We start from the raw sequence: 72,089 nt of genomic DNA, 5'->3' as shown, positions 1-72,089 counted from the left end.
TCATCCTTGGGGGAAATTTATCTATCATGATAAATTTAAATAAATTATATATACATACATTACATATACAACTATATAAACTGAGAGGGTGAGTTTATATATTGTGTGAAAATAAATATATAATAATAATACATATATATAATATATAATATAAAAAATATACAATTAATAATAATAAATATAAAAATAATTCTGCAATTCCTTCACTGATCCTTAGGGGCAGCGGACCCCCGTTTGAACCCCTAGCTTTGCCTTTGGCAAAAAACCTTATCTTGGAATAAGTACTGTCAGCAGAGCATCCAAAATATGTATACAATACACACAATACTGAATACAAAAAAAAAGTAAAGGGTAACATTCTACCTTCTACTTGCTGCTTGCTCCGTTTTGTTATTATTAGAGACAGAGAGACAGATCTCCAGGCATGTTGGTGTACAGTAAAGATGGCACCCATCAGAGAGCCCCCATAGAATATATACCTACCTTACCTACCTACTATACCCATAGGAGAGGGGGAGGGGTGTGTGTGTGTGTGTGTGTGTGTGTGTTCTACCTTGGTTTCATACTTGGTTCAAGATCACACGGTCAACCTCGCACGTCAAAAGGTCCAAATTAACGGTTAACTTCTGCGCCGATCATTTAAACTGCCGCCGTTATCAAATTCGACGGATTGAACGTGAGCGCGAACAGTGAGACACTTAGAGTAGCTTGGGTGACGTGAATTAATATGCGCGGGGCGGGGGCCAGCCTCGTAGCCGGGGCCCCCCGCACGCGCATGATGGATTGCGATCTGTGCTGCGGCCGAGGCGCCAGAAAGAGCACCATGTCTTCTGCCGCGGGCGCTGCTGATAACTTCATGCAGACAAATAAAGACTGTCACTTTTATTGATTCTTACAGCAACCCCCGGACAGTCAGCCAGCCGCTCAGACAGACACATGCACACACACTTTAGCACGCACACACACACACACACACACACACACACACAAACACACACACACACACACTGTCTCTAACCCTGGTTAGGAATGCGTTCAAATTTAAAGCCTTTAAACGTGAAGTCACAGAGAAAAGCCGTCATTCAAGAAGAGGCCACAACAGGAAAGCTGCAGGGAAGGGCTTTTTGACTGCAACCCTGTCCACCGTTCCCCGAAAGTGCGTGCGTGCGTGCGTGCGTGCGTGCGTGCGTGCGTGCGTGCGCAGCACCTAGCGAGGAACGACTATTTATTCCCCGGCACGGCACCAAAGTCAAGAGTGATAATGATACACACAGGGTCCGTGGCCCTGACCTTTACTGCTGGTTTGGCTGACTGCCAGGGATTGATGACGGGAAAAAATATATATATTTACATTATGACTTTCTCTTGATTTCTTCAAACAAGATTACAAAAAAACACAAAACGTCTGGAAATGGCTTTGTTCGTAGCAGAGACCGTTGAAGGGCAGCTGCTTTCTTGGGGAAAAAAAAAAAGAAAAAAAAGACTGGTTTTATACACACTACTCCGGGTCGAACGATCTATCTCTAAATATCAGCCACAACATTAAAACCACTGACAGGTAAAGTGAATAACATTGCTCTTCTCATTCCAATGGCACCTGTCAAGGGATGGGATATATTAGCAAGTCAGCAAGTGAACAGTCAGTTCTTGAAGTTGATGTGTTGGAATCAGGAAAAATGGGGAAGTGTAAGGATCTGAGCGACTGATGGCTGGACCACCGAGTTTGAGCATCCCCAAAACAGCAGGTTTTGTGGGGTGTTCCCGGTATGCGGTGGTTAGTACCTACCAAAAGTCCAAGGAAGGACAACCGGTGAACCGGTGACATGGGCTCATTGATGCGCGTGGGGAGTGAAGGCTAGCCCGTCTGGTTCGATCCCACAGAAGAGCTACTGTAGCACAAATTACTGAAAATGTTCATGCTGCTGTGATAGAAAGGTGTCGGAACACACAGTGCGTCACAGCTTGCTGCTTATGGGGCTGTGTAGCCGCAGACTGGTCAGAGCCCATGCTGACCATGGAGCAATGGAAGAAGGTGGCCTGGTCTGATGAATCACGTTTTATTCTACATCATGTGGATGGCCGGGGTTAGGGTCCGATCTGATTGAGCATCTGTGGGATGTGCTGGAGCAACAAGCCCAATCCATGGGGGCCCCACCTCGCATCTTCCAGGACTTAAAGGATCTGCTGAGTCCATGCCTCCACGGATCAGGGCTGTTTTGGCGGCACGAGGGGGGAGCTACACAATGATAGTGGTTTTAATGTTGTGGCTGGTTGGTGTAAGTATAAATAATAAATAAGATCAATTGTTAATTTCAAAACTTTCTGGGGGTGTGAGATTACACATTTTGGTGTAGTTGCCGTTTAATTTCGCCCTCGTTTATCCTGCAAGGGGGGTCCCTGAGGTATAGAAGTATAAGATTTTCAAAGCTCTTCTCCTGTGATGTTTTTGCACACCAAGCTCCTTCAAACATAACGTGATGAGATTGTTCTTTTAAGGCCAAAAGTATTTTTAAAAAGTTTGAAACCAGAAGCCAAACGCTGAAGATGTGAACTATATTATACGGAGACCCAAAAACGGAATACGGATGAACAGATTCCGTTGAAAAGCCACCACAAATCAGTCAGGACTTCATAGTATATTGTAGTTTATATTTTATATAATCAAAGTATATTTTCAGGATGTAAAGTGTGTTAAAAGTGTACTTCTACCCATGTGAATTTTTTTGTGAGTAAATTTGTGAATACAGCTTTAGTATCCTAATGAATTATGTCATTAACATTAGTCATTAATAAGCTGTGTAAGTTAAGTGTAGGTACACTGGTAAAATGTATATTGAAACATTAATCTAACTTAAGCTGTACTTTAGTATTTTTGTTAAAAGTATGTTATTTTGGTCATCAAAAGTAACCGAACGAAATATATTTTTTATATATTTAAGCACACCTTAAGTACAGCTTTTAATATACTAAGTATTAAGTCTGTATAATATGGCGCTGGATGGTTTTTCTACATATTTTACATGAAATTTTCTTCTTCAATTCAACCTGCGAGTGCGTTCTCCATGCAGTTCCTACAGACTTCTCCATCGCAGCTCCCTTTTTCTTGCTCTCCCCAAATGCAACGTTTTGACACTTTCTGCTGAATTCAAGCGTACTGCCTCAGCCACGTCGTTATGTACACTGAAGAACTTGGCAAGTTATTTATTTATTTTTTGCACTAAATGTTCATTTTGCAAACTTGACCTCCTTTTTTATTTGACTGGCAGACTGGGGAATTATTTGTGTGTGTGTGTGTGTGTGTGTGTGTGTGCGTGTGCGTGTGCGTGTGCCTGCGTGTGGTTTTTTTGAGTGTGGGATTTTGAGTGTCAGTATGATTGCTGATTTCTTGTCTTTGATGCACAGTATACATTCTAATTCATCTTTAGTCTTCACAGGTACTTGGAGTATTTCTTTCTAGCATTCTGGGGGGAAAACGACATGTGTTATTATTGTTTCAGAAAACCTAACTACTTGTGTTTTGTTTGTGCGTTTGTTTTGTTTATTTGTTTGTTTTTCAGCGGGTGATCACCCGTTCGAGTGCGAGTTCTGCGGGAGCTGCTTCCGCGATGAGAGCACGCTGAAAGGCCACAAGCGCATCCACACCGGGGAGAAACCCTACGAATGTAACGGTTGCGGGAAGAAGTTCAGCCTCAAGCACCAGTTAGAGACCCACTACCGTGTGCACACAGGTAACGGCATTATCGCTGATCTCCATGAGTCCAACTCAGTAAAAGGAAAGGTTCGCTATTTATTTATATATTTTTATTATTTTTTTTTTTTTTAACCCAGGCCTTTGGATGTACTGCGGCAATTGCAAATATTAAATGTGACATTACTGTTGTTAAAAACATGGGGGAAACTTCTAATCTTTATTTTAAACTTAAACATTTGCCCTGTTGAAGTGCAGTGAGAAGCTCCAGCTGAGTGGTAAGTTTCTCAACAGCGAAGCATTCAGTGAGGTCGTGCTATTAACAGTTATAAATGATGGAAGACAACTTTTTTTGTTTGTTGTGGAGAACAGCGGAGAAAGACAGGAAATGGGAGGTAGAGAGAGGCAGGGACCGCAGCAAATGACCACCGGGGGGGGGGGGGGGGGGGGGGGTTGTACCCGGGCCGCTGCGGGCCTTTTGCCTATATGGTACACACACTTATCCGGTTGAGCCACCACCAGGACGCCCCAGAAACCAACTTTTTAAAGGCTCTGTTTCCGTGTTGTTTGAGGAAACCTGACCCGTCACCGCCCGCATCCACACGCGCGCCCAGTCTCCGACTCCCTCCGACTCGCCCCTCGTCCCTCCCTTTGTGTCCGGCCGCTATTGTCGGAACGCAGCCGTACGACAAAAAAAACACCCAGCGGTCTGATTTCGCTTTCACCGAGGACTTGTAGGGTAGCCCGGCTGGGCCGCCGCCTGTGAAATCCGGGGGGAAGCGCTCTTCACCGTGACTCCGCAAAGAGGCCTGCACTGCGACGCCGCGCACGTGTCCGCCGGCACGTGCGGGTTCGACGGCTCTGTGGGAATGAGCCCCTCTCGTCTCGCCGTCCGGGCGCCCCCGTCACCGGTTCGATAAAGCCGGCGGTTAAGCTGCCGCGCTATCAAGGCGGCCCTGTCTCAACAATTGCCTGCGCCGCCAGCCCTCCCCCCTTTTTACCCTTTTGTGGTGAGAAGTGTCTTGTGTCTTGTGGGGGGGGAGCGGGGGGGGGGGTGTAAGCCGTAAGCCGGCAGAGAGCAGTGATGGCGGCAGGATAACAAGAGAGCGACAAGCCGGCGGACCAAAGGCCACCTCGCCACAAAAAAGAAAAAAGGAGCTCGCTTGATGAGTCATCGACGTTGGCAACCTATCGCTGCCCCCCCACACACCTCACCCCAACACATCCCCGAGCGCCAATGATCGATCAATACCCGAGCGAGTGCCGTTTGCATTTCTGCTCGTTTGAGGTGAAACGCCGGGAATCTGACAACCTTGACCAACGAAGCCTCCGTCCTGACTAAAGAACCGCCCTCGCCCCGCCCGCCCCCCCCCCCCCCCTCCTCTTTGCCGTCCGAAAGGTTGACGGCGGGCGAGATGGCGGGAAAGGTCAGCCATCCGTGTCTAATTTGCGTCTGTCGGAGGCTGGAGCGCGGGGCGCATTAGTCCCCGCCGGCGCTTTAATCACGAGGCGCGTTCAGGGACGCGCCTCCCGCTCTCCCCGACTCGCGTTTTTTGACCCGCGACGCCGGCGACACGCCACGCTGGAACGGCCGCTGCTCACGCGGCCATTGTTGTATGGTGTGATTGTACGTGGCTGGATTAAGGCAGCAATGGTAGCTGTGGCATTTCCCCGATTTTAGAGTTGAATTGTTGATCACTTCTCTATTGTCCGTCTGACTTATAGAAGTTGTTTTAAAGTATAAATTCAAAGTGTGTACAAATGTGAGATGATCATAAATATATAATAAAAGGTTTGTTAAACCAGTGGATCCCAATCTAATCAAAGGCCACACAGAGAGAGAGAGAGAGAGAGAGAGAGCACAGAGGTTTTAGGAGACATTGTCACACGATTACAGGGGCGCACCGCACCGTCTTTTTTTTTTATTATTATTTTTTTTTCCCGCCGACATCCATCACTGCAGTTGGGGGGGGGGGGACAAAAAACGAAAAACAAGTTTACCCAATAAAGTCAACACATTTTGCAGCTTCAATGCAACAAAACACACAGCAGCTCCTGCGATAGCGCTGCAGGGTTTCCTCTCTCCGTATGTAGACGTGCTCTCCAGAAATCCCGCTGAGCTTTATCCTGCTCAAAAACAGCAATGCGAATTGATAATATCCCCAAACATAAAGGATCCCAATTCCGTTAGGGGGGAAAAAACTAAAAAAACCATCAGAATAACTAGGGCGTCATTCAGTCCAGTGCTAGCGAGGTAGTTTGATTAAACCAGCAACCAGGGGCTAGGGGCTGTTCCTTAGCGCCTCTGAATTGACAAATCATGCCAAGACAAGACAATTTATCATCAATTTTGTGGTAAAGCAGAATTTCTGAACAGACAATTGGCATTGAAAACAAAATATATACAGAACATACAAAAAGTGATGCCATGCACAGGATAAGCAGTGTTTCGCGGAGGTGAAATTTTTCGCACGCCTGCTGATTCTTTGCGCGGGCCGTGACGTTTCTTCAAGATTCAAGATTCAAGAGGTTTGTTCTTCACATACATACTTTCATACATATATGCAGTGAAACGTTAACGCAACGCACCCGGTGATTACACACAATATGTCCTAGACAGAACACAGTAGCTACCTAAGAAAAATTCTTTCTCCTAGACCAACTAACTGATTCCTAAAACGTAATACAGTAAGTCGAAAACTTATAGAATAAAATAAAAATATATATAGAATAAAATAAAATAGAATAGATAAAGGGAATAGGCTTACGTATATGGGATAGACTTATGTATATGGGATAGGCAATTATGTAAATACAGATATGTGTATTAAAGTGGCATGTGAATAAAGTGAGGTAGTGTTTGTGAGATATACAGCACAGTATACAACAGTACGGCGCAGCAATACGGTAACGCCGAACAACCCTGAACAGTGACACAGTAGGCGGTACAGTATGCAACATACAGTACCAAAGGTAGTGGAGCCTGTGTGTGGCTCAGTGAGGACGCCTGGTAAGGTCAGCATTGACAGTTTGATAGTTTCTTCAAGGCAATCCTATCCAAGTAATATGTATGACTTCGATTTCTGAACTGCCGCACTTGTTCCAAAGTAAAAGCAAAAAGAAAAAAAATTGAAAAAGAGAGAGAGAGAGAGAGAGAGAGAGAGAGCGAGAGCGAGCGAGCGGCCCCATGAGGGAATCTGTCAGTTGTCTTTGAGATTGACAGGCTCGCCTCCAGGAAGAAGAATCGCTGCACGTGGAATACCTACTGTCTTTGGGAATGCTTTTAACGAAACGTACCAAGATGGATCTTCCAAATGCTGTTCATTTCACAGATTTCTGTTTGCTCGCGCGTTCCTATCAAATGATTGCGTTTGCTGTGCTGTTACTGTACGATACTCGCGTGAAGTTGCAGGACTGTTTTGCCTCCGGCGAATGATAATCCTGAATCCGTGCTCAGCATTGATGCTTCATTGTTGACATCTACCCTGGTGCTTGTTTTTGTTGTTATTTTATCATATTTTATTATTTTTATTATAATCGTTGTGCTGACAGGTAAGCGCAAAGTTTCTCGTTTATATGATTTACACCTACTTTATTAGGTGTGTGACTTGACCTGGATACGAAGCGTCCATCGTCCAAAATAATATAATGTTAGTAAGCGGTCATATTTCAGCAGAGGTGTACTACTAGGTGCATATAGGGGCAACACTGTTCACCCATGCTTGTCCAAACTAAAATTAAACCAGTTTGGGGACATAAGCAACATAGTTCATGGGGCGAGGAACATTTCCCCCCTAAATGGAGAGTCCTGAGGACCGTCTGTTTTGAAATCTCCGCCACCGTCGAGGTCACACCGGACTGCCTGGAATCGATCAACATCATTTGCCCAACAAGCGAACAAATTGGTAGCGATTGCGCCTCTAAATCCCCACTTCCTGTCCCTCTCCCGGCAGGTGAGAAGCCATTCGAATGCAAGCTGTGCCACCAGCGATCCAGGGACTACTCGGCCATGATTAAGCACCTGCGCACCCACAACGGGGCGTCGCCCTACCAGTGCACCATCTGCCTGGAGTACTGCCCCAGCCTGTCGTCCATGCAGAAGCACATGAAGGGCCACAAGCCCGAGGACATCCCCTCCGACTGGCGCATCGAGAAGACCTACCTGTACCTCTGCTACGTTTAGGCAGAGGGGCGGGGGCGGGAGCGGCCGAAGCGGAGAGGTCAGGGGTCGGGTGAAGGGAGGAGAAGAAAGGGCGCTGGAGGAGGAGGGCGGCGGGGGTCAGTCAAAGTGGAGGAATTTAAGTGGAGGGGTTCAGTGTGGAGACTTGAAAGCTCCTGTAGAGATTTCTTTATTTAGGTTCCCCCCCCCCCCCCCCCCGTTTTTTTATTATTTTTTTCTTCATGCAACGGCTGATGGGGTTGGGAAGCGCCAAGATGAGGAAGAGTCGCTAGAGAGAAAGGGAGGAAGAGAGAAGGAAAGAGACCCCACCGCCACCACCGCCCCGTGTCATTTCATTCATCATTTAATAACCCTAACCCAGCCCTCCCTCCTCTAATGCCAAGCAGATGTAGCCCCTTAAACCACATGGCCCGTTTTGCAGCAGCAGGATGGCGATCTAGGAGGGTGGCCGGGGTCAGGTGACAAAATGACCCGTACGGCCAAACACCAGCATACACACACACACACACACACACACACACACACACAGCCACAGCCAAGGAGGAAAAAAGGTGCCACACATGCAGCATCTTCTCCAGACACTGCACCACCCCAACCTCCACCACTTCCCACCGATACCTACACCTTGATTCTCCTGTCATGGTCTTCCCCCGGGTTCCGTCAGCCTGTGTCGGCGAAAGTTGCCGGAGGGCGCTGGAAATCCTGACCTGCGTCGCTTTTTCCAACATCATCAGGTTTATCCGAATTTTTTTTTTTTTTTTTTTTTTTTTTTGTTGTTGTTGTTGTTGTTGTTTTTGTTTAATTGTGTTTTTAGGGCTCCGCAATCCTACTTTTACTCACGGCTTAATTGCACAGTTAACGATCCACCACGACAACAGTCTCTGTTTGATGATTTCCATCGCATATCATTATCATTATTATTATCTTCATTATTATTGTTTCACATTCAAACAAAAACAAAAATAAGTTAGAGCTGTCATCTCTTCATGTTTCTCTATAATGCGGCACTTGAACTTTGAGCTTATCCAGTTTGCTTTTACCAGTTTGTGCGTGCGTGCGTCCAGTCGTTCGTTCGTTCGTTCGTTCGTTCGTTCGTTCGTTCTTTCGTTCGGGGGCTGGTGTTATGTGTTGCTATCATTAAAAGCGTCTGTTTTGGTCGTGTTTTATGGAAGGCAAAGCAAAGGGAGGAGAGAACCGCATCACAACGGCTTAGCTTGAAGAGAAAAACAAAACGACACACAAAAGAACATACGGGGAAATCAAATGCAAAATGGCTGCTTTTGGAGGAAGGAGGGGTCTTGAGACGGAGAGGAGAGAAGGGCGGCGGACATTACAGTACAGCGGCTCGGAGAGGGTGTGTGTGTGTGTGTGTGTGTGTGTGTGTGTGTGTGTTTATATGTATGCATGTGTGTGTGTGTATGTGTGTGTGTATATATATATATATATATATGTGTGTGTATATATGTGTATATATATATATATATATGTGTGTGTGTGTGTGTGTGTGTGTGTGTGTGTGTATATGTATCTGTATATGTATCTGTATATGTATATATACGTGTGTGTGTGTGTGTGTGTGTGTGTGTGTGTGTGTGTGTGTGTGTGTGTGTGTGTGTGTGTGTGTGTGTGTGTGTGTGTGTGTTTTTATTTCTTATCTTTTCACTGCACACCATGAATGTGAAAGTTCCAGCCAGGACGTGGTGGGTTTTGGGGATGGGTGGGTGGGTGGGGGGGGGGGGGATGCTGTGGGTACACGGCCGTCACCGGGTCAGGGGTCATAACAAGGTGATTCCAATATGGCGGAGAGGAGGTGGGTGGGGTAGGAGGGTGGGTGGGATGAATCACGCTCTTCCTGCATGTGGTTCCATGGAAGCCCTGCGCTTTTTTTTTTTTCTTTCCTTTTGTTTGTTTTTTTTGGGGTTTTTTTCTCATTACCTTGAGTTTGATCTCAACGAATCGTACTTGAATTTACCTCCTTATTTCTCTCGTGACCTCATGTGTGTGGGTGGGTGTGTGTCTGTCTGTGTGCCTGCGTCTGTGTGTGCGCGTTAAAAATTGTACTCTCGTATGTTCCACATGTAAACTTTTAATTACCTTTTTTTCGTTATCGTTTTTATTTTTTGCTTTTTTTTATTTTTTTTTTTTTTTGCGAGAGTGCGTGCACGTGGTGGAAAATGCAGCGGTGAAGAAAAGATGTTTGTTTTGCTAATGTTGTCTTCTTTGCTAATGTTACCAAACGTGGTATTTTTCTTTCTTTTGCGTTTTTTTTTTTAACCCTCTAAAAGTTCTAAAAGCTACCTCTAAGTTGTTTTATGTTTTTTTTGTTTTTGTTTTTTTGGTGTTGTTGCAAAAAGCACATTTGTGTGTGTGTGCGCGTGTGTGTGTGTGTGTGTGTGTGTGTGTTGTTTTGCGCATTAACTCGCTGTCGCGACTTCATCTCACGCTTTGCAAACATCGACGTGTCCGTTTGTTTAAGCGACAGTTGTGCAACGGGGAGCAGTGAGGAAACCCTTCCCAACCCCAGTGCGGAGGAGCGGGGAGGAGGGAAACAACTCTAAAGCCTTAAAACGTGGGGAGGGGCGTGCGGGGCGGGGGGGTGAGCTTCTCACGGAGGGTTTAGCAAGCGAGAATTAAACTTGAAAATATGTGAATAGAATTGTAGTTTTGTAATGTGAAGAAAAAAAAAAACAACAACAGGTCATAATAACAACAAGAGCACCGGAAGGGTTTCGCCAAAGCGCCGAGGAACAGAAATGCGATTGGACAATTTGCGGGGGAAAGCAAGCAAGCGCTAAATCAAAAGGAAGAAGAAGAAGAAGAAGAAGAAGAAGAATTCCTTTCTTTTTTTTTTTTTTTTTTTAAGAGAAAAAAATACGGGAAATTGAGATTCCCTCAGTTTCTGAACAAAAAGCCAACGGAGGCGATTATTTATACATATATATATATATATATATATATATGTATATATATGTATAAATTGTGATATTTTTGTATTCGAGTGTCAAAAAAACAACAAACAATTATTTTGTATTATTTCTTTGTTGCGTTTTCCTCTTTTGGGTGTAAAGAAAAAAAGTAGCTGTTTCTTTTGTTGTTGTTTTTTTGGGTCCCTGCTCCTCTTTGCAGTTGTCGGACATTAACTCCTCGGTGTGGAACTTTTGTGAGTCGGTGAAGTGTCGCTTTCTGGATGTCAATCGCGTTGTCGGTGAAGGAGGAAACTATTTACCACAGCTGTGTGTGTGTGTGTGTGTGTGTGTGTGTGTGCGTGTGTGTGTGTGTGTGTGTGTGTGTGTGTGTCGTTGTAAAAGGACTTATTACAATTATAACAATAATAAAAAATTAAATAAAAAATAAAAAAAGTTTAAAAAGATGAGGGGCGGGGCTTGGAGGCGGGTTCATTGCTGCCAATCTACCAATTAGTACTCGTCATTTGCAATTTTTTCAATCGAACTTGATTGTCGACGTTTTTACTTTTGTCGTTTCATTGTTTCGGTTTTTGTACTTGAAACAAGAGGAGGTTTGGGGTGGGAGGGGGAGGGGGTGGGTGGCACGTCCCGAATTCGGAGACTTGCCATTTTATTCTTCTCAAACACTGTGAGATGATGGGGCGTCTTGGTTTCCCCGCCCCTCGTGTTCGTATCATCCACCCACTTGTAATAAACCCCACGGTCTGAGGTCGGAATGGGAAACCCACCAGCCCAGCGGTCAAACCACACGTTGTCATTTTACCTGAATGTTTTTCTACTCTTTTTTTTTTTGTTCTCTCTTTCTCTCTCTGTGCTGGTGTGTGTTCAAAAGATGATGTGTCTTTATATCTGTGTGCGTGTGCGTGTGTGTGCGTGTGTGTGTGTGTGTGTGTGTGTGTGTGTGAATTAGTGGGGGAAAAAATGCACTAATCCGATCAGATACGTAACGAACGATGTTCTATGCCACTTGTTTTTCCCCTCTGCTGAAAAGAAAAAAACGCATATATGTATATATATATATATTTATATATTTATATATATATATATATATATATATGCACACACACAGTACATCAGTATCGATATCGTCCTTCCCTCAGTGTTCCTCTGATGTTTCTGTACTATCTTTGTGCCTAAAATTGAAAATTGTTCAACAACGACAAAAAAAAAAAAATGTCCATCTATATTTGCTTAGTTTCTGTATATTTCCAGAAGAAAACGTGTCACCAGCACCTAAAGGGATGTCATGGCGCTCAGCAAAAGACCCCAATTTCGGAATCTGAACAAGGCAGGGTGTCAAATGTATCGTTTCTTTTTTTTTTTTTTTTTACGACAAGGACTGCAAATACCCGGCCAAAAAAATAAATAAAAATAAATACCCACCAAATGCTCTTAAAGCGCCGATTCTGTTCTGCCGTTCTTCTGTACGGGCCTCAGCTTTGATTGGCGGCGTAAAGCGTGGAATTTCTTTACAAGGCGAGACCGAGTTTTTCGGAAAAGGTTTTAAACGTCCAGAGTGTCTGGGCGGAAAACTTCTGAAAGGTTTCTGAGTAAATCCACTCCAAAGCATCAATTTGGATGCTTTTACTCTGCTGTATATCCACTCTTTCTTAATGACCAGCTTATTGACGAAGCAAGTCCCAGTATATTTTGCGATACTACGAATTTTGTTTTGTTTTTTGATTTTTTTTGCCGTTTATTTTTGTCCGCAACAGGCTTGCTGACTTAAAAAAGAAAAAAAAATAATAATAAAGTTGGCTCACTCTGAAAACCACCATTTTTTGGTCGGTTGGCACAAGGGATTGTCTCCCCTTTTTTTTAATTTATGCCGAAAAAGTACTTTTTCTTTTTTTTCTTAATTAATTAATGAATAAATGAACAAACAAACGAACAAACACAGTTAGAATGAGACGACTTGAAAAAAAAAAAGAAAAAAAAAAAAAAAAAGTCTAAAGCGTCAGATGGGAATCATGGCATCCCTGGAGCTGACACTTGTGTGTTTTGGTGTTTTGGGTGTTTCTAGAAAACCAGTAGCCATTTCCATGCAGTGTTGCCATGCATGTGCCATTTGAGGTCTGAACTGAGGGTCAGAGTGAGGAAAAGCACCGAGACATTGTATTTTTTTAAAAGAATATTAGCACTGAGGACCAATTGCCCTGTCGGACCAAGCATAACAAAGCTTTTTATGTGACAAAGCTTTTCTCCACCGTCTTCTCTTTCTCTCTCTGTCTTTTCTGGCTCGTCTGTGCTACGTTTCTCTCCTCCGTCGTCGTTACAGCACAAGTGCCAGTCAAAATCGCTCTGTATTAAAACGAAAGAAAAAAAAAAATAGTGTTTTTACCATGATTTTTGAATTTGTTCTAGTTTTTGTCTACCTCAGCACCTAATCTTAGCCTAATCTTAGAAGGTGCCCAATTATTATTATTTTTTTATTTACTTTTTTTTTTGTCATTGGTTGTATTAAAGAGAACCTTTTTTTTTTTTTTTTTTTTTTTGGAATTGTTATTTGCGTTAGAGCTTTGCAAAAGGTCCTTTGTCTTTTCCAGCGACGACAACGACGTGCTATTTCTGTGGCAGTGTGTTTCTGTTGTCGAGATTCGCCACCAATCTATGGCCACTGTCTGTTGATTAAAAGAAAAGAAAAAAAAAGGTTGTTATTTTTTCCACATAGAATAAGACACATCTCTTTGTAACATTTCAGTGTTCTCCGATGGAGTGTGAAAAAAATGTGTTAAAATGGAAAAAATAAAAGATTTAATGCTGCGGGTTTCTCCTTCTCCATGTTGTCACTGAAGTCAATGTTGTGCCTTTTGATAGTGGAAAACATATAAAGAGTATTTTTTTTTTTCTACACCCCTACTAACAGTAGATTGTTTTTTGTAGTGGAATCATTTTTGGTTTTGTTTTGTATTTTTATTTATAAGTATCAATAATAATAAAAACAATAATAATAATTTAAAAAAGATGATGTTCAGTTGTACACTTTCAATCTGCAGTTAGAAAAACAAATAAAAACTAATTGGACTTCAGATTTGTCTGTCTTAGACCTCTTTCTGGCTCGGTAAAAAATGTAATTGTATTTATAGTTGGGAAGGCATAACTGGCTGCATGCTGGATTGGACAAAAACACTTCCGAGAGTTTTGGAAGTTCCACTAGGCACACATTTATATTTCTGGGACCAATAGCTGGCAAAGAAAATGTAGAAATTAAAAAATGAAGCGATGTTTTCAATCGCAGGAGGCAAAATTAGGTGGAAGATTAATTTGCAAAACATAAAGCTATAGTATAGCCAGCAAACAATCCTTTGTTTTTGCTGTAAATCTATTGCGGTGATGCTACGTTTTCAATTTTTTTCATATGAAAAAAGCTGTGTTTTTTATTACGGTCTCTAATTCCTGTCTATTAAGAGCAATATCATTTCTCTTGTTCTTTGGAGTCGGAATTCTGATATTATGTAATTCTGAAAGTACGGTTGAAGCTAATTGTCTTTGCCATATTTAAATATATACAGTTTATATATACCAAATTCCAGAGGTGTGCACCAGCTACTGTAATGACATTAGTAGATGCACATTTCAATAGTGTAATAGTTTAATAACTCCTAAAATCATATTCCTTGAAAGTGGGGGATACGAATAAATCCCAGTCAATCAATTTTACACAACCTTTTTTGGGCCATAGTGGGAAGAGATTTCTCAGAAATTAATTGATGATAAACATTGCAATTAAATAAAAGCATAAACTACATATCAGTTGTATTTGAAATAAAAGCCTTTCAACTGATGGGACGTAACAGACCTCAGAGACATTAGGGATAAAATGCTTGGTCTGATAATTACATCTCAAAATCTTTTTGAGGCGTAAACCACAAAACCAAATCCTTACAAATGACTATACAGTCACATCCCTATAGCTGGAAGCAAAACAGCTCCAATTCCACTGTATTTAGCAATTTGAGGACGTATAGAAAAGGATTTATTCTGTAGTCGAGCACATATCCAACTTGTAGTCGTGCAAATAATTGGGAATTCTGGTTCAGCGTGGAGAGACTCATTATCCACTGTAATCCCCAAAACCCTGGCATGAGGAAATGTCTCATGTAGATGTTAAATAGTCTTAAAAATGTGTGGGGTTTTTTCCATTAGATAACATAATGGATGTATTGGACATACAGTAATTGCTATCAAACATTTACTTCCAGGCAGGTAGACACAATATATATAAAAAAAAAAAATGATGGAATAAGACAATTTTCAAAAAGAACAAATTTGATGATTTTAATCAAATAAATTGTAATAATGTAAAATATATATATATATATATATATATATATATATATATATATATATATATATATAAATTACAGAATCTAATGCTTTATTTGTACTCAGAATATTTAAAAAAATTACTTAAAATATTTGTATGTATTATTTTAAAATATAAATATTTATATATTTAATATCTAAAATATATCAATTAGCCATCATGATAAAGACTGATTAAAAAAAGAGTAGGCTCATTGAGTTTGTAATGCCTGATGCTATCCAAAATGGGGCAAATAAAGGGATTCAATCGACGCAAAACCCTCTTGGTTAATCCCGGATAAATTTAGTCAAAGCTTGAGAAAGTAACAGATGGCAACACCAACAATTAAAAATCAGACTAAAACAGGGACATGAGACGAACTATAGCCTCTGTAAGGGTTTGATTTCGATTTAGCTTTACTTCTGAAAAAATGATAATAAAAAATCCAAAATAAATTCCAAAAATTGTTTGTCTGCTTATGTGGGTTTTTATTGTTGTCTGTGGAGTTAATTCTTGGATTAATTCTTGATTCCTGACTCTTATTTGGAAAAGATCAAGCTTTGATATAAATGCATATTAGTATATCATAATGTAAGCATCAAAGCCTTATATTTATATACTGTGTGTGTGTGTGTTTGTGTGTATATATATATCTATATATATATAGATATATATATATATAGAGAGAGAGAGAGAGATGGATAAATGAATTCCTTTCCTGGGAGATAGAATCAGAATGACTATGCTTGGAGTCTTTCTGTCTTCTTGCCACTGCACTACATGGCACTACATCACTGCCAATTGAGGAGGAACAAACATATTGCGCTTTAGTCCACCAGCTTTAAATGCCTTTAGCAATTTAAGTCGCCATTAATTCCATAAAAGCCTTCCCGGGCAGAAAGGTATTAAATCAAGTTCAATATGTAGAGATGCTCCGTGTTTGTTTGTTTGTTTGGTTTTTTTTTTGTTCTTTTTCCACTCTACACTCCTCCCACCCTCCTCCCGTGTGGCGCCGCTCGGACGCTGGCGCGAGGCGGATCGCTCGGCGGCGAGGTCCCGTCCGGGGCCGGAGGAGGCAGCAGGCCCGACGTTCCCATCCTCAACTTTTTCGTCCTGTCGCGATGCGTCAGCGGCGTCACCTCCTGCTGGGATGGGTGTGCAGGTGGGGGTGGGTGGGGGCGCTGCGGTTGGGGTGATAAAAGCGCCTGGCGTATTGGCAAACGCATCAGATGCTTTCAAGCGTCGCAATTAACAGGAGGGGCACGGCGAGCGTGGAGAGTATTGGCAGGGCCTGACATGACACGCTGCCTCATCCTCCGTACACCCTGAATGTAAACATTGTTGAACGCCACCCTCCCCCCGCCTCCCTCCTAATCTGTGTACCCATGTTGCAACGCTGCTGCCGATTCCCCCGCCATGTCGAAAGCGACTTGGAAGGTTTTTGGCTTCCCATTAAGGAGCTCTTTGCCGCATCTTCTGGCCTCTGACGGAGGAGGCCGCTGCAGTGAATGGGAAGCTTGTGATCGCCCTTTGTCTCGAATTCCCTCCTTGTTTACGCAGCTCAGAAATGTCGTCATTTGATACGCGGGCCGGTTCACAGAGCAGGGGCTGCATTTGGGCATTTGGGCGTTGTCTTCGATTCTTCACGTTTGAGATTTTTGGATTTCAAGGGGATATGTTTTGGTATTTCTCAAAATGTTGCACCGGGAATGTTTGCCCAGTTCCCAGTCGGAAGCAACCGCATTCCTGTTTCTAGTCTCTGCTAACGCATATGTATGGGCTGATTTGCTATATTGAGTCCATTTTCAAAAACATTGAACATGTTTTGTTTTGGGAGTTTGTTACAAGAGTGGTAAGTTTATCAATAGTAAAGTGTTGAAAAATGATTAATGGTGGGAACCAACGTTTTAATAAGGCCTGGGTTGAAAGATCTCCGTCTCTTGGATTAAACCATAAATTGTTGGAGTAGAGTTTCAGTACAATAAGCACATTTGAAATTTTTAGCAGTTTGCCTACAACAAGTGGCTGGGGGATATTCCTTCCTTTAAAGTAGTAATTCATGAATAATATTTTGTAATCCAATGCATTATGCGTGTGCTCCTGTATACGCTGCTTCCATTGTTAGGGTTTACCGCCAAGAACGCAATGCAAATGGGAACGAGCAGGTGGTCAGTGAACCACGGAAGTCTATACGGGCCATGCAATGTTATTATTTTGAGTTCCGTTATCTCCAGATCACAACGTATTTATGTCGTGAGCACGACAAAGCAAAAAGTTGTTTTCTCAGGCCTCAGCCGGCGGTGTGCGGCGACCGGCTCTGGGCCAGCTTTGGAAGAGCTCGGGGGCGAAGGTGTCCCTCCGCCCCGACCTCGCCCCTTCCCGAGGCTCGGTTACTCGCTGCGCCTTCCCCGGTCCACCTCATGGAAAGGGCGGGGCCCCCTTGCCCTCGGGGCGACCCTCGACCGGGGCAGGCTGTCCTCAGTGCGCCCCAAACGAGTCCCGTTGCTCTGGTGGGGGACCGGCCCACTACGCGATTCTGGCCTGTTTTTCTACTCGCCGACAGATTTTTGGAGATGGCCGAGCCCCAGATCGGAGGAAAATGATAGCGAGCCCCCGTGAGCGATGTGTGTGTGTGGTGTGAACTGAGTCACAACGCGACCCAACTGCTCGTCGAGCTCCCACAGACGCCGGCGAGATATCAAGGTTAATATGTGGTCGTGTCGAGTGACGCAACAAGCTACAGCCAATAAGAACAGACACAGAGTGGAGGGGGGAGGGGGGCAGTGCATGGAGCAGCAGCCAGAAACACACGACATACCTATTTGACTTTTCTTCTCTAGGTTTTTAATACATTTCTTTTTTAAATTCTCCTCTTATTTGGTCATGTAGTGTGAAACCACAAGACTGCAGGATTCCCAATCGCAAAGCATCGCAAATCGTGCAATGTGAATGGCACAGCGGTCTGACAACTTTGAAAGTGACGTAGTGTGCCCATGGCACAACGCACGCGTGAGTCAAAGGGTCTCAATAAGTCGCGGTCACAAGAAAACAACCTTTGTCAACCCATAAGGGAAGCCAAAGTAATACAATTTTATGGCCTCTAGGGACTTCCATAGTAAACTGTCCATATGGATGAACACTCACAAAAAAGAGCACCACCTCAAGTGACAACAAATCATGTATTGTGTGAGTTTGATCCACTGGGCTTCCGTTTTGGTTTTCCCTGAGGGGTGTAAGGCAGGAAGTGTGTGTGTGTGTGTGTGTGTGTGTGTGTGTGTGTGTGTGTGTGTGTGTGTGTGTGTGTGTGTGTGTGTGTGTGTGTGTGTGTGTGTGTGTGTGTGTGTGTGTGTGTTGAATGTCCATTGTGTGGGAGCATCTTTGGTTGCTCTTTGACCCAGATATGATCTCATGGCTGCAGAGAGGGGACAGTCGGAGGGGCCTTGTGAACAGGGCCACGCGGTGGGGGAGGGGGGTGAGAGGCTGTTGGAGGAACAGGGTGAGTCGGGGGGCTCCAGTGGTGTCCAAATTCCTCTTGGACTGCGTTGTCAGCTAAACTGCTGTATCCTATAGACTGAAGCTTGTTCTTTGGCTGCACAAAAAACACATGTGCACATGGGGAATAATGAGAGGGAGTTTTCACAACAGCGCGTTGGACAAGGGAAATCTTTATTGATCCCTCAGGTGATACAACAGCATAAGTTGACAGAACAGTACAAGTCAGATGGACAGAGAAATGAAAAGCTAATTAAATATATGTACACTATAAAAAGAAGATAAGTACAGTTTATATAGTATAATATAATATGTAATAATATAGTAAATAGTGCAAGTGGGGTGTTTGAATATGCTATAGTATGACATGCTGGTATAATAAATGTATAGCCACATTGTAAAATATAATAGGCCTATAAATAATCTATAATATGGAAATATAGCTGTATGGTAATAATAATAATAATAATAATAATAATAATAATTAATTGTTATTATTATTAATAATAATAATAATAATTATTATTATTATTATTATTATTATTATACAATTAGAATAACAATAAAACGTATTTAAAAATATATTTTAAAAATATTATATATAACACTACTAATAATTTTAACCGAATAGCCCAGTGTTTAGTCTCTTAACAATCAATAATGTGGAATTAGTTAGGCCTTATTGATAAGAGGCCAAATGTTCACCAATTTTGGAAAAATCAAATTTCCATTTGTAATTTCTAACGTTTACACGACTGAACTACGGCCCCATTTCCAGTCCAAATGAGGAAGGGCTCCCTCTAGTGGCGTTCTCGGGCAACGCACTGTTATTAAAGGGATCCATAAAATGCTCACAAAAAAAAGATGAAACTATCTGACTGACCTCTTTGTTTTCATGTGCTGACTGTGGCCCTAACCTTCCAAGCTTTTTTAAATCCTAAAAAATGCAGTGAAAATCTCATTTGTCTTACTGTACGTAATACACAATTAATATGGATAATTTAAATCTTGTATCATTATTATTATTATTATTATTATTATCATTGTTATTGTTATTATTATATTTGTATATACATTATTATCTTCGTGAGTCTTAAGTACAGGTACAATACAAGTGTAAACAAACATTTATGTATTGTAATTGTGTATGAATTAACACACAATACATTCATATATTAATCTTTACCATTAAAACATTATGTGTAAAAAAAATACTCTAAATTAAACAAAGCTTAATAGTGACTTTAGAAGAAAAAAAAATGGTGAACTCTTACAAAAGATGCCAGGAATAAACATTCCAGAAGAGAAAAGAGAATCAAGTTGCCATTGTCAACATCACAGGTAGGACAGACATAGAGATCTGTGTTTGTTTTGGATATTACATTCAGTATAGGCCTATATATCTTGATAACTGGTGTTTTCCTATTTAAAGTGGTAAAACGTAAGATACTTTTGTTAAATATGTCTTTAAATCTGGTATTTTTTAAGAAACAGTCATTCAATGCATTTGTGTTATGTGTGTGCTACTCTATACGTTGTCTTTGTTGTCGGTGGCGGGATCCGCCTTTCCTGGCCAGAATGCATTGTTCGGCCACACGCAAGAAGATAAAGGCAGCCGTGGTGAATTTGATAGACCAGCGTAGCCGGTTGTGGTCAGTGAACTGTCGGCATGGATAAACATTTACAGAAAAGAATAGCTGCCTGAGATGAAAAAAAAACATTCCCACCGTCTCAAGTGACCAACAACAAAAAAAAAAAAAAAAAAAAAAAATCAATGGATGGGAAGAAGGCAAACTTAGGAGAAAAGAAAATGACCGTTTTATAGCAAAGGACGAGCGTAATCCCAGATTTGTGGGTTGTGGTTTCAAATGGAATTCTGGGACTTGGACTCGATCTTACGGCGCTCTTATGAACAACTATTTCAGGCCGTAATCTGTAAAGAAGAAAGAAACATTTCCAGAAAAGGAATACATAAACCCATCGACTAAACACATTTATATTGTTGGATTTTTTTTTTATATATATATATATATATATATATATACGACCACTCTCATATCTAACATTCTTAAATTTAGTAGGTTTTATTTTAACTGTTGTGCCTTGTGCCCACCCCCCTCCCTCGTTTACCATGCAGCAAATGCTGCCATTTACTGCACAGCAGATTTTCACTCTAATTATGTACCGAGACGTCAATATGGTTGAACTAATCCAGCGTCTCCTTTCCTAATGCATTTCGAGCTACATGAAAATCTTTATTGTGAGTCCACCACTGCCCTGTCTGCAGGCTAGAGCCGTCATTAGCAGGCGATTGATGCCTGCATGGTTGTCAGGGCAACAGATGTGGCCACGCACTGCTCTGCCCGGTGTTCGGTGTGCAGTACTGCACATGTCCAAATGACAAGTGAGACTCATGTCACGCTCCTTCTGACACAGGGGAAGAAACTTCCTCAAGAGTAGAACGAGTAGAAATAACAACATAGAACTTGTGAATAAACTTTGCACATTGTGTGTATTTGACAGTGTACATAGTGTATATCTCATATATGTCAGTATTTGCCCAATTTTATTTATGAACTTACAACTGCTATATAGTATGTGTGTGTATGTATTATATATATATATATATATACATATATATACATATAAATATATATAAATACACACATATACACATATATATATATACATTTATATATACTGTATATGCTATAAATATCAAATGAAAAATTCCTTTCATGTGCCACAGTTACTGTTGGATTTTAATCACATTCTGCTTTCATTAAAATTTTTGACTCACAGACCCCTTTGTCACAAAGGCTAGAAAGCTTTGTGGATGAGGAGAAACCGTGTTTCTATGGCTCCCTTTACTTCTCGCTATTTGTTGCTCATTGTCCAATGTCACAGACTGTGCCTTTCATTCTGAAAACTGAACACCATTCTCGCACGATTTCTGTAACAACATCCGATTTGAATAGGATTAACATTTGAATAAAGTTACATATATGCTTACATAGCTCAGCAGCATTCGACCACTCATTATATTATAGAACAGTATAATAGTTCAGTGTAATATAGATGTACCCACGTGGTGGTTGCTTGGATCCTAATTCCCACAGTACTGTAAATGTGTGCATTTGAGAATGAGAGCCCTCAAGCAGTTGTGGAGAGCTGCAAAACCCAGACATCGTAATGCCGTGAGCACCCCCCCACCAAGGCCACAATGTTAGTGACGTTTACATTAGCGATAGTATGCATTCTTAATTAAATAATTGCATTTCGTCTATTTGCTTAAATCAATTTCCCGTAATGTGAAGAAGTTTGGCATTCAAAGCGCACAGACCGTAAGACCACCGTTGTGTTGACCTTTGAAGGAGCATCAAAATGGAGAAGTCATTATTTTAGCTGTGTAAAATCACCATTTGTTATCTAATTCCGCGCGGCCAAAATAAAAATGACCACAGAAAAGAATGTAGGCTTGCAGTGTGTCGTCAGGCAGGAGTAGATATGGTCAATATTTACCATTTATAGATGGCAGCTTGCTTAGCTTGCTAAAGAACGATATTGCTTTAGCAGAGGTACTGCCTTCTTGTAGTACAATGTGCGCAGTCTCGAACCGTCACTTGTTAGTGTGAGCGCGACAACGCTGTGGCCCTTCCTTCAGGCGATCTGCCACACGGACCACAACGTGCCCAGCGTGATGCTGTAGGCTACCATGGCAACCAGGTAGACTCGAAACAGCAGTACGTCAAGCACATAGCCAACCTGCAGCCACTCCTTCGCTATGTCCCGGCACTGGTCCCTCTTCTCCAGGAAGTGGCGAATGGAGGTCACTTCCTGTAGGATGTTATGCATGACCGGCTGGGCGGGGTCCCTGGAGGGGGGCAGACCAAAGCCCAGCGGCCCCCCATCTCTTTCGCTGTTGTGATTGCCTACACGGCCAATCTCGCAAGTGTGATGAAGGGTGCATTGAGCTGTAAGACAGCAGAGTGAGTGGCTTAAAGGACACATTTTCCATTTTTCCACCCAGGCTTCATTAAAATGTTGGTTTCCATCATTTGTAACGCTTTACTATTAAGAAACAAAGCTCCTACCGCCGCCGCTATCCCACACTCATGATAGGGATGTTCTTGAACTTGTTCTAATGAACACAGAGCTGGTGTTCGGGCTGGAACTGATGAATTACATGAATTACTACAGCCTTGCAGTTTTGATCTTGCACTGCAATTATGATATCTCTTTTTTAAGAATAGTGCAAAATGCCTTTTATCGCCTTGGACTTTAAATTAGTCCTCAGTGATTGTTTTCAATTTCAGTTCCAGAAAGGTTCCCCCGCTCGCCCAACTCTTTTGCCACAATGGCCCCCGACTGCCGAGTCATTTCTTCATTTCAGGAAAAAGATTTGTTTGTTACGATCAAATTGTCCTACTATTAGTAGGCAATAATAATAATAATAATAATAATAATAATAATAATAATAATAATAAAAACAGTTATACATGCTTGTGAAGTTGTGAAGTTTGTGGAGTTTTTAGTGGTTAACAGGACGCTCTTTTTCTTCTTGTTCTTCATAGATCGCGGTATGTGCCAATGATTATTTTATTGTAAGAAGTGTGGCATGGTTGCAAAGAAGGTGGGAAACACATAAAAACAGTTACAAAACGCACCCCGCCCACGATGCCTGCATTTCCACCTGCTCTGTACCTGCCTTCCCCTGAACCTGTAACCCGTTCGCTGTACCTGAACCTGGACCCTGTACCCTGTACCCTGAACCTGACCCCGAACCTGAACCTTTACCTGTTCCTGTTCCTGTACTGTAGCTGTTCTCCTTGTAGCGCCCCGGGTCCGAGGCGTGCGAGGAGGACAGCATAGAGCAGAGATGGTGTTTGGTGTGGATGCAGAAGATGGCGGGGGCTCTCTCCAGCACCAGGCGCTTCACCCACTCCGGCACCGGGGGCTGCAAGTCCTGTTTGTGGACCAGGCGAACGATCAGCACCGTCTCCGTCAGGCTGATCACTAGCAGCGCCATGCAGACCACAAAGTACACGCCTGGACGGGAGACAGAGGAGAGAGTTTGCCCTTATTTTCAGGCATTTGAAGATAAGAAAAGAATAACCCAAGTGTCCTGTTGACTGAAACGTAAATAAATATGCATGGAAACTGCACAAATCCATCAGAGTGGTTTATTTTAACTTCGTCCGAAGCAACCATAGGGATTCTGCTTCTTTTCTGTAACTTTTGTGGATAAACATCTGAGTTATGTCTGTATGACGCATTGGACAGAAAAATACAAGAACAAAATACATTATTTGTTAGAAATAAGCTCTAAATGGCTTAGGACCAGGCTACTTTACAGAATCACTGGTCTTCTACATTCGGTCACGCGCCCTGAAGTCTTCCTCTGCTGGTTGGTCTCGAGGTCTAAATTGTTGACCCATATCTGAAGATGAGACAATAGTCATTTATTTCTATCAAATGCATTTTGCTTATTTGCTTTGCTTATATTATTACTATTTGATGGCCTTCAATTAATGTAAAGCACTTTGAGTTGCATGTTGTCTATATACAGTGCTATACGGTTGCTATTATTATTATTATTATTATTATTATTATTATTATTATTATTATTATTATTATCATTATGGACTTTGACTATCTTCATCTGAAACCGACCAATGCTTTCCCATTGCCTTAACTCTGCCAGTTATTGAGCTCACAAAAGTTTCAGTCTATTATGCTTATCAAATTAAGGTCTAACTATTATGGACAATCTGTGGTCAAGCGTAAAGCATCCTCTCAGCCACCTATCAGAGGGGTCCCGATGGCGGTGGCAGGCAGTGTGTCGGACACGATGATGAGGAAGACGGAATAGCCCAGCAGCAGAGTGACCTTGAAGGACACCCTCTCTCCGCTGTCCGGCGGCAGGTAGAAGCCCACGATGTCCATCACCATCAAGAAGATGCTCGGCAGCAGCAGGTTCACGGTGTAGAACAACGGCCGTCGCCGAATCACCACCTGGTAGGTGTTTTGTTTTTTTTCGAAGATGAAGTAGTTAGTAGTTATCTGCGGTAATTGAAATGTAAATCATTTTGCTGCAATTCCTCAGAGGATGCTAGTTTGGGAACCCCTGGTCCAACCCATGTTTCCTTAACTCACATGGAACTTCATCTCAGCGTAGTAATCGTCGTTGTCCAGGCTGAAGCACTTGTATTTGGACAGAACGTGGAGCAGCTCCCACTCTCCCTGGTTCATGAACATGCTCTTGTCCTCCCTGAGTTCATCTGGGCTGCGCATCAGGGTGATGTTGATGTCATCAACTGCAAGTGGAATGTACAAACATGGGGAACGGGTGTGAGACAGGGTTTAGACCGCTGTGAGACGGGTTTGGTTTTACTCCACTGATGATATTTTGCGCAGTAGTCGCCATTAATGGAGGTTGGTCCTGCCTGTAGGAGGGGATCAGATTTTGACTTGTCTTTATTCTTTAAGTTAGATGTCACATCTTTATTTCTATATATTTGATATTATATGAGTTATATTTGCATTTGTAGCAGGCTTGCTACGCAGGTTCAGTGGAACCAGTAAAGGAGACGCAAGGTGGTGTGGACTTCACCGGCTCGATGGGGTTTTATTAAACATAAAACTAAACGCTCTTGCTCATGCGGTGGAGCCACTGCAGTGGGGCGTGGTCCGAACAGAGGGTGAAAGGGGCAGCCCAGGAGGTAGTACCGGAGGGCGCCGACCGCCCACTCAACGGCACTGGTTTCTAGCAGAGAACTGATTTTACCTCTTCAGACGCCTTCTGTGCACTTCTTAGGTTCACTGGACCGGACCTGGAGCACCCTTTCGAGTTAAATTAGACTGCACACTTCTTCAGGTCGGCCGTGAGCCCCGCCCACCTCAGAGACTCTAACGCCACCCCCACATGCTGCATGTGCTGCCAAATGTCGTTGTGATTGATAACATCGTCCAGGTAAGCGGCAGTGTAAGCCACCGGCACCCGGTCCATGAGACGGTGAAAAGTGACTGGGGCCCCAAAAAACCCAAACGGAAGTGTGACAAACTGGTACAAACCGTACAGAGTGGAGAAAGCCGATTCTTACCTGGACTTTGGACACAAGGCTGTCTTCTAGCAGCCTTTGGTTGATCCAAGGTCGTAGAAATTTATTTGTTCCTAACTGTCAAGTAGCTTGTCGTCCCGGGGCATTCTGTATGCGTCTTTTGGCACTGCGTTCACCTTTCGGTAGTCTACACAGAACCAGACCGACCCATCGGGCTTGCCTACCAGCACAATGGGGCAACACCGATCACTTGTAGACTCCTCTATCACCCCCATGACTAGCACGGCCTCTGTCTTCTGATACGGCCAGGAACGTACTTTTATCCCCAAGGCCGTCTCCACTTGGTGGTGTATGAGCAGTGTGGCGCCGTGCAGGCAGGAGGAGACATCAGAGAAGCCTAGCCGTAATGTGGCCACCTCCGGACATTCTTACTTACTGCACAAGGGCGGAGTGGGATCGGTCGTTATTGCGGCCCCATCTCAACCCCCTCGATCACCGTGCTGGCCAGAGACACAGACACCCTCTCCCTCCACTCCTTTCGGAGGTAATGGTGGTAAAATTGAGTCGTCCCACCCCTCTCTGACCGCTCAACCTCATTATCTACGTCCCCAACCCGCCGTGTGACCACAAAGGGTCCTTGCCACTTCACAAGCTATTTTAGAGCTAGACGTGGGGAGCAACACTAACACCTTGTCTTCCGGTGCAAATTGTCTGAGTCGAGCCCCTCTGTCATATAGCCTACGCTGACGTTCCTTGGCCTGGAGCAAATTCTCCCGTGATAACTGCCCCAGAGCGTGTAGCTTTGCAGGTCCATAACATACTGAAGTTTGTTCCTACTAATGCTAGGCCCGTCTGTCCAGCTTTCCTTAATTAGATCTAGCACCCTCCGGTCTCCTGCTGAAGAGGAGTTCAAAGGGAGTACATCCTGTGGAGGCCTGAGGAACCACCCACGCCGCATTCCGACCCCCCAGCGTCCTCTAGCGCGCCCCCAGCGTCAAACCCCGGCCAATCTGTGCCAAATAATAGGGAAGTGCGACAGGCGGGAGCTCACCGCAGCGTTCATCGTATGCTTTTTCCTCTTATAACGAATTGCAAGCCACACCAACCATGCACACACCGAATCTCTGAAGAGCTGTGCCGGCGCTGGAAGGAGCCAGCGCTATGTTCTGCAGACCGAGGCTTAACCACAGCCCCCCGTCCGCCACAGTACTTCATTTGCCGATTTACTGTTTTAACTACATCAGTGGTCTAGGCTAAGGATCCAAATTTGTCCTTAGTTAATAAATCACGATTCAAGATTTGAACCATTCAAATTCATTGTACAAAGTTTCAAAAGATTGTGCGGTCATCCAAGATGGTTTTTGTGCACCGTGCACCTTTCATGTGGAAAAATTGTGGAGGAAGTGTCAATCAGATAAGATATAGACATTTAAAGAAACGGGCGTATATACCCCACACGGTCCACTTCGAATGGACCAACAACCCAATTTTGGGTCAGGACCCAACAGTTGAGAGCCACTGACCTATAAGCTTGTTGATTTATTTTATCTGCACATTTATTATCTCGTCACTTTATATTTTCACGTACGCTCGGCAGGCATAATCGTTTTGATAAACCCACTTGGCTCTAGCACATTCCACGACGCAGCGCACTCTGCTCCTGTCGAATTTGCCAAAGATTTCATGTCTGCAAAAGATTCCAGCGAGATCGCCAGCCGACTGTATCGTTTTGTGCGTTCGCTCTGCCGGTACACATGTTGATGGAACTGAAAGAGAAATTAGGAGCGCTTGCTTTCATGCAAACGATCCCCCCCCCGACGAAAATGCAACGTGAGGTATAAATCGAGGCGGCCGATTGTAAGAGCGCCGCCCTGCGACGATCTCAGTCAATCCGCACGTTGGCTTCCGGAACGTCAGTAAACAATTGACCTACTGGTGTGGAGCCAGCTCTGAAAGGTGAGGCTGCAGTTCTGCACGTCGAATGGGAAGTTGTAGATGTTGAGGGTGCAGGCGGTCACAACCTGGATGGGCTTGTAGTTGCGCACCAGTCCGTCGTGCGTGACATACACGTAGGGGATGTCCGGGGACTTGCCCACATCCACACTAAAGGGATCAAAGAGAGTAAAACGAGGAGAGGAAAGAAAAAGGCACATGGTATGTTCCGTCAAGTCAGAAATGCAACAGTTAAAGAACAAGATCGATCATAAATAACGCAGCCGGATAACGACAGCACCATTCAGTCATCGTTCGGACCAGACAAACTTGGGTCAAAACCCGCACTCAGGAAAAACCGGTCGATGCATTTGGCGTAATTCATATTGAAAGTGACTTGCTCTTTGATTTCCACCCAAATAAATCATTTTGGACGGACTGAAATGATTCTCGGGAGAATTCCGGTCACAATTTAGAGCTCAACCGACTCCTCTGACACGCGTCCATCGTTCAGGAAGTAGGCCCTGTCGTTCACCGTGCGTTGCACCAGCTGAATCACACGGACCGCGAGTCGGAAAAGGGAACGAATCTTTACTGAACGACCCGTCAAGAACCGAATCTCAAAGAAGAGTTGAACCTTTCATGGCTGCTCGCGGTGCACCAGTCCGCTGCCGGACTGGTGCACGTTGCGCTACACGTGAGAGGCTCTTAACTAGCCCTTCACACTGAACCCACACTTCATCCGTCTACAATAAACTGCCATGTAGGGTGCGTGGAGAGTAAAATTTGGCTACACAAATATTCAATTTAACCCAAACGTGGCTGACGAACAGTGTGAATCTAAAAATTGTATAAAAAAAAAATAAATTAAAAGGAAATTAAAACCATCAAAAAAAAAAAAGTAATTTGGCTGTGGAGTCTTTGCATCCTTTGCAGTTCCTCCCGCTGAGCCTTTACTGCCTACAACAACAACAACAACAAAAACAATAACTTACAACTCGTAGATAAGTATGTCGGGCACCCACACGTTGGATGTGGGTATGGACACTTGTTTGACTTCATCAAAGTCCTCAGGGTTCCAGACCAGGAATTCATCAGTCCAGGCCTACAACACAACAGACCAAATGTACTCATGTCATCTGAATTCCTTACATAAGATAAATTAACCAGGTGAATAAGCAAAGGTAACAATAAACCTTTGACGCTGCACTCCAGTCTCTTTTCAGGAAATTGACAAAAACAAAACCTAGTCCGACAAATTACATATTACAAATGATACCATTCAATACGGGGGATTATTTTGATTGGATATTATGGAATATTGTAATTGATATTGTATAACATTGCCCATACTATATTTGCTGTGATAAAATATATTCCACCATATCTGGTCCTAAAACAGTGGTAAAGCACATTTTTGAAGTATCTGTACTTATTTAAGTATATTTCATTTTGTAACCCCTCAAAATACGTTTCAAAGCAAATATCGCTTTCTTACAAAGTCACGTTACTTTAAATATCAGGATACATCTGTATATCATGCACCACCTGCACTGTTCATGGTGAGTTGTAGTACCTAGATACTTCTACTTAGTGAAAATGTCAATGTTGTACTTTTACCTTCACTAGAGCAGTGGCGGTATAGGTCCCAGTGGCTCAATGAGATATGCTCAATGTAGGAGGATTTAAGAACTTGAGGGTTCAATGCCCAGTGCGCTTTTGAAAGGCGCCACCCGATGGTGCATTTAAAGGAGACCAGGGCAGAGCATGAACCTACCTTTCAAGCACTGGTTCAAGTCATCGTCCTTTAGAACGGAGGTTTCTTTAATCAGACGATTGGAGGAGATGACCTGTCTCCACTCAGTAAGACTCAGTGGCTCAAAGAGATAAGCTGCTGGAAGCTGGCGAGTTCAGAGTCGGATGCCGAGAGCGTTTCAAAGGCAGCACCATCACGTCGCCTTCACGCTCAGGCATGGTCTCCACACGCTTTTAAACACGCCCTGATGCCACCTTTCAAAAGCACAACCAGCATAAGACCCTGAACTTTGAGCCAGTGAGACTTCCTGAATTGAGTCAGGTCATCTCCTCCGATCATCCGACTGAAGAAACCTCCGTTCTAAAGAATGAGGACTTGACCCTGTGATGGCAGCACTAAAAGGCAGCGTCTGAACCAATCATACTACAAAGTCCTGCTGAGTTCTGATGCCCCTTTGGTCAAAAAGGTGTGAAGTGCCTTCTACAATAGAGAAAACAGTGGATAGATCGATTTTTATTTCATGAATGAGTGAAGGAATTTGCCTGTTACCTGTCTATACCATATGTAAGTGGTCAAGACCTGGTTCTTTTCATCCTGCAATGAGACAATATAATCCAATTAGTCATATAACAAGAAAAAAAAACGATAATGAAAAAAAGACACAATAATAATAATAATAATAATAATAATGCAGGATTAAACGTTTGCCCTAAAGGACTGCATTTAAGCACAGTGAGAAGTTGCAGCAGAGTGGTAAGGTTCTCAATAGTAAAGCGTTCAGTGACAGTACAATAGTTATTGACAGACATTTTCATATTATGAGAGGCAACATCGAAATCACAATCACAATCAGAATAGTCTTTATTGCCAAGTAAGTTTATACAAACAAGGAATTTGTCTTGGTGTTTGGTGCATACACGAAACATAAATGTAAAACAATAAGCGATATATCAGTGAAATATATAAGAATATGTAAAATAAGGCTTTTTTTTTATAAAGCTGTACAGTTGTGCAGGAATGTGCAAATATTCAGTATAAAGTGTAACAGTATGTGCAATGTTCGCGGATAATGATGGATGGATGGATGGATAATCACGGATCATGAATTTAAATACAAACCTTGTAGGCCTAGATTTTGTGTATAAATAATATCTATACATATATATACATATACATATATATATATATATATATATAGTATAGCAAAGTTGGCCTCATAATTACAAATGAATATCTAAAATCGGACAATATATATATATATATATATATATATATATATATATATATATATATATATATATATATATATATATATATATATATAGTGCTGGGGAGTAGTGAACTACATATAATTAAACTAGTAGTTTAATTACATTTTACAGCAGCTTGTTGGTAGTTCAACTGCATTCATATTTGAATAGCGATTCAAGTAGTTAAATTACTTTTTTGCCATTTTTTGTGTAGTTAACTACTGAAACTATGAATAATTTTGAAATTTTTTTTTTTTTAATTCTGAAACTACAAACAATTTTGGAACATATAGCAAAGTTGGCCTTTATAATTACAAAGAGCATGACTACCCAAATTCTGACAATTTTTAACATTACAATTGTTTTCCAAAAGAAAATGCCTACTTTAACATACTGTGCATTTAGAATCTGAGAAAATAAAATGCAGTTTTGGGGGCTAGATACTCAAGGCACACCGAACAATTTAGATTTTTTATTTTTTTTTTTCAATTCTTAAAATACAAACAATTTATATACATATCAAAAATGTTCTGGGCACATAAACTCACCACGTTGAGAATGGAGTAGATCATGAGGTCGATGGCCACCGTGGTGGAGGTGCGCCAGTCCCTCACGGGTCTCACTCCCCTCTTGTAGCCGGCGCTGAGATGCTCGGAGAGCCGCACCAGGGAGGCGTTGGAGAACCTCCCGGAGCCGCCGCTCGGCTTCTTCACTACAAGAAATCATTTATTTTTTTTAGTATGATTTTTTTTTAATTATTATTCATATTATTATTAACACCAATGAAAATATTATTATAAATAATAATAATAATAATAATAATAATAATGGGAATAATAATAATAATAATAATAATAATAATAATAATAATAATAATAATAATAATAATAATAATTATTATTATTATTATTATTATTATTATTATTATTATTATTATAACAATTATAATAATTATAATTATCATTATAATTATAATGATAATTATATGAATAATAATGTGAATAACGGAGAAAGGCTAATAAAGTCCAGATTGACGCTCTTACCGGTGCAGGCCCGCACGGTTCCCTCGACGCACAGCAGAGCCAGCGCCGTCCCCAGTGCCCAAAAGCTCATTGTGTCCGTTCGCTTCGATTCTTTTTTTTTTTTTTTTTGGGATTTGCCTCTTCCCCCGCAGTCCGCGTGTTATAGGACACAAGATGCTCTGCACCCTCCACTTCCGTCCCTTTGCTGTGGATCTGGGAAGGGAGGGGGACTGGATCCGCGGTCCCTGTCCACGCTGACGTATCGAGGGTGGGGTCCGGTGCCGTTGCCAACTCTGTGACTTTTCTTTTTTTGTGCTCATCACCCATGACAGCAGTCAGGTACACTTTGATTTTGAAGAGATGAAGAAAGAGCAAAATAAATAATAATTAAAAAAAAAAAAAAAAAAAGGAATGAAGGAAAAAAGTTTAAAAAAAAAGTTCAAAGTCTATCATTTACTATGAAAACACAGAGAAATCATGAGATGTTATTCTAAATTTTACGAATCTCGCAAACGCAAAGCGTTACAGATATAAAGCAAAGAAATAACCTTTGTTAAACCTTTCCAAGTTTTGAATCATATAGTTTCATCATATTTTCAATTATGTTACCTTTATATCGTGTTTTTCCTTGTTCGTGCATGTTCATAGAATAGGCCTGATTTGTATTGTTGTATTTTTCTAATTTTTCACTGTTTTTTTTGGGGTGGGGGGCATGAAGGATTTTAAAGGTGGCTCTTAAGTTGTTTCAAAGAAAATGGTCTAAATGGTCAAAATACCACAATGGCTCATGTGTCATGTGCCAATTGAGTCACAATTTAGCATGACTATTTTACTTAGCATGATGATTTCTCCTCTTTCTTTCCCTTTCTAGTATTGTATTTTTTCCTCTTTTTCTTATTAATTTGTGTGCATTCTTTCTTTCTTTCTTTCTTTCTTTCATTCTTTCTTTCTTTCTTTCTTCTTCCCTCCTTGTTTATTTCTACCTTGTGCTGCATGCGTTATACAAATATTATTTTAGCCTATTTTGGATTGAATGTGAATGTTGAAATTGAATGTGTTTAAGACCCTTTAAAGTTAAGCTCTTTATATGAATGAATGGAATGCCTTTAACTTGGGTTTTTTTTTTTTTTTTTTTAAATTTGCAGTCAGGAGCTATAGCCTCCAACTGTTCTTTCATTGAACAGAATGAAAAAAAACCCCAATAAGTCAATAATTATTCTAAAGGGGAGCCCTCACAATTTGTTGGACTTTTCAATCAGGCATTCTGCCTCCAAGTTGCTTTCTCTTTACCAAATTAGCGGGTGTAGCTTAAATAAATACATTTTTGAATGCATTACGTTATCTTCTAAAACGGTGGTTCCCAACGTTTATGTATCAGTGAAGATCCTTGCCACCCCCCCCCCCAACACACACACACACACACACACACACACACACGCAAAATAAAATAAATATGATTTTATTTGGCTCTGAGGAGGGAACAGTATACAGGATTATTTGGACCTGATATGTGTTTTAGGAATATTCTTGACAACGTCAGAACAGGCGTGGATGGCCCTGTGTCCCTCCTCTGTGATTTTTGGCGTGCCACCAAGGGGTGCCAGGACCTCAGCTCGGGAACCACTGATCGGGAGAAAAGAGACGCCACACAGGTTGTGGGGAGCACACAGGGAAGTTACATTTATTGCACTGGTTGTTCACGTATGGTCTCCACACAAAGTGAAATTCCACACATTCAAGACATACAGTATATCAATATCAAATCCACGTCGCCAAAAAGGGTTTTAAAAAGCAGCGCACACACACATATAGCCACACCGACGTCAACCAGAGAGTGATGTGCCGCCGTCTTGCCCTTATCGGCGGTGTTCCACAACAATTTGTAATATAATCCACTCGAGCCAAAGGCCAATAATGTGAAAATTGCATTAATAGAGATTACTCTACCGGAGAGGCTTCACGTAAGTACCTCTTATGGTTTCTCTTTCCATATCTATTAGGACGCCAGGCGAGGGGGAGGTCACCGAAGCGCGGCTCTGAATGGCCCTCATTGATTGGTTTTCATGGGAGGCGGAGGATGAGTAACGGAATTAAGCAGAAGCGTGTTGTTTTTTTTTTGCATCGGATCGATGTCGCAGATTGGCTCGGCGGAATCTGCTCGTTTTATCTTTCGGTATGTGTGTCTGAAGGCGGGTGACGGACGACAGGCGACAAACTGAAAATTAAACGGTCAAATTCTTCCAATGACAGATTTCACTCGTGTTCATTCGCACGCATTTCATCGCATTGCGTCGCATTGATTCAGATTGGAGCTCTTGTACATTTTTTTTCTACTTTCACATTTGGCGAAGATCCCTAATCTTCCTTTCACGTTTTAGCACCCTCTATAAGCTCACATGATACAATTTCTCGAATATTACTGTAAATGTTAACTCTAAAACACCAACGTTGGCATTCGACAATTACATGGGGTTACAGGTTCAGCGAAAATGCATGACAGGTGTGTTATTATTATTATTGTTATTATTATTATTATTATTATTATTATACAGAGGGTGGTGTGGCCTTTAACAGCAGCAGACTGTGTCATTCCTCCTTGTGTATTTCAATCAGGGTACAATCGCCATGAAAGATTTTTTTTCTCGGGTTTCTTGGTTTCAGGCGAAGCTCCAGCTGGCCCAGAGCAGCAGCAGGGTGCAGGCGTACAAGCCCAGGATGAGCAGGTAGAGGCGGAACAGGACGCGGTCCACCTTGGAGCAGAGGGCCAGCCAGTGGCTCTGGGCGGCGTCCTCGCCCTCGCCCTCACGGAGGAAGAGGCGGAGGGAGACCAGCTCCCTGAGGAGCGCCTCCACCCGGGAGGACGGAGGGGCGTCGGGGAGCTCGTTCAGGGACGGGATGTCCTCGCCGGGGAAGAGGTCAAACTCATACGCTGCAGGGGGAGAGGCAGGAGGAGCGTCTCGTGAAACACGAAGGTTAAAAACTGACAAGGCCGATGTTGTTATCGGTCGAGTTCTGTCTCGCGGTGCTCGAGTCCGGGACTTTGACTCCAGCCGGACGCAAGCAGCGGTCTTGGACACAATAACCATGACTTTTGAGTTGACTTGGACTGAACAATCTGTGCCTTGGGACTTGACTTTGACTTGGAGGTTTTTTTGGGGGTTTTTTTCAGACTCACATTGGGAGTTTGAGAGTGAGATTGAACATCGTTTTTTTTTGTTTTTTTTAATCTTGTGTTTTTGGAGGCCTACTTAGACTGACTTTTTTTGCATCACAAAGAAGAAGAAGAGGGACCATAAGGGTTGGACATTTGGGAAAAGCCAATGAGCCGAGAGGAAAATTTATTTTGTTTCTTGACATGCACTAAAAGATAACGGTTATATTTTGAATTAGAGGAGAGGGAACTGAAAGGATAGATATTTACCTTAAGGAGTTTGCCTGAGTTTAATATTTGTCGTTTTTTACCCAATCTATTCAATCTGAAGCACATCAATCTCTCTTACATAAATAAAACCCTTTTTTATTTTTATCATTTAGGTGTTGTTGCAATGGACATGAGTTGGTCTATAGTTTCAAATGCCTGTCTCGCTCTAGAAACACTTTGCAAATGGACATGAATGTGTAGATGCCTCATTATTACCTGAATTGGTTGTTTGTTCTGTATTTCCAGTCAGCCTTGACTGATGAATGGAGGAATAAATTCCTATTAAAAGTCAAAATGAAAACTACCTCTCTGTTGAGTGAGGCCTTCCTTCATAATTGCTTCATGCAGGTACATTATTGCCATTGGTCAAACCTATGCTGTGTCCCGAGTGGAAAAGAAATGGTGTTCAAGCCGTTTTTTTACTCACCCCCTTGACACTGGGTGAGGTCGTCCAGTGTCCGGGTGGAGGAGGTGGTGAAGGTGCTCTCGGCGAAGCTGTGGCCCATGGAGCCGTACCGATCCAACATCTGCGCGGACACCGACATCTCCCGCACCTCGCTTTGGCCGTGGTGGAGCAGCTTCATGGCCAGGATGGACTTGCTCAGGCTCAGCATCAGCAGGGCCATGCACACCGCGAAGAACACCCCTGGGGCGGGAACGGGGAGAGCCCTTTTAGACTCCCGTCGACGGGGGTGGCTCCGCCCTAACACGGTGTGAAATGTTTTGCACGTCTGTTCCTTAAGTTTTGGTCTCGCCGAGCTGCCAACTTTTTAACTTTAATTTTTTTTTTTTCAAATAGGGTTCTTTTTTTGCAAATATTACCCACTGTCACTTTATTACAGCTACTTTAGTACAGTCACTCAAATGACGGAGACTTTTTTTGCTGTACCGCTAGATATGTTTTATTCTTACACTGTTTGTATCGGCTTGAAGATTAAGCCTATGCCAGCCGTGGCTGACATGACACTGGATGTACTGTAAAGCATTTGACTAATGTACATTTTTAGAATTTACATTAGCCCTAAAATTGCAGATTTTCCTTTTTTTTCTCTTCTTGAAAAAAAAACAAAAAACTGAAAAAATTCTCAACTTAAAGCTTAAAACCTTTCTCATCAGAATCATAGACAATTACACTAAAAGTCGAAAACACAGTAAAAAGCTGTACTAAGGTTTACTGAAGACAAGAGGGTCCAAAAGCTGTGTCATAAAATAAATTATGAATAAATTATGCATAAAAGTTCCACAGGAAAACAATTAAATGAAAAAAGATAAAAATCAAAAAAATAAATCATCGACACACAGGGAGTCCATCCAAATGTGCCGAGGAATACGGAAGGATTTCTTTTTTTACCTATCGTTCCGTGCCGCCATCGCGCCGGGCACGCTCACCTATGAGTGGAGTTTTGACGGCTGTAGCAGGGAATTCATCCATCATGTTGACCCTGAACAGGGTGTAGCCCAGCAGGATGCTGATCTTGAAGGTGACGCGGGTGCCGCTGTCCAGGGGCAAGTAGAAACTCATCGTGTCCACCGCCATCAGGAAGACGCTGGGGATGAGCAGCCCCACCACGTACAACAGGGGGCGCCGCCGAATCAGCACCTGGAGTGGAAGGCGAGAGAAAATAAACACCACGTTTGCTGTCATTTCGGTGAAAATGCATCAGGAACTTGCGTCAAAAAATGGATATATATATTATGAAGATATCACTATTAGGCCTCGATCACTCGACTTGCCCTTGAACAGGTAATGACGATAACGGGTTGCGTTGCTTCTAAATGACTATTATAAATAATATGGTGCCACATTGGTTTGTTGGTGAGATTTTGGTTTATCCCACAAAATGAAACTAGAGATCCGTCAATACCACTTTTTCGCTGCCTAGTCTATAGGTTGTAAACTGTAAGAACTCACTGATACTGGCGAATAACCATTCAATCTATTACTTTGACTGAACAACGTGGACTTGATAGATTGATCGTTTGGGGTCAATAGAACACAGTGATGCGACATATGACATTGTTTTAGAAGTGGGATATATCCCAAGAATACCCAAAGTATTAAAGCCCAGCCATTCATCAAGTGGATATCCAGCAGTGCATCCCTACAAGAAACTCGACGACCCATCCATCCTGTGTAGAATCTTAGCAGCGTACCCATGATAGAGTAACATTAAAGGCCAGCCAGCTAAGAGAGCCCCTATAACGAAAAAAAAAGAAAAGAAATAAGGTCCTCGCCCTTTGAACACATTTATTAGCAGCCAAGCCGCCTCTCCCGGGGTCCAGGCCTCCCCGCCACTTCTCCACCTGCGCTGGGCTTTGAGCCCATTTTCTCCCCGGCTCAAACAAGAAGTCTATTGATCAGGCGGCCGCTGAGACATTCTCATTATAGCGTCGTTTTCTCCGGCTCTTTTTTTTTTTTTTACATGCCAGAAACGGCCTCGGCCCCATTTTTTAGCATTAGCTTGTTAGCGCGATCCAGGGGGGTCGATGCCAATTGCTTTAGGGCCTTCGCACTGAAGGAGAGAGAAGGCGAGAAAAAGAGAGATGGAGACAGAGCGGCGTCCACAGAGGGCCAGGGTTTAAACACTGTCATCGATAAGCAATCACGGTCCATCACATTGTGGTTGCAGACTCACCGGGCGTGCACATAGATTTGGGTGCACACTATGATTAGTGGGGAGGGCGGGTGAGGCGGCTAAAGGTGTACTACACGTTAAAGGAAAAAGGTGAAGTCTTTCACGGGGATGCAGCACAGGCAGCACGTCAGGGTCCAAGCAGCACCGGCCGGCCCATCGTTTGCAAGACTCGCAGGATGAGAAACGAATGCTTGCGGCTGTTGAATGAAAGCAATATTAAACGTTTCAGAGAGAACTTGACTCTATTCATTCCTTTCCCAGATGCAAGTGGATACACTGCGACTCCGTGTTACGGGAAGGTTCAATGGTCGCCGTGTGGAAATCAGAGTTTTTCTTCCTTTCAAACAGGCTTCCTCAGAAACAGACTCTAAAAAAAACAAAAAACATTTGTGAGAGCCGAGCGAGTAATTAATGATCAAGGAGTAATTTTCAGTAATGAAGTCGCTTCTACCGATCCGGTCTTCACAGTTTTACAACCCAACGTGGAAACCATTCCTCTTATTGATGATGGCTGAGCCCACATTGTACTCCGGAGTCATAGCTTGATATACTGTCACGATATGACGCTTCCCCCCACTTCTTATTGTACACAGATGTAAACTTCCATATCACTGATGTTTTAACTTTACACGTTGTAGGATCAAAGTAGAAGCCAAACTAAAACCTGAAAAAAAAAAAATTAATAATAATAATAATAAATAAATAAAAAAAATAATAAATCAATAAATAAAAAATAAACAAATTTAAAAAATTGTAAATAAATAATAATAATAATAATAATAATAATAATAATAATAATAATAATAATAATAATAAATAAACCGTAACTGGGAAAACTTCATGACGTGAAGATTTTTCATGACAGCAAATCCGCACAAAACCACGAAACTATCGAGAGAATGACAGTTATGTGCGCGCAAGTAGGGGAGCGCACGTTGAACTGGATGTGGGCGTAGTCCGCTCCTCCCTGGCGGACGAGCCAATAGCGAGAGGGAATGGACAGAAGCTCCCACTCGCCGTCGTTCATGAACTCCCTCTTGTCATTGGCGATGGCCTCGGCGCTTCTCCAGAGGGCCAGGTCGATTTCTTTCACTGGCGAGGGAAGGGGAAAGGGGCGGTCAAACGGAATGGGGGCAAAATAGACAGAAAAAGAGATTTGAAAATGGAGGCACGAGCAGGCGTCAAACGTTATTTTATTTTCGTCGTTTTAAATGAAAACCCCGCTGCCCCTTCACTCCTCGGGAAAGAGGACCTGAGTGGAGCCAGCTGCGGAAGGTGAGGGTGCAGTTCTGCTTGTCGAACGGGAAGGCGTAGAGTTCCAGGGAGCAGGCCAGCACGGCTTGGATGGGTCTGTAGTTCTTCACCGAGCCGGAGGAGTTGACGTAGACGTAGGGAATCGGCGGCGATTTTCCCTCATCCACGCTGCGGAGCGCAAGACAATGGCTGTTTATCGGCGTCTGCACCTGCAGACTGTTTGGCCCCTTGGGTACTCTCACACCCCGTTCAGACAAATTTCTGACACCGGGGACGAAATGCTCCGCAACGCCGCCTCCCGCTCGTATAGTTTGAACGGGTCTGCGAGGTTGCACTTCACTGTTTAGGACTTCATTTACAATAACACTATATTCATAATGATTCACCTGCAACTGCGGAATTAATTAATAAATTGACATAATGTCCTTTTTTCTTTTGTCGGCACAAAAGAAATGAGCAGACGCGCAATCACAACAGCAAATCGTTATTCTTTTGGCCAAGTCTCATGGGAAAATGCACGATACAGCGGCTGGCCCCGAATGTAGGATCATGTAGTGTGAACACCCCTGTGCGGCTGAACACCACTACATCCGCCAAGACAAAAAGGAGTGTGTCGTGTGAACACCCCAGCGACGTCAGGATGTTTAAAAGGGCGCCATCAGGTGGCTGACGTCGCTTTGAAAAACTCCAGTTCTGCCTTTTGAGGGAATTGTACGCCATATTTGAAATGCCGACTTACAATTCGCTGACAATAACGTCGGGTATCCAGATGGCGTCCGACGACAGCGAGATCTCGGTGATTCCGTCAAACTCCTCCGGGTCCCACACCAGGAACTCGTCCGTCCAGATCTGAGCGGGCAAAGAAGTCCACGTCCAACATGACATCGACATGTGTCGGAGCGATAAATTAAAAGAAAATAAATAAATAAATAAATAAACGTTCCGTACGATCAAATCAGCCTCCTACGGTTATTGATGTTCACCCTAGAGCCTCGAATTCACTGCTTTAATTGGATCCTGGTTATTATCTGTTTCTTTTCCGTTCAGCATTACGAATGACAAAGCAGGCAACAATGAGAGAAACAGGGAGGGGAGCCGACCTGTCTGTACCAAATGCTTGTGGTGAGGCTCTGTGTCTTTCCATCCTGGGGAATACAGAAATACACACATATGAGTACAAATACATAGTCACAAGTCATTTTGTCTCAGGGTCACCTGTATCTCAACAATACTACAATCATTTCCTTTAACATTGCAGCTCAGATTTATTCCATGGTAGATCGGGGGTCACTACTCAAATATCAACCGGCCTTTGTTGGCGAGCCTCTTGAGTTTTGTAATCTAATATCGCGCTTGAAAGACACACGGGATTCAAATGGCGGAGCGTGCGAGCGGCGTCCGTACCACATCGAGGACAGACTGCAGTATGAGGTCTATGTAGACGGTGGTGGGGCTGGTCCAGTTCTGCACAGGCCGGACCCCGCAGTCGTATCGCCGCAGCAGGGTTCTGGTCAGCTGGTTCAAAGAAGACCTTTTGGGTTTTTCCGGCATTGAGGCAACTGCGTAAGCCAAAGGGGAGATAGGTGTGTGTGTGTGTGTGTGTGTGTGTGTGTGTGTGTGTGTGTGTGTGTGTGTGTGTGTGTGTGTGTGTGTGTGTGTGTGTGTGTGTGTGTGTGTGCGTGTGCGTGTGCGTGTGTGCGTGTGTGTGTGTGTGTGAAGTATTTCATTTCATTTGCCCAGTAGCACATGAAAATGTGAACACTCTGCTCCACTTCCTTAGACCGTTACATTGCAAAATGAACTTGAAAATACTGATTGTTTACAAGGCTTTAAATGTACTATTAAGTGATATTGTATTCCACTTGTTGCACAAATTCACCAGCGGTGACATCGATCAACAAACATTTGTGACACCAAGCGAATAAAATATTACTCAAAGTGCCTTTTATGTTCACAGCTCAATATCAGTTTGGTGTGGAAGTTGGCTGACCATGATTTAAAACTGAAACAAATAAACCTTGAGATGAAAAAAAACCCCAATACAAATACAATACAAAAGGTGAGTAAAATACATCGAGAAATACTAAGATATGCTCTCAATCATGCCTTAAATAAGTATTTAAAACAAAATTATATATATATATAAGACCTGAATTATACAAATCTGAAAATCTGAGTGTTCCCATTTTATCTTGCACACCTCTTAGTTTACGGATCCACATGTTTACAACACCGCTATCAGATATGCGCTGTACCACCCCTACTGATCTTTATCTGTGCAGATGAAGAAGCGATCCTTATCAAAGGAGCCACCGGCTGATACATGGGAAGAAGTCCAGAGCATCTTACCTGAGGAGAGCAGCAGCAGCCAAATAAAATCCATCCCCACAGTGTGCACGCCCCAATATTTGCTTTTCTTATTTGAACGTGTGCAAACCGTTCCCTGTTAAAAAAACAACAACAACAACAACTACAACAACAACAACACAGAACAACACCCGTGCGTGGAGGTTGCAGAGTGGAAAATCTGTGGGTGTGGAAAAGTTTGGCCGGGCTGGTATTGATTTTTGCGATGGCTATAATGTTGGAGCAGCATCCGAGAGATAAACGTCTCCGGGTGGGAGGGAGGGATGGAATGTTGTTAGTTCATTGGTCCTTTCGTGATGAACCGTCACCGCTACAGTTGAGCCGCCGCACCGCCGCACCGTTGTTGTCGTGATGGGGTGGTTTTTTTTTTTAATTCAACGGAAAAAAAGCACGGACGGAAAGACCATTTTTTTCGACCTCTTGTCCTAATCGGATGATCATGACCTTGGAGCGCAAGGAGTGTGCAATGACGAAAAAAGCGAACGAACGACAACACTGTCGTTTGAAGGATGACAATCACAATACTCAGAAAGAAATACAGAAAGAGGTTATTCTTTCCTGCTTTACTCAGGATCATATAGGTCAACGCAATCTTTATGTGTCGTCTTACGGAGTAAAACAATTAAAACACAAACTCCCCTCTCGTTTTAACGCTACCGCCTATTGTACAATTCGGTTGTTTTTGGTTTTTTTTTGACCCATCAGCATACCCCCAACCCCCAACTTCAAGTGCGTTTAGTGGGGGGGGGGGGGGGGGGGTTGCCAGGTCAACAAAACCCCGAGTGCTGACGGAACTGGCAACCAGACCGACACCCCAGAATAGCGGAGTTGCCCCTTTAAGTGCGCGCCGCAGCTCCGGGTGGCCGTGCGAGCGCCCTGACGGATGGGAGCTGGTCGGACGGCGAGTGCTGGACGTGAAGGCATCACGGGGGAAAGTGGAGGAAATTAAGCATTTCTACGGCCATGAGAGTTGAAGGGAATGGGAATGGAGACACCGCAACGGTGAGCGGAAAGGAAAAACCGGGCGGACTGAGCGAGATTAACCCAAACCCTAACCTGAACCTAATTGATCATATTTTTTTTTCTAATTTGATTTTATTTTTAATTTTTTTTACAAACTAACCCCAAAAAGACACATCCTGGCGTCACACCATTACACTTGTCCCAGTGAGTAACCTAGAGCTAGATGGCCTTAGAATAGTGACGCAATGTTTTCACACGTTGTTCTCGTTTTAATTTCAAATAATATCAAAACTTTTTGTGCCGTTATAGATATACATTTCTGATATATATTCTGTACGCGAAACTTTTGACGTCACGTTTCCTCATTGATTTGAAATTGTTTTCAAATGTTCGAATCTTTTAAAAACAGAAATCAGAAATAACACGTGACATCACCCAACACATCAATGATTTATGATGATTTTTTTTTTGTGTTGTCCTGTGATTTCTATGTGTAATGGGTATAGTTATAAGTGACCGTGTGTGTGTGTGTGTGTGTGTGTGCGTGCGTGCGTGTGTGTGTGTGTGTTCCGGGTGAAACACCCACTGCCTTTGTCACTCAAGCCTGGTGGCATGTTGAGTGGAATGATAAACAGAGGTCTGTGCTGTCCATGTCAGGGGCCTAAAATAGCGGCTCCAGAGAGGTTTCATGTAGCCCCCCCAGTCTCCATATAAGTCTGGTCCGACTGCTCTCAGCTGTGGGCCTTCATGTGTCTTATGTATATGAAAATAATAATAATAATAATAATAATAATAATAATAAACATTATTATTATTATTATTATTATTAGAAGTAGTAGTAGTAGCAGTAGTAGTGATAATAATAAGAAGAAGAAGAATATATATATACAGTATATTAAGAATAATAGAAAAAGTGATAGGGAGCACTTGTCAAGTACTTCACACGGAACATGAAATAAAAGCACACACAACAATCAAAAGAGACGACGATATGAGGAGTAAATGTGCGGACAAAACAGTAAACAGGCGTGTATGTAGAACAGTGAATCAGCAAATTAGAAAAAATAAGATACAGAATTCACAAAAATAAAAATGTATACGAGACAAAGGCAACTTGAATAAATCAGGATACTGTCTCATAATATGTATATATATAATTATTTGATTTGTTAATCAACTAACCAACTTATTTATTTATTTGTTTATTTATTTATTTGTTTGTTAATTCACCAATCAATTAAATAATTATTTGATTTGTTAATCAACTAACCAACTTATTTATTTATTTGTTTATTTATTTATTTGTTTGTTAATTCATTATTAGTTTATAAATGCATTTGTTTGTTTATTTGTTTATGAATGTATTTATTTATTTATTTATTTATTTATTTATTTATTTATTTATTTATTTATATACACTGCCAATTACTTCCCACTGGTAAAAGTTGAACTACAGCTGAACAGTTTGGTTGACTAAAGCTACTTAGAAAAAGTAGTGCAAACTACAGCTAAAAAACTTGTCGAATTGACAATGTAAATGTGATACGAAATTAAAACAAAATCTAATTTAAAGTCACATGCCAGCACAAAAATGCTACGCAATTGAGTTTATTGCAAAAAGGGCCCAGTTGATCACAGATCATACATAAACCAAAATAATTAAAAATACCCACTATTATTGGGGAAGGACAAGGAATGTCAGCTTTGGTTTTGTAGACAATGTCCATCAGTCAGACACCTGCCTGCCAGAAACTAGAGTTCAGGTGGGGGTATTGCACCAAGGTAAAATAAAAATAAGAAATCATTCCTTTCCTTTTATGGCCCAAAATTGTTTGTAGTTTCAGTAGTTAACTACACAAAAATGGCAAAAAAGTAATTTAACTACTTGAATCACAATGCAAATATGAATGCAGTTAAACTACCAGCAAGCTACTATTTATATATATATATAAATATATATATATATTCTGTGTGCCTTGAAGAGTATTTAGCCCCCAAAAACTGCATTTTATTTTCTCACATTTAAATGTATATATTAAAGTAGGTTTTTTGTGTGTTAAAAAATTGTAATGTTAAAAATTGTCAGATTTTGAATATTCATGCATATTCTGAAGAAGAAGAAGAATCTTTATTGGTCACATGACCTTTATTTGTCACATGACCTCTATATATTATATATATACAGTATAATATATTGACACTGATTTCCATGTTTTTGTTTGTCTGTCATTTACACCCATTGCACAGATACCCTGACATACCAGGCCCACCTGCTGTTGGAGAAACAGACTTAATATAGACCCTCTCAGTCAGTGACACATCATCTTCTTATAGCACAACACAACGTGTACTTTGTGCGTCTATTGGGGTCAGAGCAGTTTCCATGACTTACCCTGAAACCACCCGGGGCCACACGTTTTTACAGTGGCAAACATTCACAAGGTTTGGTGGAATTCATAGTACAATACCATTTTATGTCTTTTTTCTTTTTATTGGCTTTTTTAAGTGCCCGCTCCAACATTTATTTTTGACCCTCTCCACCAGCTAACAGCTGCTGTGGGTAAATCAGCCGTATTACTCTGCATCTGCTACAGTGTACAGTATAACCTTTACATAATACCAGAACAGAAAGTGTGGCGTAAATATCCGGCTTGTCATGACATTAAATCCTTGTCATTTCCTCACTCTTCATTCGTCTTCATTCTTCACTCCCTTTAAAGGCCAAAGCGCCACTGTGTCATTTTTCTCTCGTTAGGTTTTGAGACCGTCGCTTTTGACTGGTGTGTTGACTGCCGCTGCACTTCTCCCTCCACAGATCCAAATGCTCATCAACCAGCTGAGGGAGATCACTGGGATCCAGGACCTGCAGATGCTCCAAGGGGCACTCGACGTAAGGCAAAAAGTCCAGCAGATCATGAACATTTTCTCTCATTATTTTATTCCGGGGAGACTGAGACACGATGAGATGTTATTTTATTCACCTCAGTGTCCTTGTGGCCCCGGTGACTTTGTTGTCTTTAACAATTTGTTTATTGATCTTGTTATTGAGGCCTTTAAATCCAACAAGATATAGACAATAACAACAGCAATATACATTACCATCCCTCACTCCCCTTTTTCCCACTCAGCCTATCCAGTGTCCGTATATTCAATTATTTAGTTAAGTTGGGACAAATAAAAACAAAATAAAACAGGTCAAGTCTGGGTAGAGTAGGAATAAAAGAAAAAAAACAACTAAAACTAACATAAAACACAAACTGAAAATGTAATTAAATACACTTTTGTGCCACTGGTCATTCACATATGAATTGTTCATGAATTATGATGAAGCAAGTTTGGTACACAGAAATCTATACTCAGATAAGTTACCTTTCCTATTCTTACATTAAGACCAAAAGAAACAACAGTCATAACAAGTTCCTCTTTAATTACTTGTGTTCTGAGTTCTAGACATTTGTAGCATTTCTACCTTTTAAGAAATCAATAAAAGGATTCCAAATGACCTCAAAAATCAGTTTCTTCCCTTTGACAATGTACAGTAAGAGACTCTGTAACGCTGAGCAGTCAGACATTTCTGTGCACCGTTGTTTGACCTGAGGTCTCTGTACATTTTTCCATGATAAGGATATTAAGAGCCCGGACAAATTTAAGTTTTTAGGGCGTAATCCTGGAATTAACACTGTTGGATCAGGGGGAAATGTTATTCCAATCACTTTATAAATTACGTCTGTGATTTCTTCCCAAAACGAATCTCTTTACATTCCCACATGCAGCGAAATATTGTTCCTTTTAGCTCCGAGCGTTTTCTACATGTATATCTTTTACATGTATGTTCCCATTTAACTGATGTTACCATTCAGGCGTGACGTAGGTGCGGCATTATCCAGTTATACTGTACTGGTCTAAGCCTCGTATTTGCAGTTTGTTTACGGGCACTTATGCGCATATTTTACTCCAGTCTTCTAAATAAACGTCAGTGTTTCCATCCCTTTCCAAAGTGGATTACTTAAAAAAAAAAATTAAATGTGGAACTCATTCAGAGTTGATCCCCTGTATACTTCATGTCCTTAAATGTAAAAAAGAAAAATTGGGAAGAAATGATGTTAATCTCAACTTGTTGAATTGAACACGAAATTGATTTCACAAAGATATAGGACATCAAATTTTTTGAATAGAATTCATAATCTGTTTTAAATCGGCGACATTTTATCTATGGCCAAGCCAGGAAAGGGTTAAATCTCGCATCGTTTAGACACGATGATACATCCGTGAGTAGCCAAGTAAAATGAGCTGTCTCAGTTCAGCTCGTGACCTTCTGGAACTTGTGTTTCTTTTGCTGAAGTGTTCAAAACAGTTTAGTATCAGCCCCTTACCTTGTGGTTTTGGTCGCCTCTGGATTGTCAGGCCGGCCAGGGGGACGTCGGCCATGCTGTCAGACTCCTCACCGCGAAGGCGCCCGAGGTTCACGACGACCCCTGCGAACCCCAAGATGCCGGGCCCCATGAAGAGGTTTGGGAGGGCCAGAAAGGTATGCGGAAAGGTGTACACTGGACAGCAAACACTTCCGAAGACCCCTAAAGATACCACAGTACGGTAGTTCCAAACCTTATATCTTGGAGGAAACTCTGAGCCCCAAAACCACCAGCAACAGCCCTGCACTCAAAATGATGAATGGTGAAATGAATGGTGTAATGCTATAATCATATAGTATCATGATGTTATTCCACTGATAAATGATCCTGTGACAGGCAATACCATTGGGGATTTTCCACCGCAGGATTGATTTGAGGGACCAGGACCTTAGTTCCCGGTACTGAGGAACTCTTTCCACAGGAGGAATTCAAGTTACGAAATTGGTTCCTGTTGGATAGTTCACGGAGCCAAAAAAGTCCCGGCAAGTGAGGTGGAACAGGAACCTTTGGGTGGACATTGGAGTACTGAACGACAGGGAGAACCTAAAAAAAATAAAAGATTATAAAAAAAATGGAAGAGACAGTGGGAAGACAGCCAAAACCTCTTTTAGGGACTGCTAAGGTTCCAGTCCTAAACAGTTCCTCATGTTGTTCCAGTACCTTGGTGGAAAAGTGGCTCATTCGGGGTTCAATAACCATCCCAATAGTTAGGATATTATGATTTTTATGTCGGTTTTGGCTTAGTACGCAGGTAGAAGCATTGCAATATATTGTCGATTGGCCACTAGATATGGAGCAGAATGCCTAAAAAAATATAATTCTATATGTTTCTTTAATATAAATAATCCAATCCAAGTATGTAATGATTTACGTGTGTTTTATGAATCTGTTTTTAACAACCTTGGCTTTGTGTCCTGCCCATGTGATCTTTCGCAGTCCCCTAAGTGGTGATCCCGGACTGCTGCCATTGTACAGGCTCCAGACATTGCGCTAATTAGATTGTCACAAAAAGTGTATATTCATGGAATATACTGCATGTCTACATAGAATGGTAATCGATAAATCAGACAGCAATGGGGGTGAAACATTATTTATGAGCTTGGCTAGTTGATATTGGCCGGCGGAGACGGTGCTTTTCAAATGCAGAGCCGTCTCCATTCGCCCTGTGCGCCTGGAGTGAGGAGATCCAGTCAGTGGAAAGCCTTTGCAGAGAAACATTTTCCGTCTTTTTTGATTGTGAATGTACAAAATTCACAGTATAGTACACTCCTATGTCGTAAGAATGATATTATTACAATCGCGCTACACATCAACGGTTTGCCCGGTGCATTTTGGAGCATACATTATTCGGAGGTCTTGTTGTTGTCTATTATTTTAGGACTCCCCAACGATGACCTTCAGGCTGCCATTGAGCTCAGCCTGCAGGAGTCCCACAATGCCCAGGAGGAGGAGAGAGAGTTCAACAGGTACGCGGCTTATTTGATGCCTGGAACACACTGGGTGAGAGTCTGGGCAATTACCCACCGGCCGGGTTTCCCAAACCTGAGCTACTTTGAGACCGATTTTCACAAAGGATTATCTGACAGTTTGAGGGTGTCACAGATGGAATCTTGACCCTTCCGATCAATTGGTTTGGGATTCTCTGGCACACCGTGACCAATGGCGGCTGACAGCACAAAGCTGTCAGTAACAGAAGAAAACTGTAGACGTATGCCGGGAAAACACTTTTCACTGACTTTTTTTGAGGCAAGATACGAAACATTTATTTCGAGAGGAGAATCAGGCCTGTTTCCCACATCAGCAGAGCAGTGACGCAAGCCTTTTTTCTGCCATTTCTCCCAGAGCTCTGGAGGCCAGCGTCGAGGAGAACTTGACCAGAGCCAAGAGGAAATGGTGCGAGGCCCAGAGCGAGGCGTGCAGCCCCGCAGACTGGATCCGCCAGGACGACTGGCCCGTGGGCATCCGCAACGTGGGAAACACCTGCTGGTTCAGTGCTGTTATCCAGGTCAGGGAAAAGACAATGGAGGTTTACGGAGAATTACAAATAAGCAGCACAATTAAAAACGCAAAGCTACAAAAGATTCTCATCTTGTCGAATTCTGTCATTTTGAATGTCGCCAAAATGACAGAACCACTTTACTATTGAGAAACTTCTCACTCTGCGGCAGCTTCTCATCGCGACCAAACGCAGCCACCCCAATGGGGCAAACATTTAAGCCTCAAAAAACATATTAAATCTCCTTATCAAAAACGGTGGTAACACCTATGTGTTATTCCAAAAAGATGTCCACAATCAGGTTTTTTAGTTTTGTATAGACTGTTTTGCACTTCCACAAATCCGTTCTTTTGGCTCCATCTGTTCTAACATAAGAGACTAAAACTGGAAGTTGCGTTTTAACAATTTCGCACAATATCAGCCTCCCCGCCCCATAAGAACCATTATTTTTCTGTGTGTATGGTGTCAAATTGGCCTTTCCTGTCATTTCAAGAAAACACCCACAGTACAGCAGAGAACTTCGTTGGGCTTCTAATTCAGTCTTGCCCACAGTACACCTTGCTCACGGAGTTTAACCAGGAAAACCGGGAAGGAACTGTGCTGTTTTTTTTTTTCTCCAAATGAAAACATAAAGTAATTCACCTCGCGGCAAATTCTATTTGAAGTCCATTCCGGGCTGAATTTAGGACAATCTGTATCAGGTGGCCCGGCAGCAACCTGAGCCTTTGGTGCACACACGGCACAGATATAATTAAATATCGGCATTGCAGAGATGGAGAGAGCAACAGCCTTGTTTGTGTTCGTCTCCTGCATCCATTAAGTTAGAGTTTCCATGTAGGATAACGGCTGACAGCAATAGGCAACTTGTATTTGTTGTTTTTTTCTCACGTTATCGCTGATTATATTTGTTGTCATTTCAGTCAGGTTTCGGCCAATGCTTGGTTCAGAGCAATTATCCTCCGGGAGTGAGACAAAGTAATCCCATGACTCAGAGTGCTTCTTATGTTTCTGCGCGTTATCTTTTGCGGTGTAAATTACAGTAAAACGGAGATAAGTTGTAATTTAATTACCGTGTAAAACAGATTGCCAACGCATCGGCCGGGCATTGATAAGTGCGACCGACCGCACATTCCACACAAAACTAATTGGCCGAGTGCGTCTGCTGTGGATCCGCTTACAGTTCATATTTATTGCTCATACAGTTACGATAACAACACAAGGTCGCGATGCATTTTGGGTGTGTCTTATATCTGTATTTTTGTTCGAGTTATTTCACTTTTGTCACAAATAAACAATATTATATGATGTAACGGAAACATTAATGGTGCGTTGTATTTGTCTTGTTTTTGCAGTCATTGTTCCATCTGCCGGTATTCCGGAGGCTCGTGCTCAACTACTGTCTGTCCGAGCGCGTGCTGGAGAAATGCAGGAGCCATTCAGTGAGTAGAGCGTAGAGTCGGGTGATCAGGGGTTTCGGGTATATTAAAAAGGCCTCTTAAAAAGCGGTATTCGTCTGTCCCAGAATTCCACCCGAAAATTACAAATTCAATTTTCAACATCCAGATTCACCCTCGTCTGCGCTCAAAGACGGTCAAATTATTTCCTTGAAATTGTGTCTCCCTCTGATTTATTGGTTTATTTTTTTTCTTGGTCAGTTGAGTTGTTGGGGATAGTTTTTTTTTGTTTTTTTTGGTGAGTGTTCATCAACATATCAACAGTTTTATTGACGCTGGCTTATCGAATTCACCATGCCAGCGAAAAGCAGAACCCGCCACCTACAGTGGAAACAGCACATACGGAGACGCGCATGCTTTTGAATGGCTGTTTCTTAAACTTTAGCACCAGCTAAAGTATTAAATATCAGATTCTTTTTTTTTGTTTTCACAAAATAATCGTATGGATTACCATTTTAAGTCATTCTGTCTCAGGATCATCTGTACCTCACCAATAACAACACGCAATAGTTTCCTAGACACAACATTTGACAGATCACCTTAGTCGTCTCTGCTAAGATTATATGCTATTATTATAAAATGTGTGGGCGGTTCCAATGTGTTACGGAACTAACTCTTCAGTCCATCGTCCAACCCGGGAGGACATTTCCAAAATCTCTGCAGCCTTGATTGCATTCTCTACTCTTGTGGTTTCTGTAAATGTATAATATACATTGTGTGTGTGTATATATATATATATAATTATTATTATTATTATTATTATTATTTTAGAGAAAAATAAACAACATTTAGTGCTCACAATCATCCATATAAAATGAGCCGTGGGCTGCTAAATGTATAAAACACATGGAAATGAAGAGGCAGCGTAGGTTCTGTGCTCATGTGTTTTGGGTTTACAGGACAAGAGGAACATCGCCTTCATGCAGGAGCTGCGCTGTCTCTTTGCGCTCATGGTCGGCTCCAACCGCAAGTTTGTGGATCCTTCTGCTGCGGTGGAGTTGCTCCGCGACGCCTTCAGGACCAGTGAAGCCCAGCAGGTGAGGCCTGGGTCTGAAGATTTTTTCGGCATCATAGCATAGTGCATAGCACTAAATTGGTGATTAGTATGCCGAAAACTGTAGTGTACTCAAATAGTGTGTGAGGATGACATACTGCATCCCGTGACATATCGTAGGATGCAAATATCGCATGTCCCCTCATGCAATAGTGTATTCATATATCTATTTCTGGCAGAGATTAAATAAACCATTTTGACTGATTTATGAAGAGTTGTTGAATGTATTCCTTCATGTGTGTGTCAAACCAAACATTTAAGACTGCAAAATGACAGTCATTCCCAGTGGGTTTCGATAAATATGGCTATCCTGTATATACACTACAGCATACTAAAATCCATGACGTTCTGGGGAGGTAGGTCTTGTCTAAACACCTTTATTACACCTTTTTCTTGCCTTATTATTTTTAGGATGTTAGCGAATTTACCCACAAACTGCTAGACTGGCTGGAGGATGCATTTCAACTGGCTGCCAAAGGAAAGTAAGTCATAAGAATCAGAATCCTTTTCATTTTCGCCAGGTACATTCGCATATACCAGGAATTTCTTCTGGTGCGGTTTGGTGCACCTCAGCACAGACCATAAGCATTAAAAAATAAAAGACTTACGGTCAGGAAAAAAAAAAGAGAACAAAAAAGAAAATGGGATAAATATAAAATGTAAAATATATACAAATAGCCAAAAATACAAAACGAATAAATTATTTGTTATGGTATATAGGTAAAAAAATTATAATACAAATTATTACAGTAAGTGTCATGATGCTGTCTGGTGAATCCAACTGCAGGACAAGCGGAGACTCAGGCAGGAATGTTCAAACAAAGGGATCTTTTACGAAAGAACTCAAAACATCGCAGGGCACACAGGCAACACCACTCACAGGGAATTTATGATCGACAAGGACCGACCGGGGGCAGACAAACTAAATACACTGGGGTAATGACGAGACCAGACACAGCTGAAGGGAAATAACACTGAGGACATCTGCAGGACGAACAAGGGAACAGGAGAAGAAGGATAACGACAAGGAACAGAACAAACTCAGAACTCACTTTAAAATTCAAGCTTCGCCCCCCTCCCGCCCCCAGTCATATTTATTTCCAAATGAATGTATTTTGTTTTGTCTTTTTTTGTTTGTTCGTTATTCTTGCACTGTATATAAATCAGTAAGCGCCTTATCGTTTATTTCACTCGATTGGTTCATTATCAGTAACCCAGAAGACAAGAAGAAGAATCCCATGGTTCAGCTTTTCTACGGGACCTTCGTGACAGAGAGGAAACACGAGGGTAAGCCCCCTTTGGCCTCAACGCCGCCGCCATCGACAGAGTGTCCCTGGCGCCGAATGACGTGTCCACAAAAAAAAAATCTTCTCCCAACGCAGGCAAGACATTGTCCAACATCGAGCAGTTTGGGCAGTACCCCCTGCAAGTCAACGGCTTCAGCAACCTGGACGAGTGTCTGGAAGGCGCCATGGTGGAGAGGGAGATCGAATCGCTGCATTCGGATCAAACCATCGTGTCCGGCCGCGAGGTAAGCAAACGCCATCTCATATTTGACTGCTGTTTTTTGTTTTGTTTTTTTACTGGATGTCAGGTTTTTGACTACTGTTACTACTGTACGCCACTTTTATTGGTAATGAAATAATTTAGTAATGTAGTAATGTTTATTCGTTAAGTCAAATTACGGTTTTGGCATCTTTATATTTAAGAAAAAAAATGTAAAGTTAAAAAGTGTAAAAAATATTTTTAAAGTAATCTGCCACAAATAACTAGTGTGAGGCTCTCTGTGTATGACTGTGGGGGGAGAAGGAGACGGGGGTTCAAGTTTATTGGTGCGCTTTTGCATAAGTTCCTCTGATTGGATGGGAGGTGTCCAGGATAGTGGATAATTGAAATATCAATTTTTGTTAATCTTTATTTATGTACATATATAATATTTAAAAAACATTTCACAATAAAAAAATAAAAATAAAAACAGTCAGTTATTTTTGTGTAGAACAGGTATAAAGAGTATTTTTCACATGTAAATAATAATAGTAAAATAACTTATTGAAATTAAACCAGTCAGACCAGTGCGTGTGTGCCTTCACTTTGTGAACCTGATGTGACAGGTTCACAAAGACAACACAACACCACATAAAACTGTAAAAGTTGACATGGAAAAGAGCAGCTCATCACCCAGCGAGACTCGGCTCCCTTCATTCCTGATCGTTCCTGAACGACGTGGTGACAAGAAGTTCGTAAAAAAGAGGGGCACGGCGATCCCAGGGGTTGCTTCCCACTGGACACATTGATTGATTGCACTCTTTACGAAAGCATTTCTACTTAGTTTGATCTCATGTTTCTACTGAAAAGGCTGCAGTTGAAAAAAAAAAATAGACGCAAAAATAGAAAAATGCTGCGTGGCTCCGTATGGATGATGACCGACATGGCCTGTTGAGCTGCAACAGTGGATTAAATAGGAAGCGTGCACTTATGGCACACAGTGCTATATATAATAAAATATCATATATAGTACATGCTATAGCATCGTCATGAACATGTGTCCCTTCGCCCCATTTTTCTCCCTTACCTTACTGAACCAGCCAAAAAAAGCTCCGTGCATAACAGGGACGCTCTCTCAGTCACTCTCCTACACCCCCCGCCAAACGAGTGCCAAACGTGCAGTACACTGAAGGGTCTCAAAATGTGGTCTCCTGAGACTAACTGCCACCTGCCATGTTGGGCTCACTAGTCACTAGTTAGCACAGTGCTAATAGTTGGCATTGTGCTACTTCATGTTACGTCGTGTAGATAGATGTGTACATATGTGTCATTTCTTATCCCATTCCAATTTGTGGGATTAATAAACTGTTACGTTATCTTGTCTTATCCGAGTCTTATCTTATAATGGGCTTGTGCAGATTTGTCTACAAATGAGACGGTAAGATGTCCTCTCGGTTTACAGAGATGGTTCTCCAAGCTGCCGCCCGTCCTGACCTTCGAGCTTTCGCGGTTTGAATTCAACACCCAGCTCGGGCGCCCCGAGAAGATACACAAGAAGCTGGAGTTCCCCCAAATTATTTACATGGATAGGTAAGCCCGGTCAGACAGCTGGCAGCGTCCGCGACGTGCCCAAATGTCAACCTTAAATGTTCAAAGCATAATGCTAGTTGTAGCGGGGGCTAGTTCCCGAATTTCTTCAGGAATATATAGATTAACGGTCACAAAAAAACGATTTTGGGTGTTGCATTTCGTTGTGCGTAGATACCTTCACAGAAACATAGACCAGGCCCATGGGAGGAGAGGGGAGGTGAAAAGACTGAAGGAGCAACTCGCCGCCCTTCAACAGAAACTCGAGCGGTAAGTCCAGGCGGCTGAGTCCGACTTTTAACAATCCCCGTTGTGTCTTCACGGATGATGTACTCCCACGTTGTAATACATCTTCAGATGGTTACGTGGAAGCATCGGTTCCCTTCTGGCGTGTGAGCGTCCTTAACTCCTTCAGTTGAAAACACCAAAGTCCAAGGGTTCATTTGTTGCTGTTTTTGGCCAAAAAAACGGGCTCGCAAAATGTGAAGCAGCATTTGGAAGCAAATGATTTTGGTGATATTAATTTCAATTCTTTTTTTGCAGTTTAAATTGTTTGTTTGATAAAATCATTCTCTCGTAGGTCACGTGTTTGTGCAAATCGACATTACATGTACACGTTAACTCAAAACATAGATTAAGTTGGTTATTAAAGCTGAAAAACCTTTATTATAACTTTTTTTATGTTTTATGGGATGTTGTTTGTTTTCTTTTTCGTGTGTTTCGTGTGTTTGTCCGCAGTCAACGGCCACAAAGTCACTCATTTACACAGAATTTAATGTAATAAGAAGAAGACCATAGGAAATGTCTTGTAGCAAAGCTTTGTTTCAGTGAAGCGCTCCATTAAAACAGTGATATGCTCAACACCCGAAACCACCGCTTGTCATAAAATCACAGCTACAAAAACTACGGCTCCGGACCGGTGAAGTATCCCCTGGCCGACATGCTTCAGTTCATGCTGGAGTTCGCCACGACGAAGCCCACGAGTCCATCCCAGGCGGAGGACTTAAGAACCACGGGCGCTTCCCCAACTCCCACCGGCCCAGAATCCCCCTCTGAGGACAGCAGGTAAGACAGCCACGCGGGGGAGGAACGCACAAGTGAACCCAGTTGGAGTGATCCGACAACCTAAAAGCTCCCGGATCTGCAGAGGTCTGATTGGCAATACGATCGGCTTCGTCAGCGTTGACCGATGTGTTATTCCCATTCTTCAGAATTGTGCAAAGTACAGTAAACGTATAGATAGTTGTGCAGAAGCGTTGCATTGCACTGCTCTAACTCTCAGAGCAGAGACAATAGACAGGCTTCCAGAATCAGAATCTGTTGAGCAGATGACGCCAGGTATTTTCATATGTACAAGGAATTTGTCATGAAAAAAAGTCAAAAAAAGTCTGAAAAATCTAAAAATACAATAATATAAATAAACAAATAAAGAAATAAAAGCCAAATATACAAAAATAGCCAAAAAATACAGAACAGAACTAGCTAAAGATATACAAATATACAGAATATACAAAGTGCGATTCTATGCACACAATACATTTTTGTTATGGATATTTAGGGTCAAAATTATTACCATGTACTTACTATATTAGTGCAGTGTCTGCAGTCTCATAACAGTGTTCCTCGGCACAAGTGAAAACTCTCCTTGAATGCGTATCATTTCTTCAACAATTTTTCTTCAAAGTTTCTTCAAGTTTGTAGTATTTTTGACCAATTCCAGTGACATTTCCTCTTTTTTATCCCCCACCTCTCCTCCTCAGTCAGACCAAGCCTGGCAACACGGGGCCCCCTGTGGAGGCTTTGCCCTCCGCCTGCCAGCGCACGCCTATCTACAAGCCCTTTACCCAGTGCCGCCTCCCGACGGACTGTCCGCCCGACCCGGCTCCCCACAGCATCAGCGACGAGGAGCTCCATCACATCAAGGCCTGCCTCCAGCGGTGGAGGACCGAGGTGGAGAACAGCATCAACGGTACGCCAACATGGACGCCCAAAACCCCCATATGGGCTTTATTATGCCGGGTTTCTTTTCACAGTTAGTTTCTAATTCATCTCCTAGTAAGTGTTTCTATTTTTTAAGTCATTTCTATTGTTTTTTCATACTTTTTAGGTTTTTATTTATTGATTATCAACAAGTAACAATGAGCATGATAATGCTCTCTGAAGTGTCCTGCTGGAGAGAAATAACGGACTCGCCAGAGGGACCTCCACTCTACTCCGTGGAGAGTGTTATTATTCTATGTCCAATTTCATTGTGCATTATCACTTCAAGATTCAAGAGGTTTATTTGTCACATACATATACATACATTCATACATATATGCAGTGAAATGTCTTTGCAACGCACCCGGAGATTATGCGCAATCGTTTCTAAACCGAACATAATAGCTAACCTGATTCCTACTAGCTATCTAACTGAAACTAACTGATTCCTAAAACGTAATGCAGTTAGGGAATGGAATAATAGAAATAAAATAAAATAAAAAATAAACTTAGACTCAAAAAGGTAATACAGAGTGGGGGTACAAAATAGAAATAAAGGGGATAGAGTTATGTATATGGGATAGGCTATTTGTATATACAGATATGTGCATGTGAATAAAGTGAGTATGGAGATATACAGTGCAGTATACAACAGTACCACACAGCAATACAGTAACACTGATCAGAACAGCAATACAGCGCAGTATGCCGTAACCCAGAACTGTGATACAGTATGCAGTGCAGTACGCTACATACAGTACAGTAAGGCAGGGGGGCCTGTGTGAGTGTCTTAGCGCTTTTTGTTAGCATGGACAGTCCCCTATGGAAGAAACTCTGTCTCAGCCTCTCTGTTCTGACTGCGGAGGCGCTTGCCTGAGCAGCTGGAACAGTCCGTTGTTGGGGTGATGAGGATCCTTCATGATCCTGCGGGCTCTGCTACTACACCTCCTGGTGTATAAGTCCTGCAAGGGGGGGAGAGTAGTTCCAGTGGTACGTTCAGCTGAACGTACCACCCTCTGCAGGGCCCGCCTGTCCTGAGCAGCACAGTTCCCAAACCAGGCAGTGATGTTTCCCGTCAGGATGCTCTAAAAGCAGCAATTTCAACACTCTATCACACATTCTGAATGAATTATTGCATGTATTGAGCTACAATCTTTTACGCATTGCTGTGAAAGGCATTCCACGAGCTTTTCTAACATAAAGAGACGATTCTTGGATTGCCCTAGGAAACAGCATGACAAATCAGATTTTATCTTACGAGTCACGAGTCATGTTTGCTCAGACCGTAGAACCTATACAAAGTTCTCTCTGGGTTTCACCTGAATGTAGTTCACTCTGTATTCATGTTGGTTTCTGTGTGTGTGTGTGTGTGTGTGTGTGTGTGTGTGTGTGTGTGTGTGTGTGTGTGTGTGTGTGTGTGTGTGTGTGTGTGTGTGTGTGTGTGTGTGTGTGTGTGTGTGTGTGTGTGTGTGTGTGTGTGTGTGTGCATGGCAGAGCTAAAGGCTAGCATCGACAGGGTCAGCCAGGTGCTGGAGGGCATGTACTCGGATAACAGCCTCTGTCAGGTAAGCTCAGTGTCTTGTCAATCCGGTAACCCTCTCTGGCAGGAAGCAAATCAATCTCCCCCTCGCTCTGCGTCCCAACTGTAGAATACACGCTCCCCCTATGTCATATGTTTGATTAAGGGGCCGCTATTGATTAGGAGCGTTGCTAAGCCACCGGAGCCCCACAACGGCTCTTTTCGGGTTCTGCTCGATTGAAACAAAAGGCTTGTCGGCTCAAAAATACAGTATACTTTGAACGCCCGCTATGAGTGACCTTTTGCAGAATCTGAAATCGATGCGATAATTTGCTTTCCGTCGACTGACTATTAACACGTAGGATCTAGTTCTGTTCTGTCAAAACTGTCGATACTAATTTAGGTATGGTAGATTAACGGGGGGTTAACCCAAAGTTCGAGATGATTTGAATGGGGCAAAGGGATCCATTACAACCCTAAGCAAATAAAAAGTTTCCCATAAAATGTCGAGTAGAGTTTCCGGCCGTGGGTTAAAAGGATTCCGAGTGATTTTAAAAGTTGGTTTTTTTCATGTTCCTTCTTTGCGTTGGAAAGTTTAATAATGTTTTGGTTTGGTTAAAACACGGTGTATATGTACGTCAGGGTCAGTACCTCTCGCTGAGTCGTCCACAAGCCGCGTTTATACCTGCTGCGATAATTACTTTCGAGCTTCCAAACGTTACGAAAGGGTTTCCCACTCCTTCTGCCTGGGTGCCACGACAGCATTTTCCCAGAAAAATCTATTGAGCGAGTCAGCCGCCTTCATAGAAAGGTCCTCCAGTGCAAACGTCGAGTTGTAAGCATCGCTATGTTGACTTTTGATCTGTAGATCTACCTCCATTTTCTGGAGCTGGCTTTAAGGGCTGCTAAGGGCATGGGAATGAAAAACAATGCTGAGAAAACTCCCTTCCTCCGTATGAATGTCCGTATTATTCAAGGTTTTTCTTTAGAAATAGAAAATAGAATAATAACAAGGTAAATAGAATTCAGGTGGCTTTAGTCGATGCTACATCCCTGCCCATGGCATCGACTACCTTCAACCTTCTGCTTTGTTGGCCAGGTGCCGTACAGACTCCACGCCGTCCTGGTCCACGAGGGCCAGGCGTCGGCCGGCCACTACTGGGCCTACATCTACGATCACGCCACCCGGCGCTGGATGAAGTACAACGACATCTCCATCACCGAGTCGGCCTGGGACGAGCTGGTGCGAGACTCGTACGGCGGCATGACCAATGCCAGCGCCTACTGTCTGATGTACATCGACGACAAACTGTCCCACCTCATCGCAGGTATGCAATTCAGTACTCTATCTTTAACATACACACCAAGTGGGTTGCCAATTTGGCAGCGAATCCCCTTTTCTTTTTTTTCTTTTTTTTTGATAGGAGAAAATATTACATTTTTATATAACGTTGCATTATGTAATTTTGCAGTGGCTTTTGTCCATTTCATTTGAGCAGTCGAAGCAACTGAGCATCGCGGTCTTGGTCCGCATGTAACATTGATTAACTCTGTTCAATTCTATTTACCCAAAATGACATAATGCAAATGTCATATAAGACTTTTATATTTTCTCCTATCAAAAAAGAAAGGAAAAAGGGATTCGCTCACAAGCTGAAAACAATCACTGAGGACTAAATTAAAAGCACAAGTTTATGAACAGCGTCACAAATCATACCCACCCCACATCTGAGACGAGGTCCTATATTTAATTTGACGATGGTGCCCTCTACTGAACTCCTGTTACATTTCTATCGACTATGTCGATCCTTTTTAATTGGATTTAAAGTGATGGTGTAAAGACAATCTGCATCGATAGCCTGTCGACACCTTTTTTCCAGTACCAATTTTCAATTTGTTACTGGAAAAGTCCTGTTAAAGATCGTGCACTGCTTCAACATGAAAATAAAACAATGTGACTGCGCTTGGTTTTTAGATTTACAATGTTTAAGATTTCACAAGAAATGAAAAACTAAACATTCATATGATTTACGCTGATATGAGTTATTGCTACTCTCGACCAACCTTTCATGTCGCACACTTTTCTACGGAGGTGTAGAACAAAAATCGATGTTACGAGCAAAAAAAAACAACAAAAAAAACAATAGCTCAGAACCGTAGAAATGAAACTGTTTCTAACACAAAAACGGACCCAAAAACAAGACAGAAAAAAACTCAAATCCTAATCTGGGTGTACTTTAACCCTCGAAGAGATACACCGAGGCAGTAGCACTGTATGGAGGGGAGTTAGTATCATTCCAAGGGCCAGTGACTGACAGGGGCCCTAACAAATTATTAGAACATGAGGTCAGTTATTTCAATATTAAATGATTAACCTGTCATCATTATTTTGATGAAATGTATGTAAATATTATATTTACAATGTACAAAAAAACTGTGTATTTTTCTTTTCTTGTTTTTGCCAAAAAGTAATTATCCAGAGAGCCTCTGTAATGCCCCCCCCACCCGGCACAGGGTTGCCGTGGCCTGTGGTGGCCGCGCGGTGGGGGCTCAATCTTTTTTATGGGGCCCAAAATCCCTGGCAGCGCTCCTGCACCTAGGGGGTCGACCACAGAGTGAAACAAAGAGCAAAATGTCATTGAACTGTTACCATCAACAACCAAGAATAAATTAAACAACACAAATTGACCTAACTGTAATAAATGAAATATCCCAGGGACTTACATGTCTGTTTTTTTTTTGGACTAAACTGCTGACAAGAGCCTCTTCCAGCTTGGAGCGAACAGACTTTATTGCTGCCATGTCTATTCAGCGAGCCCTGCAAACTACATTTAGTAATCAGAGTTCCAGTGCAATGTTTTCACATAAGCCAGCCATCAATTTATATACGTAGGTGGTAGTGGCAGTTTCTTAATCTAGTCCTTAACATGGAAACCTTTCCACCGGTATGTACGATTTTACTAGTCGCTCTTTTATCATGCCCTTATTTCTTGTTTGCTTCCAGGATTCTCTGATGGTAGGGCTGTGTGGCTACAGTAATACAACAGCATTTTTAAAGGATCGTTTTTTTTTCAACCCGGGCTTTATTAAAATATTGGTTCCCCCTCCTTTATAACTGTTCGTAGCACAACCTCGCTGAACGCTTTACTGTGGAGAAGCCCTTATGCAGCTTCTCACTGTGCTAAAAATCAATCCAATGGGGCAAACTTTTAAGCTTCGAAGGACATCCTTTTTGTATACTGGAAACTCAGATTATAGTCACATTTTTCTTAGTGTATTTTCATGTTTTGTCACACTTTATCACAAACTACTTTTCGCATCATCTTAAGTATAAAGGTGGCTACAGCATGTAGCCAAAAAAAAAAAAGAAATAATGCAAAATGCAAAATAATCCGAAAAAGCCTGATGAAATGCACGATTTTTGAATAGTTACATGATATATATCCTTTAATATTGGGTACTTATATAATTCACAATACTCCCCGCCGCCCACACACCAACACACAGAGGACACGGACGATGAGACGGGCCAGGTCCTGCAAGGCATGGACTCCCTTCCACCGATCCTCAGGCGCTTCGTCCACGAGGACAACCGTTGGTTCCAGCAGGAGATCAGCGAGTGGGAGGAGCAGTTCTGTCAGATGGCGCCCCCGCAGGTGGAGCCCGTCCCCGCAGCCGTAGCCTCCCCGGAGTCCCCCATCGCCGTCGTCCCCGCCGCGACGGAGGCAGCCAAGCCTCCCCCGGGCGAGGAACCGGAATCTCCAGCACCGCAGCCTGAACCGCGGGAGGAAGAGGGGGCGAACGAGGGGGTGGGAAACGGAGAGGAAGGGAAAAAGGAGGGAGAGGAAGAGCCGGTGCAGAGCCCCAGGCCTGAGCCCTCAGGTTTGTTGGTGTTGACTGGTGGGAGAAGTGCTGCGCTTTTGGAACAATTCCAAACTGGAAGAAATATAATATGGTGAAATATTTTATGGCATCTCTCTCTCTCTCTCTCTCTCTCTCTCTCTCTCTCTCTCTCTCTCTCTCCTTCTCTCTCAAATTCAGAGAGTCCGGCGCCTCTGGTTGCGCAGCCGCCAGAGTGTCTTGGCTCCGAGCCCGCGGCGGCCGGCGGAGCTACCGTCACAGTCGACTCGGACCTCAGTCAAAATTCCGCCTCGGCAGCTGCCACCAGTGTCCCCGAGGAGCAGTCCCAAAATCAGGTGGGCCGACCCACCCCCCCAGCTCCCCTTGCATCGCCCCACCCTGCTGTAGGATTTAGGTCAGAGATTCTAGGCCAGGTAAACGCGCGAATCTGGGTCGCAGCTCCCGTTTCCCAGCGTGCCGGCGTGTCGACTGTGACCATGTTGAGGCGATGAGTTGAACCCGCTCAGGTCGTGGGTAAAATTGACACCTGTTACCCAGGAGGTCTTGTCGTCACCATCGCCGTTACTGTGGTCGTGGAAACGATGCCGCTCCGACCAGAAAGGAAAGAAGTAAAATTTCTGATTGGATGTAGGAAACCGTTAAGCCCTTGATAATATCGTCATTGAACAAGAAGTGAAGGGCAGCCATTTAAACCTCAAAAGAATGTGAGGGTAAAAGTGGATGCTGAAAAAGGACATAGCTTCGAATGAATTTCTGGGACCTGCGGTGTTATCTACCCACACAGACCATCTTGTGGATTGCTACTTATACTTAAATGCCAGTTTTGGGTTTTTTGTCCACCCAATTGTGAGCTATTGGATGCTTTTCTATGGCACGGTCACCCCCATTGACCCTAAATGTCGAGCTCTTGTAAAAATATTACGTGGCAAAAAGTGCCATATGATTATCCAAGCTGCCGGGCTCGCTCACCATGAAATAAAGCCAATTCTTCACACTCGTTCTGCCTCTTTGCCGCTGAGCGACTCCAGCTCGCTGAGCAACTTCGCTGTCTGTCCAGGAAACTCCTACCCTTCAAAACTTTCATTTGAGTGGTTGTTTATCACGTTTATCTCTGTTTGCCATGGGGTCGCTAATGTGCGACATTCAATTCCTAGTCACACACCCATTTTCAGGTTGTGAAGTTGTGAAGTTGTTGCCTTTAATAAGACTGTATTTACGTTTATATTTGCTCTTGGTGAAACACGCAATTGACCATATTTCTGTGATTGCCCCGTAATTGACTTAGTGTCATTGGCTAGGTACATTACTGCTATATTAAATAGATATAACTTATTTTTAAGAATATCAAATGATAAAAACAAGGGACTACTTTATTTTGATATACACCTACAAATAGACATACTAATGTACAGTCATCCAAAACAGGGCCTTTGCTTTTTTTGCTCTTTTTGGCTTTTGGTGTGGTGTGAATTATTCATTTCACAAGCTGAGTCAGAAATGGTTCTATTTAACCACCAGTAATAATAATCATCATAAATCAATGATCATCACATTAATTTATTAATGTATTTATATTTATTTAATACTTTGAATTAAAAAAATAAAACCTTGCATCGCTATAAATACTCTGGACTAGAAGAGATAATCCAAAACTATTCTTGACTATTCCTCACCAGTGTGTGTGTGTGTGTGTGTGTGTGTGTGTGTGTGTGTGTGTGTGTGTGTGTGTGTGTGTGTGTGTGTGTGTGTGTGTGTGTGTGTGTGTGTGTGTGTGTGTGTGTGTGCGTGCGTGCGTGCGTGTGTGTGTGTGTGTGTGGGTGGCTGGTGTTATCAAGGTATGTCCACTGTCTTTTAATAGAACGTGTTGCATTCCCCTCTCTGCATCTATGACCTCTACAGATGAGTGTTGGTTTATTTATGGAAGCCAAAAGGTCGGCTGCTTGGATTTTTATGAAAGATAAAGTGGATTTGATGATTTGATTGATGTGATATTATTTCGTTTCAGCGATGGCAGATTATCCAATTCATGGTTGATCAAAATTTCTGGAGTGGAATTTTACTTCCTGAGCACAAATTTTCCACCTTTGCAACAAAACAAGCCTAACCCAAACTCAAACTGTACGCCTCATACGACCTCTAGTGGCCAATGTTCATATTACACCATCAAATCCACCTCGCATTTGGAGCAAGAGCTCTTATTCACATCAGCATAAGAAATTGGACTCACGTCTTCCCCTGTAAAATACAAATTTCCCCCGATGTAAGCACCAATCGTTACTGACAGAGAGTCTGTCTTCATGTCTCTACCCCGCCCTCCCTCCAAGTGTTTCAGCCCCAGAGCAGACATGGACAACAAGGCCAGTGAGGACCCAGATCTGGCTGAGCAGAGAGCCGCCCTACAGGGTCAGCCAGAGATCAGGGAACCTGAGGCTGCCCAGCCTGGGCCACAAGGGCCGGAGAGTGAGCCGGAGCAGCAGGATGCGGATCAGGAAGAGGGCCCGGCCCGACGGCGCCAGAGCCAACAGCGCCGCCCGACAGAGGACGAGGTGTCCGAAGTGGAGATACCCAATGTGGGAAGGATCCTGGTCAGAGCCGATGCTGATGGCTACAATGAAGAGGTAATTGGATGCCCTCGCAACTCGGGTAACTTGGATTTTCTTCTTCCGTCGGACTCAACTGTTGCGTTCGATGTGTATCTCTAGGCGTCCGGCGTCCGGTCAAATATATTTCACGTTCTCTGGTAGGTGATGGTGATACGGTAGTGATGTGAGACTCGCAGATGATTCATTCAAAGCAAACAAATCTTTTAAATGACCCAGGAGTCGGGAGTCACTTCAGCAAAACAGTCATTTAATTAATGTGAAAAAGAGGTGAAGGAATTATTGCAAAGTGTAAATCAGCCAATAAATGGTGCTGAATGTGACCCTGTGAGAACATTTCATCATTGCATACATACATACATACATACATCTCTACTAGGGTGACCTCTCTTTATGTTGTACTGCACAGCATTTTCATCCCCTGTCCCCCTTCCCACATATTGAGATGACGTCCCACAGCTTGATCGCCTCTAGTTTGCAAAAGTCAAACCACTGCAGGGGAGACGCTTTTCCAAAATCTGTCTTTTATCCCATGGCTGTGAAGAAAGCGGGGAAGGCTGTCATCACGGGGCTGCCTTGGATGTCAAATCAAACCGGGCACACAGTGGGTCATAGTGCAGGTTGACCCGTCTTCGCTACGCCCCATCTACTGGATGCAGATTTCGGTGGAAAATGATGGAAACCACCAGAAAGAAACGTTACCAGCAAGGGGCGCAATATAAATGTTTCCTTTTGAGGTTAGATAGACATATAACATCAACATGTTTCCACTGCCTCTCAACATTGGTAACGTGTCCCACATTGTCCCACGTTTGGTTTGTTGGCATGAGGTTTCCCTAATCTCAACCCCCCACCAAAATGCCATTAGCCGTTGGACAGACATATCTACTCATTTTGAACTTCTGTTCTTAGATGATGTTGACTCCAGCCATGCAGGGGATTATCCTTGCCATCGCTAAGGCCAGACAAGCGTTCGACACCGATGGACCTGAGGCCGGACTCATCAAGGTACACAAATCCCACCAAGGAAGCACCGCGGGAAGTTCCTTTGGTTTTGGATATAGTCATTGAACAAACTGGAACATTACCCTTGAATTCATTTAAAGTGTAGGTAAAAAAGCAATTTTTAACTGGGTCAAACCAGGGCGACTGGTCAACAACAAGTAAAGGGTTCATTCATACAATGATGGATTATTTGTTGTTCCTCTAGCAGAGAGGGACAGAGGAGTCTACAATTGTTGTCATTATCCTGACAGGAATAAGGCAAATCTGGCAGCGCTCATTTAAAAGTGTGACGATAACTCCCTTAACATTTACTCAGCGTGACCCGGGACTTGATCACACTGTGGTTTAGAAATAAGCCAACGTGTGCCAACTCTTCCTTGAGCCGACCAGAAGCTGCTGTTTTTTTTTTGCAATTCACGTCCAAATGTCCCGCGACTCCCTCCCCTAGGCGTTCCACGAGGAGTACTCCCGCTTGCACGAGCTGTCCCAGGAGGAGACCACGCCCCAGGAGGACGTACGGCTCCAGCACGCCCTGGTCTACTTCTTCCAGAACAAGGCGCCGAACCGCGTGGTGGAGAGGACGCTGCTGGAGCAGTTCACCGACCGCAACCTCAGCTTCGACGACAGGTAGCCCCGGCGTTGGCCCGGTCGGGGCTGGTCAGCGCTCCAATTCAAAGCCCAACCAGCTTTGAACACGGAGTCGCTGTCTTACACACGTATAGTTATCATTTATTTATATACGTACTTATATATGTCTCCATCTTACTTCTTATTCCTTCCTTGACTTGCACTGTTCTTTTGCAGCTGTAACATCTGAACAAGGTCGAATAACGTGTTATCTTATCTTGTCTCATCTTATTGTCCCTGTGTGGTTAGAGTGTGAATTTGAGTGATGAAAATGGAAAATCGAAGGCCTTGCATGATCTAAAACTGCCCTCGTGGTCTCCTACAGGGCCATCAGCATCATGAGGGAGGCCCGCTCCAAACTACGCCTCATCAAGCCTGAGGATATGGACATGGACGAGTACTTGGTACGGTCCAATGGCGCAGTGCACAAGATTTTTTTCCATTCATTATAGATTTGACCATATTTACATGACAAATTACCTTGTCGTGTGCCTCTATCTGGAACCGTGCAATAAAGGGAAACGCAATTACAGCCCATCTGGTCCGTTCTGACTAATCTCCCAATGACCACCCCCCCCTCCCTCGCCCCGCAGCAGTGGCACGAGGATTACAGAATGTTCCGGACTGTGTTTGTCTACCTTCTGACGGGCCTTGAACAGTACCAGCATGGAAAGTAGGTGTTGTCATAGCAACCCCAGCGGTCAGCTCACCCTGACGTGACTTGCATGTGTCTGCAAGGGTGTGTGAGGGTGAGAGAGTCATTTATAGGTGTGTGTGTGAGTGTGTGTGTGTGTGTGTGTGTGTGCGCGTGTGTGTGTGTGTGTGTGTGCGCCTTTATGTGAAAAAAAATGTTCTTCCCATTTTAATCTATACTCTATTTATAGATTTTAGAACGTTATTTTTTAGAATGATTGTAGTATTTTAACAGCATAATAAACACATCTTTACAGAGCTACAACTGTTAAAACTGGTAAAAAAAAAATTATAATAAAAAAATAAATACAATTCCGTCACATCATGTCCTTAGAGCCATAATCCATTAGATTATTTGCAAAAATAAAAAAAAGATCCCATATTTGATTGAAGATGGTGCTTTTTAAGAAAATCAATGATAATGCCAAGTGCAAGATGTATATGTATGTGACAAATATTCTCTTGAAGTTGAAGTTGAAGATGTGAAAAGTATCCGTGGTGAATTTGATAGACCAGCGTAGCTCATTGTGGTCAGTAGACCGTCGACGTGGATGAACAGTCACAACAAACAGATGACTGCAGATGTTCTTGACAGCAGATGAAAAAAACTGTTGCAGTTTGGAACGGAATCCTGGGACTTGCAGTGTAATCCACCCACCCACACACACACACACACACACACAACGTCATGGCTCGTCCCCATTAAATGACCGTGCACAATAACACGCTAATAAATATTTGAATTGCTCGCGTGTTGTTTAACCCGTATTTTCACAATTTGTGTATTGTGTGTGTCTTCCCACTTTTTCGTTTGATGTCCTCGTGGTGATCCAGGGTGCGTGAGGCGCTGAACTACCTGGCCCACGCCTACCAGAACAACGCCAGGCTGCTGAGGAAAGGCGAGAAGTGCGGCATGGAGCAATCCCTTATTGCTGTTTACCGGAGGAAATGCCTCGTAGTGAGTAATGTCATGTTGTTAAAAACCCTCTACGTGCATGTTTCAAACTGTTCAAATGTTGGATGTTGAATATTCACGTTTTCTATAAGGTTTGTCCACCAAATATATCTATATCTCTACACATCCCGCCTCCTCGAAAATTGCAACCGCCCTTATCCAAAAAAGGTCAAGCGGGCAAATAACACTCTGAAATCTATTCACAATGGAAACAAACAAGATCAGTGAAATAAACCCTCACATATCTGAGCCCCCATAAAAGCCAAACATTTTTTGGAAGCACTGGATCATGAGGTTCTTGAATCTGAACTGTACCCTAAAACAGCGTATTCCACCGTATCTGCTCAGCTGTGTTTTATGAGTAGTGGATATCAAGCAACGGCATCTTTGCACATGTTTGCTATCGGTTTGACATTACAAACCACATTTTGGGACATCTGGAAAAAATATTCGTTGTGCCTCTTATATTAACCACCGCTAAGAGCAAAGAGTGAAAAACTGAATTTTAATGTTTTTTCATCCTATAACCAGCCGGGGAAAGGCATCCATAACACAAAGTATCTACACTCGTTCCTTTTTTTTGTTCTTTCTTTTTATTAAGCTCCCTACTCGCTGTATCTGTATCTACGTCTGTACTTGTGCACCTTTCTACCATAAACTACCATCGACAACTTTTATCAGTAGTTCACTTACATCCCTCATTCGGCAAAATGCAGTCTCGGCCGGCCAGGTCGGCGACTGCGGCCGACGCTCAGCGGCGCTCAGATTCTCTCATTACCCCAGCTCTTCCCCTCACCTCACCTTCTCTTCCTTCCCTCACAAAAAGGCGCTCAACGACAGCGCCTCGCGACTGTTCCGCGGCAGCGAAGAGACCGAGGTGGAGGACGCCATCGCCATCATGAATGACGCCATCATCCCCTGCCTTCACCTGATGGCCTGCGACACTGCGCTGGCCCCGGAGGACCGGGATGTCATGGACACCATCCGCAGCCACTGGTGCTCCTGTCTAGGACAGGACATGGACGGTGAGGTCCGCCGGGGAGCTTTCAAACTGTGGGGGTCACGAGTGGGTCACAGCAGGGGGCCCGGTTTGTCTCGTGACCGTGACCGTGACCCGTCGCCCACCTTTTGACGCTGTGAGCTAGTTTTTCTGAGATTGACCAAAAACACACCTGTCTATACTTTCGTTTTCAGTGTTTGAACGACGGAAAAAGTAGCTGCAGCCTTCGGCAAACTCTCCCTTTAGACGTTTGTATTAAGCATCTTCTGACACGCTCCCGTTTTCTAATGTCTACCGGAAACCTTGTTTTTTTAAATTGTTTTCCATTTTCAAACATATCATTTCATGTAAACAGGCTTGCTTGTCTAAGCAATTGGCTTGTGTAGGGTGAACATGCCATTAAATACATTTTGATAAAGATAATTTAGTAATTCTGTTCTCCATAATCAAATCATAGCATGGTCATAACTCAAAAGCAATGCTTTTTTAAATAGAAAAATATTTCTTTACGGTACAATTTTAGTAAATTTTAAATTTCGCATTTTAAAATTGCAATTGTATTTAATCACACTAATATCATGCGATTATTCTGTATTTATTATTTTAGTTCTTTGACAGCCCAGGTTAATATATTAACTGATTTACCTCTGAATCTCCTATGAATATCAGTAAGTGAGTAAATGAATTGCTAAGATTGTTAAGGGATCTCACTAAAATATGTGTAATCAGGACACGCCTTTTCTGTTTCATTTGATCACAAGTATGTTTGAAGACTGTAATGGGCAATACCTTATTGATGAACAATATACGTAGAGAAAAATCACTTTTTTGACATGGTAATGAGGATTTATTTAGTACTGTTCAAAATAGTTGGTGGGTCCTCTGCCAAAAGTACGTCCACAGGTGGGTCGTGGCTTGAAAGAGTTGGGGGACCCCTGCCCTGGCATGCTGGGTGGCTCAAAGAGATAAGCCGCTCGAGGTTTCAGGGTTTGAGGATTCGCGGGTTCAGTGCAGAGTGGGCATTTGAAAGGCCTTGAAGTACCTTGAAGGCGTGTTCAAAAGCGCCCGGAGACCAGGGTCAAGGGTCAAGCGTGAAGGTGGCATGATGTTTCAGATGCTGCCGTCACAGGTTCAATTTCCGGAGATTGCCATCCGAGTCCTGTTCCTGCTGAGAGCGGTTTCCGAAAGGCAACACCCTATTGGCTCCTTTGAAAGCGCCCGTAGACCCGGGTCTATGGTAAAGGCGACCCGGTGGCGGGATTGCTCAGGCGCTGCCGTCACAGGTTCGAGTCCCGATTTTTCCCTCCAAGTCCTGTTCCTTCAGTTGTACGATTGGAGGACCTGAGCAAGCTTCGTATGAGGTGGTGGCTCAAAGGGATAAGCCGCTCTACGTGCGCTTCACCATTCGAGGTGAGCTTTTGAAAGGCGGCAACCTCGAGAGGGGGCGTTGAAAAGCACCCAGAGACCGGGGGTCTACCAAGGTGTTCCACCTTCCAGTGCTGCGTCACTGGTTCAAGAGTCACCCCTCCTCCTCCCAACCCCTGGGAATGATAATGCTCGGGGGTTTTCCAGAGAAAGATATGCGCGGTTGAAATTTTGAAACACCTCAGATAACTGCTGTATGTAGAAGGCAGTGGAGATGTGTCACTACGGGAGGAGAGCGTAGTCTCAGCAACTTCAGTACACGTCTCGAACCATCCGCTAATAGATTGCACATTACTACCGTCAAAGTTGTCAACCAGTCATGTTTAAGACGATGATTTATATCCAGTACTGTAAAACATCATGTCAATCATCTGGAAACGATCATCTCTGAGGTGTTTCGAAAACTTCAACCTCGCGCATTTTCTCTGGGACAACCGCCCCCCGCGTCATCGTTACCGGAGGCTGGGGAGGCGACCATCAAACCGTGGAAACTACCCGCACTTGTCCTAAAGAAAAATGTCATGAACGATTAATCGAATAATAGGATCTTCTGGCTTCACTTAATTTGATGAAGCCAGCACAAATACAGAAGAATTTATTGCTTTTCTACCTTTGAAATACAACTACTTAACAATTTATAAAACTAACAATGATCACAATCAAACCAATAAATATCTCTCTCTCTCGCTCTCTCTCGCTCTCTCTCTCTCTTGTTGTCCACAGACTCGTTGCAGGTGAAACTGGGCGAGTTCCTCCCCAGGGTGTTGGACTGCTCAGCTGAGATGGTGGTGCTGAAGGACCCGCCCAAGGTGCACGTCAGCTTCCCGCACGACCTCTGCAGCCGCTTGGCCGCCGTCATGGAGTCCATCCACAACACCTCCATCGTCATTGTCAAGTAGAAAATGAATAGGAGAAAAAAAAGAGGGTCCCGGGTGGAAGCGGTGAGGGGTGGGGGGGGACGCCCGAGAGCTGTCCCCCGCTAATGCCCTTGTACAGTGTTGACGAAACACTAGATGTGTTTAGCTGAAGCAACAGATACCGTGGAATAGTATTTTTATATGTGCTGTTTTATATTACCTTTTTAACGTGACAGACTTTCCCCTGAAAATTCTGCACCAGGAGAAAAGTATCTACATGGCAGGCTCTTCGTCAGTAGTAACTATAATGCATAACAACATACCCGGTGATGGGTTTGACCATTCTGTAAATCTGTGCATTCGTTGGGAGGAATGTGTATTACCAGAGTGAAATTAGTATTTATGAGGCTTCATACTTGCCACGCAATCTATAGAACTTCAACAAAGTCAGGATTTGCAGTGAACAAATAAGGTTGGCGGAGATTTAGCCGCTGATCATTCTAGCTGCATAACATTTCACACGCTTCCTGTGATAATGCTCAATAAACTAAAGAAATTCATTTCCATGTGTCTGTATATTTATTCTTAATTGAAGGCACTACGGGCGTCTTTACATTTTCTTTGACATTATTGGTGCCATTACCGTTTTACAAAAGCGGTAGACTTTCGAGCTCCGCTACCTCAACTCTAAAGTTATATAGTTATATAGTCACATAATTTTAAAGTTATGTAGTGAAGTAATATCACATCCTTCACGCAAGCCCTCCGATCCCATGAAACAAGATACACATTACACGTTTGCTGATCCCTTAAAAGTAAACATCAATCTTCCTCAAGCTCAATAAAATGGAAATACATCAACATCGTCTAGTGTAAAATCGATGGTGCCTTAAAAATGAAGAAAAACACTTACCGCTCTGTGAAGCTCCCTGCTGTTCGCAAATACCGTTGTACTCACCCTCATGCCCTGGAAGCATTCCACTCACCCCCACCTGTCTCTCTGCGCCTTGTTATTCTCCTTTTGTTATCAAGCTTTATGTCAATCCATTTCTCTAAACTTCAGCGCCTCCAGGGACACAGCGCTTTCTCGTATGGAGAAATGGGCCGTGCTTATTATGGTGTCCCCAGAATGAGATTGACAAAAGCATGAAATGCAGATCTGGCATTCACTCAATCCGGGTTTCTTAATTGTGAGACACAAAAGTGTGCGTTTGCGGGTATGCACTCACGAATCGGAACTTTGTTTGCTGTTCACAAATCCTCCATCACAGGATATGAATTTCAT

General features: G+C 42.8%; 4 protein-coding genes across 4 annotated transcripts in view; 2 read left to right on the top strand and 2 right to left on the bottom strand.

Annotated features, from left to right (window-relative positions):
* Positions 1-7,871, top strand: part of zbtb16a (zinc finger and BTB domain containing 16a) — a gene marked incomplete at its 3' end in the record, with an annotated part of 103,309 nt that extends 95,438 nt beyond the window's left edge. Inside the window, exons 5-6 of the mRNA XM_080013175.1 lie at positions 3,558-3,728; positions 7,642-7,871. Of these exons, the coding sequence (XP_079869301.1) occupies positions 3,558-3,728; positions 7,642-7,871 (401 nt within the window). The remainder of the gene's footprint in view (positions 1-3,557; positions 3,729-7,641) is intronic.
* Positions 7,872-22,292: 14,421 nt separating this feature from the next.
* Positions 22,293-31,744, bottom strand: htr3a (5-hydroxytryptamine (serotonin) receptor 3A; the record flags this gene model as incomplete). Its single annotated transcript, XM_080014217.1, has 9 exons — positions 22,293-22,606; positions 23,430-23,681; positions 24,437-24,647; positions 24,789-24,949; positions 27,627-27,796; positions 28,621-28,730; positions 29,931-29,975; positions 31,180-31,343; positions 31,675-31,744. The coding sequence occupies 9 exons, from the start codon at positions 31,742-31,744 to the stop codon at positions 22,293-22,295; spliced, it is 1,497 nt and encodes a 498-aa protein (XP_079870343.1).
* Positions 31,745-34,310: 2,566 nt separating this feature from the next.
* Positions 34,311-41,404, bottom strand: htr3b (5-hydroxytryptamine (serotonin) receptor 3B; the record flags this gene model as incomplete). Its single annotated transcript, XM_080014216.1, has 9 exons — positions 41,314-41,404; positions 40,369-40,523; positions 40,065-40,109; positions 39,704-39,813; positions 38,963-39,132; positions 38,645-38,802; positions 36,464-36,674; positions 35,502-35,720; positions 34,311-34,582 (listed from the first exon to the last, which is right to left on the bottom strand). Exons 1-9 carry the CDS (start codon positions 41,345-41,347, stop codon positions 34,311-34,313), a joined length of 1,374 nt encoding a protein of 457 aa, XP_079870342.1. The 5' UTR covers positions 41,348-41,404.
* A 771-nt stretch (positions 41,405-42,175) lies between these two features.
* Positions 42,176-71,364, top strand: usp28 (ubiquitin specific peptidase 28). Its single transcript, XM_080014442.1, has 26 exons — positions 42,176-42,333; positions 45,110-45,184; positions 46,699-46,822; positions 48,085-48,172; positions 48,549-48,711; positions 50,055-50,141; positions 51,056-51,193; positions 51,622-51,692; positions 52,421-52,497; positions 52,593-52,741; positions 54,158-54,285; positions 54,457-54,552; positions 55,177-55,347; positions 56,043-56,251; positions 57,757-57,827; positions 58,881-59,109; positions 61,289-61,663; positions 61,823-61,977; positions 63,967-64,260; positions 65,155-65,250; positions 65,696-65,874; positions 66,200-66,278; positions 66,468-66,547; positions 67,402-67,525; positions 68,349-68,547; positions 70,671-71,364. Exons 1-26 carry the CDS (start codon positions 42,295-42,297, stop codon positions 70,844-70,846), a joined length of 3,672 nt encoding a protein of 1,223 aa, XP_079870568.1. The 5' UTR covers positions 42,176-42,294; the 3' UTR covers positions 70,847-71,364.
* Positions 71,365-72,089: the final 725 nt, after the last annotated feature.

Source organism: Zeus faber, assembly GCF_960531495.2.
Source record: "Zeus faber genome assembly, chromosome: 14".
NCBI classification, from domain to species: Eukaryota; Metazoa; Chordata; class Actinopteri; order Zeiformes; family Zeidae; genus Zeus; species Zeus faber.
This window is presented reverse-complemented; position numbering and strand designations above follow the sequence as displayed.

Coding starts and splice junctions, on each gene's coding strand:
- usp28 (XM_080014442.1), top strand. CDS start 42,295: ATGAGAGTTGAAGGGAATGGGAATGGAGACACCGCAACG. Junction 51,693..52,420: donor CAACTGGCTGCCAAAGGAAA/GTAAGTCATAAG, acceptor GTTCATTATCAG/TAACCCAGAAGACAAGAAGA. Junction 55,348..56,042: donor TCCCCCTCTGAGGACAGCAG/GTAAGACAGCCA, acceptor TCTCCTCCTCAG/TCAGACCAAGCCTGGCAACA.